Source organism: Capsicum annuum, chromosome 8 (genome assembly GCF_002878395.1).
Source record: "Capsicum annuum cultivar UCD-10X-F1 chromosome 8, UCD10Xv1.1, whole genome shotgun sequence".
NCBI classification, from domain to species: domain Eukaryota; kingdom Viridiplantae; phylum Streptophyta; class Magnoliopsida; order Solanales; family Solanaceae; genus Capsicum; species Capsicum annuum.
The window spans coordinates 156,312,789-156,384,410 of NC_061118.1; the positions used below are offsets into that span (position 1 = coordinate 156,312,789).

Below are 71,622 nucleotides of genomic sequence, written 5' to 3' on the forward strand. Positions count from 1 at the left end.
TATATATATATATATATATATATATATATATATATATATATATATATATTATTTATTATAGATGTTAATTTCTTTAATCAATGATTTATATTAGTATAAAAAATTTATGATTTTTTCCTATATCATAATTCGTAACCATATAACTTGAAGTTAGAACATAATTATAAATGCACATTAACTATGTAACTTACCCTCTATAGGATTAAGTAATTGTTGAAACGCACGGTGTATTAAATATTGTACATTAATAGTTAATGTGTAATAAATGTATGATATAACATTATACGTTTTTAACATGTACGAGGTTAGAAATGCAATAACGAAATTTAACTGAATTCAATTTTTTTTTAAATTATATACAGTATCATTCCAGTAAATTTACGAATGTATAATATGTTTTTATACAGTCAAATCAATGTATAATAAATGTGTGTCTTTCCAGTAAATGTTTGAATGTATAATAAGTTGTTATACATTCAAAGCAATGTATAGTGAAATTGCGTCATTCCAGTAGACTTACGAATGTATAATATTTGATTATACATTCGTAAATATAATATAGCATCATACATTATAAATGTGCATGATATTAATAATTTTTGTAATTTTTTTTACAAGTAATAAACGTTTTACAACATGTATGTTGTTATGTAATACATACGTTTAAAACGTATTAGTCTTTAGTTCAATGTAAGATTCACTTATAAGTAAAGGTACATAATAGGAAACATATTATGTGTTCAAAATATAATGTCAGATTAATTAGTAATATGTTGTTTTAATCATTAACAAATAAATGATATGTTGTTTTAATCATTAACAAATAAATGAAAGGGAAATTCAATAAGTGAAAGGAAAAACCCCACGAAATATTTTCTTTGGCTTTGACCTTTAGTTTCGTCCCCCATAGTTGGTCAAAAAGACAGCGTAATAAGCACTCACAACGCCTGACACCAACAAGTTTATAATTGACCCAGTCCTTTAAGGGTCGTACAAAATCTGAATACATTCCAAGCCATCACTGTTCAAGATCTAGATATAATAAATTCCTTCAACAAAAAAATCAAATTAAAAAAAGAATGACGCAAAATAATAATCAAAGGGTTTTTTCAATTTGATTTTATTTTGTTATTGAGAGTGTTAATTTGATTAATTTGGGTTTAATTTTTTTTTTTTTGAAAAAGAAAAAAAATAATTTTGGATTTATGGATTCCGAGTAGAGAAAGTGGAATCCGTGGTTAAGGAGAAGTGAAATGATGAGGAAGAAGGGAAGGTAAAATTGGAATTACAGCTGCTACTCATAATTATAGCTGACATACTAAATAAATGGAGAGACAATGTAACAAGATTTTAGGAGAAAAATATGGAGCATAATTTGGAGCAGAGTATAGTTGTTTGGAATGTATACGAAGGAAGAAATAGAAAATAAAAAAGGTAGAGATTTAAGTAATTAATTTGAGATTTTTGTAATTTCTTTTTCAACATGGGATGTAATGTAATAAGACAAAGTTAGCATGTGTATATATGTAATTTTTCCTAATTATAAAATTTAGAGAAAATGGTCAAATACCCCCCAACCTTTATACCAAATCCCAACTACACACTTATACTTTGAGAAGGTCCTATGACCCCCTGAATTATTTTAAAATTAAATTATTACACCTCTGACGCTGACATGGCAAGAGAGTGTGTTTCACTCTCTTTAAAGAGAGTGAAAACAAAAATATTTTATTAAAATTTTATTTTTAATATTTCTTTAAATAAATATATATAATTTTAATTATTATTTTTCTTTCTTTTTCTTCTTCTCCAATTCTTCTTCTTCGATGACATCCAAGAATGACAATTAATGTTTTTTTTTCTTCTTCTTCAATTCTTCTTTTTCAATGACATCCAAGAACTCATCAATGTCAATTAATTTCTTCTTCTTCAATGGCATCTAAGAACCCATCAATGACAATTAATTTTTTTTTTCTTCTTCTTCAATGACATCCAAGAACCCATCAATGACAATTAATTTTTTTTCTTCTTCAATGGCATCCAAGAACTCATCAATAACATTTCTTTTTCTTCTTTTTCTTTTTCTTCTTCTTCTTCTTCTTCTTCTTCTTCTTCTTCTCTTCTTCTTCTTCTTCTTCTTCTTCTTCAATGGCATCCAAGAACTCGAATTACGTGAGAATATTGAATCAAGTCAGATTGAAAAGTAAAGTTACCGGAATTTTGAATTTTCCGACGCCATCACTATCGCGATGCCATTTTGTGAAAATCAAATATTTTTTGGACATTAATTTTTGATTTGATTTTGATAAGATTACATATCGTGTAAATTCCATATGATTCATTATGCCATTGAAGAAGAATAATAATAATAGAAGAAGAAGAGGAAGAAGAAGAAGATGATGATGATGACGTGGCATGACGTGGAATTAATTTTTTATAATAAAAAAATGATATATGATGTGAAATTACGTGGCATGACACGTGACAGCGCGTGTAGACCACAAATCAAAATAAAATCTGAATATAAGTTTTTAGAGGGATATATATTCTACTTTAAAATAGTTCGGGGGTAATAATTTTATTTTAAAATAGTTTAGGAGGGTCATAAAATCCTCTCAAAATATAAGTGTGTAATTGAAATTTGGGGTAAAGGTTGAGGGTATTTGACCATTTTCTCTAAAACTTACAATTATGGCCAAATATGGCCAAATTTTTATGGTCATTGCAGTCTCTTAACTATTAAGTACCATTTGTTATAAAACTTAAACTCAAAAAGGAAATAAAAATGTTAAAGCAAGGCAATACCTCGGGCAGAAGGAACAAAGAACAAAGTCATCACTGTTTTTCTATGAATTAATTATGATGACGACCTACCACTACCACGTTCTTTATCCCCCCCCCCCCCCCCCCCCCCCCCCCCCCCCCCCCTTTTTTTTTTTTTTGAAAAAATAGTTAAATTCTAGGAGGAATCCTAATCAATAATCTCGTACCATTATAATCACCTTTTGATCAGATAAGACCACTTGTTCCACTCTTTTATTCTTTTGGCTCTCTCTCTCTCTCTCTTTCAGCTTTCAGGTAACATAATTATTTTTCAAATTTAAAGTTATTTGCTTTTAGTTTTTCTTGATTTATGGGGTTCTTGATCCATGTGATCTCTGATTATTTTCAACTGGGGTTCAGTTTTTTGTGTTTATAATGATGACTTAGATTCATTAATGATAGATTTGGGGTTCTTGGTATGTGAAATCATTCATGTTTAGAAGAATTGGGATGATTCTAACCTGGGTTCTTGATTGATGTTGGTTTCACTAAGAGAGTTTAAATATACAAATGAATCCAAGGGTTTTAATATTTATTATAGATGTATATATATTAGAAGTAATTTTGACTCTGTATATATAGTACTATAATCTTTTGAAGAGCCGTCCCTGGTTCACAACATCGTTTCAAGAAGGTCTAGTTTTGTTCTCTTATCCTTTTTTGACATGTTATAGTATGAAATTTTGTTCTGTTCTTCTTTATTGATTACCGTTAGTGCAAGATTCCTATTTTTGTATTAGTTTGAGACAAAAAGGTTAGTGCTTTGGTTCATACTGATTTGTTTGAGTGGTATTGGAATGTGATGGAAAGGTTCATATTGTAATTATTGGCACTGATCTGTGGTGGCTGTGATTGGAATTTATGCTGAAAATTCTTGTAAATGAAATCTTTTAGGTTTTTGGTCGATAGCTTCTGTTTGATGCAGGTCTTTAGAAAGTGAATGAATCTCTTTTTTTTGATGCTTTGAAAATTTTCAGTATCATTTGACAAGGGGATAGATGGGGTCCGAAGGGCCTTCACCTGTGACAGTACACGTGACTGGTTTCAAGAAATTTCATGGCGTTGCTGAAAATCCAACAGAAACCATTGTAAGTAATCTTAAAGATTATATGAAGAAAAGGGGTATGCCCAAAGGGCTGATCCTTGGGAGTTGCAGCATCCTTGATACTGCAGGCCAGGGAGCTCTAGTTCCCTTGTACCAGACACTGCAAGCTGCTTTAAGCGGTGGTGACTCCGAATCATCCAATTCCAGGAGAGTTGTTTGGGTCAGTTGCTCACTTGAATTCTTTTTACTTTTCGTGCTCAACTTTGTTCTACTGTCCAAATGAGGAAAGGATAAATTTTTATTTATTTTAGTTAGAAAATGGTCACATGGCCAGTAATTCTGTTGAACCTTAATATGACATAAAGATGGAAATTTTTCTTTCCTGAATCTGACAGGACCATTTTGTATCTGTCAAAGTTGAGGATTTATGAAGATAATAAACTGAAAAACTGCCATTGTTGTGCAGTTAACCTTGAGCTTTGATTGAGAGAGAATTGAGAGAAGATCATGAGAAGATATTTTGTGAGATGGTAACTGACTTTATTCCGTGAATGCAAAATCAACATATATACAAGTGTGTGTAGGTGCCAGCTGTCAACAACTATCTAACTAACTAAGTCTAGTCAGCTAACTAACTACCACTAACAACATAATTAAATATTCTAATCTTGCAGCTAATCAAGCTTTACATGATTCTTCAATAATCTCAACTCCCCCCCTCAAGTTGGAGGTGCTGAAAGTACAACCAACTTTCCTAACACAGTATGATGCTTAACTCCAGTAAGAGACTTTGTCAATATGTCCGCAAGTTGAGCATTTGTAGTAACATGTTGCAAAGTAATGAGGCCTTCATGTAGCAAAGTTGAGCATTTGTAGTAACATTTGTAGCATTTGTAGTAACAGGATTCCTTGCAATGTGTATGGCTGCTTGACTATCACAAAGCGCTGAAATAGGCTTGGTGGAGACAATAGTTAACTTGGTCAGCAATCTATCCAGCCGTACCAGTTCACCAACAATCTTTCTAAGTGACCTATACTCTGCCTCAGCTGATGATAGAGAAATGGTAGTTTGTTTCTTGGATTTCTAACTAACTGGACTATTTCCAAGGAACACAATGTATCCGCTGACAGACCTTGAATCTGGACATAAAGCCCAGTCAGAGTCGCAACAAGCTGACAGGGTGTAGTTGGGACCCAAGGTTGGATCTGATTTTAAGTACCTCAGGACATGTAAAACAGCTTTGTAGTGGGTCTCCCTAGGAGCCTGCATAAATTGGCTAAGATGTTGCACACTATATGCAAGGTCCAGCCTAGTATTTGTGAGAAAATTCTGCTTCCCGACCAGCTTTCTATAAGGTGTTGGGTCAGACAACAACTTTCCCTCATTTGCCAGTAACTTAATATTGGGATCAAGAGGGGAAGCACGTGCTGTAGTTCAGGTGATCATACTCTTTCAACAAATCAGTGGCAAATTTTCTCGGGGAAATTAAAATTCAAATTCTATCATGTCTGTATAATACCTCTAACCCCAAGAAATAATGTAGATGTCCCAGATCTTTGATTTTGAACTTTTGTAAAAACAACTTCAGCTGGTGTATCTCCTTCTCATCAGTACCAGTAACTATAACATCATCAACATACACAGCTACAAAAACTGTGGAACCATCAGTTTTCTTGTAAAATAAATAGTAATCACTACCAGAATGTACATACCCCTGCAAACATAAGGATTCAACCAGTTTTTCATACCACTGTCTACTAGCTTGCTTCAAACCGTACAAGGATTTTCTTAGCTTGCATACAAGGTTTGGATTATCCAACAATATGCCCTTTGGAGGATTCATATACACCTCTTCATGCAAATCACCATGTAGAAAAGCATTGTTGACATCAAGTTGATGGAGTTTCCATCCTTTCTTTATAGCTAAACTCTGAAGAATTCTTATAGTGGTCATCTTCACTACTGGCGAGAAAGTTTCACTGGAATCAACACCATGTTTTTGTGTGTATCCCTTCATCACAAGTCTAGCCTTGAAGCTCTCTATACTTCCATCAACCTTGTGTTTAACCTTGTAAACCCACCTGCAACCAATGGTTCTCTTTCCGGCAGGGAATGGGACAAGATCCCAAGTATGGTTTGCATACAAAGCTTCAAATTCCTGTGTCATTGCAACCTGCCAAGCAGGATTTAATATTGCTTCCTCATAAGAGGATGACTCACATTCAAGTGAAATGTTCCTTATCAGCTGCTGGCTATCCAGACTAAAGGAAGTGAGTGAAAGAGAGGTATGAGTGGCAATGTTTGTTGAGGCAGAAACAGATGAAGAAGAAGGTTGTAGGTTGGGTAAGGAATAAGAATATTCCTTTAGGTAGGCTGGTGTGGCATGAGTTCTAGATAATCTTCTAGGTTCAGCTTGTGGTTGTGAAATATGTGGTTGAGGATCAGGTAGTGAATTATGAGAAGATGATGGAGAGGTAGTGGATTGAGGAGATGACGGTGAGGATGGAGAGTTGCTAGCACGTATAGGATCAGGGGCAACATTATGAGAACTCTGTATAAAATCCAACTCATGTGTATCAAAACTATGGGGTGTGACAGAAGAGTGACTTGCATCAACATTAAGATTTGTTAAAGGTACCACATCAGGGAAAACAGGTTGGTGAGATGACAAGGAAAAAGGAAAGACATTTTCATGAAAAACAACATCCCTAGAAATATGTAACCTTTTTGTAGTCAAGTTAAGAACCTTGTACCTTTTGTACCAAAAGGATATCCCATGAAAACATGTGGAGTGGTCCTAGGGTCAAACTTACTTGTGTGAGTCTTAAGAGTGGTGGGAAAACAAAGACATCCAAAAGTCTTTAAATGAGAGTAACTTGGTTTCTTTTGGTACAGAAGTTCATAAAGGGACAGGCCTTTCAACAGTGTGGAAGGTAATCTATTGATCAAGTAGGTAGCAGTTAGGATACATTTTCCCTAATATCTAATTGGCAACTTGGATTGATATAAAAGTGCTCTTGCAGTTTCAAGCAAATATTTGTGTTTTCTTTTCACCACATCATTTTGTTGTGGTGTGTATGGACAAGTTTTCTGGTGGATGATGCCTTTTTCTTGGAAGAATGATGTAGTTGCATGATTTACAAATTCAAGGCCATTATCAGACCTGATAATCTTGATCTTGGTCGAAAACTGAGTTTCTACGAGAGACACAAAGGTTTTGATGGATTGAAGTGTATTACTTTTACAACTCAGAAGATGTGTCCAAGTGGACCTGCTATAGTCATCAACCACGGTAAGAAAATACCTATAGTTGTCATGATTTAAGGTCCCCATGGATCAATGTGTAAGAATTCAAAAGGGGTGGTACTAACTGGAGATTTCTGTGGAAAAGGTAGTCTACTTTGTCTGGCCATTGGACAAATTGTACACATGAAAGGTTGTTTTGGTGCAAAAGGTACTGGTAGTGAAGATATTCTTCTCATTTTTGCAAAAGGTACATGGCCTAATCTCTGATGCCACAAAAGATCAACATTATTATCATGGAGATGCAAAAGACAGACATGGATTCAAAATAGAGCAGACTTCTTTATTAGGTGAACATGAATTATTTACAGAAGTATTTGGAAGTAAAGATGAAACAGGTTTACTTCAAGTGGGAAAACTAAAACAAGTATTTAAAAAGCTGGGAATGGAGGATTTGAGTCTACTAGAAGATCTTGAAGTGTAGTTGTGACATTTTAAGCAGAGGTAGTATAGACCATTGTTAGCTCGACCAACCTCCAGAGGCCTATTCAGTGAAGGGGCCTGCAAGGTACAAGAAGAGCTACTGAAACTAACTATGAAGATCAAGTGCTAAACAATGAACATAAATGAGGTTAAATTTAAAACTAGACACAAACAAACCATCGTGCAGTGTTAAAGTTGGATTTATAAAGACATCACCAATTTCTGTCACCCTTACTCTATATCCATTAGGCAAAGTTACTAGGAAAGGATAGGGTAAACTAGTGATGTTAGTCAGTAAGGTTTTATTGTATGTGATGTGGTGAGATGCGCTAGAGTCCAATATCCAGGAATCAGCTGTCAATGTGGTACATGCACATGAAAGATCAACAATCTCAGTTATAGAGGAATGACAAGCAATTATACCTGCAAGGTTTGTAGCACCACTAGAAATTCCACTTATGTCATGTGTTGAATCTCCTTGTCGAAAAGTGCTCAGTAAAGTCATCAACTCTAAAGTCCTTGAGGATTGGGATTTTCTGCTGCAACATTCTTTCCTGTGTGATTATCAGTGTGCATTCCTCCAAACACATTAGCAGCAGAAGCTAAATTATTTCCTGTTATGAACTTGAAATCTTGAGTGAAACCATGCAACCTATAACATTTGTCCTTAATGTGACCAGATTTCTTGCAATAATCACAAAACAAATGAGATCTACTCAGAGAATAGCCTCCTCTGTGAGAGCCAGAACCACCTGCACCATGTGAATTCCCATACGGATATCATCCAGAAGAATCAGATGTACCTACCTGAATAGTGATTACCAAATTGTTTGCTATTGTACGGAGCATTTCCTATCCTAGTGTTTTGATAATTTGTCTTGAAGGCTGCATTTGCTATGGCATGAGTGGTAAGAGAGGCAGATTCTAGACTAAGCTGAGTGTGAGGCTCAACTTCCCTTTGCTTCTCTTCCTGAATTAAAATGGAGAAGGCTTGTGCAATGCTAGGAAGGGGATTCATCATTAAAATACTCCCTCGCACAGGTGTGTACATCTCATTGAGGCCCATGAGAAATTGTATTAGCCGTTGATCCTGTTTAGCCTTATGCACAACTGCTTTAGCACCACAAGAGCATTGACATATGCAGCTAGTACTCAGAGTGAGTGCACTCAATTCCTCCTATAGTTTCTTCATTTTAGTGTAGTAGTTGGTGATGTCCAGAGAGCCCTGAGAAAGATCATTAATATCTTTCTGCAACTGATACAACTTAGCCCCATTCGTTTGATCATATCTGTCTTCGAGTTCCTGCCAAAGCTCTTGAGCATTATCGATGTATTGTAAGCTATCTGCTAGGTCTCTGTATAGAGAATTCAAGAGCCACGAAGTCACCATGTCATCACATCTCTCCCAATGTCTAAAAAATGGAGAATCGTCTGGTGGTTTTGGACATTTGCCATTGATAAAACCAGTTTTATTTTTGACTGACAAGGCACGAAGTACACCTCTCCTCCATCACCGATACCCCGTGCCATCGAAAACACCAGGAAGCAGCATTGCTCCTGCATTCTCAGAGGGATGCATATACAAGGGATTTGTCAAGTCGATAGTTTCTCGACTCGCTTGAGTAGGAGGATTGGCTTCATTATCCGCCATTAGAAGTGACAAATAAGCAAACACTTTGAAGACGCAAAGTGAGAAAGAACAACAATATCACCAACTCTAGTGAAACAGAAACACCAAAAACAACTCGAAAACCTAGAAGATCGAATATACGAACAGGGCAGTAAGAAAAGGCAAAGAAAAACGCAAAATTCAGGATCAAAATTGCTTTGATACCATGTCAAAGTTGAGGATTTATGAAGATAATAAACTGAAAAACTGCCATTGTTGTGCAGTTAACCTTGAGCTTTGATTGAGAGAGAGAATTGAGAGAAGATCATGAGAAGATATTTTGTGAAATGGTAACCGACTTTATTCCGTGAATGCAAAATCAACATATATACAAGTGTGTGTAGGTGCCAGCTAACAACAACTATCTAACTAACTAAGTCTAGTCAGCTAACTAACTACCACTAACAGCATAATTAAATATTCTAATCTTGCAGCTAATCAAGCTTTACATGATTCTTCAATAATCTCAACAGTATCATGACACCCTAAGTGTTCCTTTTCTCCTTTTAGGAAATGGATGACCTTCTTTAATTTGGATGCGGTTGGTTATATCTTAGAAATATCACAATCTACTTTTGTTGTTTTCGATATGGAAGGTTTGGATGATAGTTTGTTACAAACTGATCATCTTTAAATGCTGCATGGTACTGCTTTTGTATTTGTGGAATGATCCATTTGCTGACGAAATGGATCATTAAGTTAATTTTTTATTCCTGGGAACTGCTATACTACCATTTTCAAAAATTTGACGTATGCTATAATGTGTAGGTGTCACCCGATATATTCTTTAGGCTCTTGGGCTTATCTGAGATGAAATCCAAATCCTGTTCCGGACCCAATCCTGAAAAAGTTTACTTAAATATGCTGCTAGAAGAACTCTCAAATTTACTTTAGTAAAATGGGTTTGTTTCATAAACTTAGGATAGTTATTAAATCACTTATAAAGTTGGGGTTGTATTCAGGTGTTGAGACTTAAGAGAATAAAAAGGGAGGGATAAAGGTAAGAAACAAGTGAAAAGGGGAGGCATAAAGGTAAGAAACAGGTAAAAAGTGGAGGGATAAAGCCAAACATAGAAAGGAATTTTCCATTTGTTTACAACCAAATGGCTTAATTCTTTCGTCATGCTTTTATCTTTCATACTTGTGAGGGGAAGTGTTGTCCATTTTTCATTGAAATTGCCAAGTGTCACGCATTTGTGTATAGAGATTAGTACCACTAAACCTTTTAATTGTTTCGAGATCTAGAATACAAAGCACATAGCATAGTTGTGTGGCGTATCATTCCATGATGACATGAGGCGAGAATGGAGTTTATGGCTTGTTCAAGTGGCCAGAGGATATTATGGTTACACTGCAGAGTCTTTTGATGCCCAATGTTTGTACTTCATATACCAAGATAAATCCAATTATTGGTAATTTGTGTCCAGGTACACTTTGGAGTTAATAGTGGTGCCACAATGTTTGCCATAGAGAGTCAGGCTTTCAATGAAGCTACTTTCCGTTGTCCAGATGAGATGGGATGGAAGCCTCAGGTCAGTTAAAAGACCTTCCAGTTTTCATTGGGTCTGTTTTAGATTGTTCAGTTCATCAACTGAACTCAAGATTTTTATTCCGTTACTTGCAGAAAGTCCCTATTGTTCCTGCAGATGGGGCAATTTCGCGAACACGAGAGGTATTATGATTTCTTGCATCCATCTCTCATGATTTATCTATAATGGTTATCAGAATTTATTGCTTATCTTGTTGCCCAACTTTGAAGTCAACTAAATATGGTTGGTACAGATATGACAGTGTCATGCATTAGTTCATACTTGATTGGATTTTATTCTCCATCCTTTTAATAAGTTAAAGTTGAGGTGGGTTTGCTTTAACCTCATTGAATTTTTATACTCCATTTTTTGGGTTTAACTTTGCCTTGGTTACCAAAAGGGGAGCAGGAGGGCAAGGCCAGAGCAATTTATTGGTTTTCTTCCTTTGCATGAAGTATTGCTGACGAACTTCCACTTATTCGGGTAGCAAAAGTGATGTACTTCCTCTTTCCTTGTAGCTTTGCAGGGGTACCAACACTTCCGCTTTTGCTTCCCACTTGGGAAATGACGATTATAAATCATGATCTAAAATATTGGCTAGTTCAGGAGATAAAATGCTCAATTTTCCATCCTTAAAGATTCTCTTTCCTTGTTCTGTCATATTTTGTCTCAACCTTCAAATGCACTGGGAGTGGACAGAAAAGATGGAGCCTTGACCTATGTGGTTCTTTCTCTCTCCCAAGGATGAAGAGTTTTGATAGAAATGTCTTCTTTATCTCAATTATTATTTGTATATTGATAGATGGATAACATCGCAAACCGCTCTTTCCACTCCGACCATTGCAAGCAAAGAAGCTTCAAAATACCAAGTAAAGAAAAAAGGGAAATCTCCTAGAAAGCGGAACTTTTGTTTCTACTCTTTATCTATTCTAAAACCGAAATTAGAACAAAGAGAAGAGGCAAAATCTTATTCTGTGGACCCCTTCCATCAGATTATTTTACTAATTGTAGTTCATTCAAAATAATAAAGGAACTGGTTTAACAAAAGGGCTCTCAAATGTGAACCAGTACCTTCTTGTATACAGGTAACGATTGCTCATAATTTTCCTGATTGCAGAAGGCCTAATTACTGATTTTTGGTATGCTTTTGATTACCATAAAACCTTCTCCCTTTTGGAGTCTGGTTAATCAAAAGGGGATACTTTCTCCGTTTTACTTTTTTGAAAATTTACACTTTCTTGCCTTATTATTATTGTGGGATTACAATGTTTATTGATAGTATTAAGTATAGTCTCGTGGAAACAGCTATGAGGTAGTGGTAAGGTCTGCTGCGTACATTCTACCCTCCCCAGACCCCATTTGTGGGAACCTACTAGGTATGTTTTTGTATGGATAGTAATGGGCATTGGTATCTTATTTCTATTTAACTTTTAGTAGAAATAAGAAATATAGATATTCCCATGGTAGGAATAGGGTACATGTATTAAGGAACAGAGGTAGGGTTTTAATGCAGGTGATAGACAAGGTTCTGGATCTGCCCTAATCTCAATAGCGCACAAGCTAGGACATTACTATATGAATGAGATGTCATCCTAGTTAACATGAAAAGCAATATCACGAGTTCCTAATATGAGGTGATACAGTGCTGGTGAAATTCATGATGATTGATGATATGAAAAGGGAAAAGGTAGACCTAACATTAGTTGGACGGATATCATCTTGAAACACTGCATTCTCTAGGACTCCATGTGCACTTAGCTGAGCACAGAAAACTGTGAAACTGAAGGATTTACGTAGATGCTGTCAACTAGTTAGAATTAAAGGTTAGTCGTTACTAACGTACAAACAGAGTAACAGTTGGTCTAGTGTTTGTTAGGAGTCCATTTTAGCTTGATCAGAGATTTGTACGTTATTACAGGGGTAAGTGTGAAATTTAAAGAACCCCTAGCTTTAGAGAACCTCTAGTTTATCTTTATATTGAGTATTTGAATAGAGTCAAGCCAAGTATAGCATGCTATATGTGGAAACTTTATTTGAACTTGGAATTGAGGAGTAGGTGTTACTGCTGTTGTCTTAGTTTCCTCTTCCCTCGCTTGAAAAGTTCGATAGCCCTTTCTTAAGACAGCTATCTTTCTTCTCTTAAGAAGGCAAGACCTTTGAAGGCAAAAAAACAAAATAAGGATGAGACAACTGAGTAAATAAGAAGGTTTTGTGGCCAACTAATTATAGCCAGTCTGCTGCTTCGGTTATGGCTACATATGTATAGCCTGGTGCTATTGTTTGTGAATGTTTTCCTTATCTTTTACTTTCCTTCTTCTCCTTCAGGAAAAGGGGGTGCAGGGTGGGGAAGGTGGAGGAGGGAGGCAAAGAGAGGCCTCTCCACAACACCCTACATCTGCCTGAGGTTGGTCTGTTATTGGAATTTAAATCAGCAGCAACACCTAAGAAAATCTGTGGTTACCTAGCAGTTGCTTTTTGAGCATGTCTTCTGCTTAATAAAGACCAGTTCTTCAAAAGTTGCGTGTGATTATTAAACTTTCATCAGCCTGATCCAAAAACGAAAAGCTGACATCATAAGGTGATGTTAATTTCTCATACGTATCTGTCATGTACTCTGTTCACAAGGATTTATAGGCAGTACTTGGTTCTTGGAAGAGTTAACTTTTGCAGGGAAGTCTTTTAATTAGTTTTCTTCCATTATCTAAATTAACTATTTCAAAAGCACCAAACTCCAAGCATAGGCACCACTTCTTGGGAAAACGTGTTCAGCCCCAGTTCATACTTGGTCTCACTAAGAAGATTTAGTCTTTCTATCCACAACATTCTCCTACCCCCCTTCCAGCAAAAAACATTTTCTTGTCCTGTCTGTCGGCATTTTTCTAGAGCAACTCTTAATAGGCTTCCTGGCTAGCAAACAGATTCTCCTGGGAACATTAGAGTTAGTTCTATAAAGTATTTGTTTCCTTAAAGGAGCAGGAGTAGCACGTTTTTCTGTTTATTTCCTTGTTTTGACATTCAAAATGCTTAAGTATTCCTCTGTTTTTATCTTTTTTACGTCCCTGAGCATTTCCTTGAGAGTGTTATTGATTTGTGATTTCATGATATACAATCTAAGTCTAATTTCTTCCCTTAAAATTCCGAGCGCGTCAAATTTTTAGAGATTTTTATTCATTTACTTTTACTAAGAAGATATTCTGGTTTCTAGGGATTATGACTTTGTGAAATAAGGTTAATGCTGAATCCTGGATCACGTGGCTTCCTATTCAAAGTTGGGCAAACAGTTTATAGTTTTACAAATGGGTAAAAGGAGACCATATTGTCGAAGTCCTTTACAATAGGAAGATCTCACTGATTCCTCTGAACATCTAGTTTCTGCCTTTCTGGAGAAAGGCAGTTTTTACTAGCATCTTATATTTCTGCTGATCGCGCTGATTTCTCGAAATAGCTGCAGGAACAATATATTTTTGTTCGTCTTTGCACCTATTGGAGTTTTTGCCACTTCTCTTATACTGTGTTTGCCCTTTGTCTAGACTTCTCTTCCCGTGGAAGAAATGACCAAGGTATTAGCAAAGATGGGATATGAAGTGATGATCTCTGACGATGCAGGCCGGTTTGTATGCAATTATGTATACTACCACTCCTTGCGTTTTGCGGAGCAGAATGGCGTCAAATCACTATTTGTACATGTGCCCCTCTTCCTAACTATAGACGAGGAGACACAAATGCAATTCGCCGCTTCTTTGCTCGAGCTAATCGCCACTTTATACTAAGTCCTTCCACTTCTGTGTCCGGAAGTGTGTTTGCCTTGTTATTTATGCTGTGTATGCAGAAGAAAGTTGATTTGGATATAAATGTAATGCTTTAATAAACAATGAACTCTTTTTAAGTGAATGGCAAATGCATATGGTATGTCTACGCATCTTCGTCAACATTCTCTGGGTTGTTAATCTCATCGATCTGGAGACGATTCATGCTACTGTGCGAGTTAACTTGCAGCTTTCTGTTGCTCCTTTTTCAGAGTAGCGGACATGATGGAAAGTTGGCCTTCAATTTATGTTCTTGTAAGTTGTAACATTAAAAGGTTCTTGTGGCTGATCACGGTAACGATATTGGGCAAAAAAATTACATTTCGAACTTTTGACCCTGCTTGCTCCACGGCAAACCTTCAAGATCAAAAGTCGAAATTTATTAAGCTAGAAGTTTTGCTCACAGGGCAAGCGGCAATCGGGGTCAAAAGAATCGTGATCAGCCAGAGCCTTGAGGAGCGACCGATCTAAACAATATGCATGACAAGTTGAAACTTGAAATCACTTTTAAGACGATGAGTTACGACGACACAATATTTTCGCTGATAAATTTGTTACTGTTTTACTTCTGTTCATTGTCAATATTATAGTACGTATTATTTTTCTAACACAAACTAGTTCATTTGATATAGGTTCCCTCGTGCACCGGCCACTATTTGTTTCTAGCACGCCCTCTATAGAAAAAAGTTAAAAAAGTAGTAGTACATACTTAGTACTTGTGTGCTATAGACATATCGTGTTTGAGAAGTTGGAAAGGGAAGAATTGTAGCTGCAGCCCCACTCCACAGCCGCCTTCCTCCATTTGCTATGTTGGGACCTCCCTTTTTTTCCATTTATAGTGCCACTACTAATTCCCCCACATTAATTATTTCATACTCCAATTATTGGATCTTCTTTAATTCATGTACATTCCAGTCCTTCCATTGGCCCTCTCGTGTAATAAAAAATTAAAGTAGAAGAAAGTAAAATATTAGGGATCTTTTAACATCATTACATTACATAGAGAGGCCGAAAGATATGTGGCTTACTCTTATATCCACTCAATCTTCACATGCGAGTGTAACTACCCCACGCCCCCCGCAATTGCAATTGCAATTGCAATTGCGGAGCTTGGTAGGATTTGAAATTTATGAGTTCTAAATTTAGTTTTTCAAGTTATAGAATTCTAAATTAATAATTTGTATATATTTATATATAAAATTTGGATCAAAGTTACTGATAATGCAACATGTTTAGAATAGATGGTGGTGTTAGAATAACTCTCACCGGGGACTGCAGGCAGCATGTTTAGAATAGATAGTGGTGTTAGAGTAACTCTCACCAGGGACTGCAGCAGAATTGGTAGAATATTTTCCACTTTTAAGTGGAGGTTGCGGGTTCAAATTTTGAAAATAAAAAAAAAAAATCTTGTAGGAAACTTTCTCCCTTTAATAGACCAATAGACCTTACAAAGCACAGATCCAGAGTAATCGGGACCAAAAGACACTACACTGGACAAGATGTTGAGTAACAAATTAGAATCACTAGTATTTGCCTGCATGTTACCCAAAGGGCAAAAGTTGTTGTGCGTCTTTTACTCCCAGGATTTTCTAGTTGTTGGCACATCTTGAGTTAACCTACAAAAACCTGTGTGCCAACCTGCTGCTACAACTAGCAGCAAATTTAACAATTTTGTTAGGATTGAAATGACCAGATGTCAAGCGAATCTTGAATCATAATAAATGAGATAACAAAAAATTTACACACACAATAATTTAGCGTAATTTTATCAATTGACCTACTTTCATAAAGAAGGAGATAAACAATCTACTATGTACTGTAAAAGAGAGTACGAAAATATCAAGAGAATAACCTTACAAAATTTACTCCTAGAAAGATTTACACAAATGTCAAGATTACTTTTGGTCTCACAAACTCCCCCCCTGAACATGACTAATTGTACTCATCATACAGAACTTTGATGCCGCCTTTTGAATTTAACTTATAGGTACTCATCGTAAAGGATTTTAGACGATCAATGTAATCTAATATGGTATAGTAATCTATCTTATTTTCCACGTAATACTTCCTACTGCTTCCCCCTTCTATTATGTCATACATCCCCTTGTTTACTATTCTTTATCTTGATCCGGGGGTCTATTGGAAACAGCCGGTATGGACTGCGTACATCTTACCCCCACCCCCAGATCCTACTTGGTGGGAATACACTGGGTTTGTTGTTGTACTTCCTACTGCTTCCTTTTTGTTTCATTTCATAGGCATCTTTACATGGTCTACACTCTAAAAGTCTCATCTTTTACCTTCTTCAAATTATCAACTTCAAAAGTCAAACAAATATAGCAGCCCAAGCACCCAAGTTTAAGGACTTGACAGCGTGAGAATATACACTACCATGTGGATAATCTGTTTTATTTTTTCTGAGTTTCGCTGGATATGCTGTTGTTATTGAGAGATTGTATAAAAGGTAATTGAACGCTTCTACTACAATGTGTTAGAATACATTGGTAAGTTAAAAGTTATTTACAGTCGTTGTATGTAAGTTAAATAGAAAGGAAAGGAGACGACATTCCTAAAACTGACGAAGCATTATACCATGATTTAAAATATATATTTATATCATTAACGAAGGGATACATGCTTACACTTTGAAGTTTTTAGTCCCTCTGCAACAATATTAGTAGAACTAAAACTTTAATACATACTACTTAATTACTCCATCCTTTACAACTTTCTATTCTTAGCAAATCACCTATCAGCACTGATCAGAATCACTGCTTGGCAATGACTGTGGTGTGCCTTCCAACAAGCAAAAAACTGGTGGAATTGTAAGAGTCCTTAGAGCTCCATAAGCATTCCAACAAAATGGTTCCAAGATTTTCTGTCCTTGAGCAGGATATAACTCCACATCCAAAAAAGTCAAATTTGTGCAAGGGACACTGTTACTACAAGCCAAATGCATTGGTGGACTTCTCACATCATAAGTTCCCTTTATGTTTGAGTACATCACATCAGATACGTACACTGCTGAAGTTTGATTTGCACAGCTCTTGGTGCTGCAGTAATATTGATCTAAGATTATCGGATTTCGGACACTCTCCATTCTAAGGTTGTTGAAATTGATCTTGGATACTGCTCCAAATCCTCCTTGCCATGTCTTAATCCTAACACCATTGTCTGAATACTTTATAGTTGAATCTGAAACTGTAATGTTGGATACACATGCCCGCGAATTGCGAAAGCCTAGGCTGCCAATGCTGAAAAGGGATGCAAACACAGAGTCTTTATATTCAAGAATAGGGAAAAGGGAAAGACTAGACATCTTGTTATGGGCTTAAAAGTGTTGTTCTTTATTTTTGTACAGTGGTAGGGCATACCACTTTCATTGTGGCAGTTTTGTTAGTTAATGTGCCATTTTTTAAGGTTATAAATGTGGTGCAAAATTGCTTGTTACTTTTTTGACATAAAAAGATGGTGTGATATTCAGTGTTGCAGCATTTGAATATACCTTATTCCATGACTTGGACCACAGGTCATGTTCCTTATATCAACATTGAAACAACCAGCTCCAATTGAAATACAGTCATCACCTGCAAGATAAACTGGTAGTGCTCAGAAAGAGAATAGGAAGAACCCCATCACTTACTTTCCAAGAATTTGAGATTTACCATTGGAGATTATTGAATTTCTTATTGTGACATCATTGGTGTTCTCTATGTGAATTCCATCAGTATTGGGGCTCTGAGGTGGTGCTTTTATGTAAAGTGAGTCAACGTGGACACCGCGGCAGCTGTCAAATCTGAAATGGAACAGTGGACTGTTCTTGATTTTAAGCCCTTGTACTGTCAAATTTGAGCTCATGAAGAACCTTATAGCCTGTAAAATTTTGAACATACTTTAGATTTTATGTCCTTGCCCTGAAAAAAAAAGATATATGATAGTAGTAATATGTTTTTTTTACTTACCACAGGGCTGTCACAAGGACCAGGTAAAGTTGTTCCATTTATTCCCTGTTGCATTGAAGTTCTTACATTATATACAAACTCAAAGATCCTAAAGTCAAATTTGTAAAATGGGATCAAGAAAATTACTTTATGTGGTTTGCAAGGAAGATTCCACCATTTTTCTCCTTTACCATCTATGAGTCCACCACCTTGCATTGACATGCCATCTATTCTGTAAAAGACTAGCCATTGTTTCTTACTAACACCTTTTGGCCATGAATCAGGTCCATCTGGTGGCATAATGGTTCCTTCAACCTACACCATCAAAGCAATTAGCCACTTCACCAAATTATCGAAGAATGTTTCATGTACACGAAAAAATTGAAATTTGTGACATTACCTTAAAAATTAGTCCACTTTTACAAGGTCCAGTGAAGATTGTTGACTGGATCATGAAAGAATAGTGATTTGGAACTAGTAGAATAGCTGAATCAACTTGACAAGCAGCATCCCAAGCCATCTTAAACGCTTGTGTATCATCGGTCACACCATCACCAATAGCCCCATAGGATAACACATTGAAAGTGGTTGCTGCAGAATCTTTTGGTGAATTCTTCAAATCGTCAATCGCACCCTGCGGTGCAGGGGCAGGGGCGGGGGCAGAGGCAGAGGCAGGGGCAGGGGCATGGGAAGGTGGCATTGATATTTGTGACAATGCATGAAAACGCGACACGTTGGGGTAATCATAAAACCTACAATGAACTGAACAAGCACAACAAAGCAAGAAAATAGAAAAAACCAAGAAGCAAAATCTAGTGAATTCCATAATTTTTGTCTAGCTAGTATAGCTTGTTAACTGAAACAAAGTATTTATAGAACCGAAAAGGGAAGTGAGTTAATACAATTTGGCTACTTGTTTTACTAGACCCCTTGCTAATGCTATTGAAGAATAATGTCAATTTCACTAGGCTGAAATGATCATGCTTTTTTTGTTCAGTAATTCAAAGAGCCATACTCAAAGTTCATGATCGAGTAGGTTTTCTTGTCATTATCTGTAGGTTTTTTCAGAAGGTAAAAGATATAAGGCAAGGCACCCACGTTCTTGGAAGTCAAAAAAACCAGCAAAAATGAAGTTGTTTATGTGACCACCACCTAAAAGAAAAGCACTTGTAAACAAGTTGAAACTATGCAAGTAGTTCAGTTTTTGCTGCTGATGATATGAGTATGTTACTATACAAGTTCTCAAAGTGAAATTCCCTTTTATACTAAGTGATTCTTAGTGGAAGAATGGTTCTTTTGCATGGTCGGCATTAATTTAATCATATCAAAACCGACCTATTCCAATTGCAGAATGTTTTTTCTGGTTGAGGATAAATGGAGGGTGTCCCTTGAACAAGAATAATTTAACTTGTATACATCGACAACATAAAATTCACAATTATAAGATAACTACATGCAACGACCTTACAAAGTAAGAGCTATTACGAACCTTGAAAATAGAATATGTTACTATAGTATAACCGTTTTTCTTTTACGTTGCCAGCATATATAAGTTAAATCCGAACAAGAAAAGAAAACGGATGCGTTCGGGGTAGGTATGAGATCATCATATAATAGTGAAAATCTAAAGAACCCCACGTTTTCATCCCATTACTTGCCACTTTCTTTGGTCCCAAAACTGGTAAGACTGCCCAATAGGCAATTCTTCTTTTCAGTTATTCTGATGGAACATATTATGGTTAATAACTTAACATCTATGCTTATAAATGAAGTAATTCCTTCTTAATTAATGCAAATATTAAAAATTCTCGTAACTCTCTATAATAAATTTGTTTGAACATTCGTAAGTCGTAAGAGTTTGTAGAATGTGAGAGTTACTACTTTATAATTGTACATTCATTCAAATGACGATTAAATGTAACTTTGTGAACAAAGAGATGTTCGGAAGTTTTGAAAGTTACTATCCTTAATGATTTGTCATTAATTCAAGAGTAATGTTACACTACATACATTAACTCTGTGTGTCTTCTTTCACTCTTTTGATGAATGCAACGTAAATGATATACCTATTTAAGGAGTATCATTTGAGAAATAAGAGGCAAGAAAACATAGAAAACAAAACACTCTCTCCCTTTCTTCAATTCTCTACCGTAATCTTTGTTTTCTATTCTTTAACAATTTTTGGGCAATTGGTTTGGGCAACCTCCAAGCATCCAGCCACGAGTGCACGTGTTTGAAAGTAGCCGTGGAACCTTGGAGAGCGACCGAGTCGGGCCAAAATCACTTTCAAGGCAGTGGCTTTCCACGACACAGTGTTTGTGACAACTCTCTTACTATCATTAATTTTTATCTAATATCAATATTGTAGTAATTTTTTCCAACAATTTGAAAGCGTTCCTCACCTACAATATTGATAAACCGCTATTTCTTTGAACAAATTTTTTTCTGATTTGTAAAAACTTAAGTCATTGAAAGAAAATAATTTTAAAAGATGATCACAAAGACTTTCGATTTTCTTAGAACAATTCGAAGTTGATTATGTTTTGTTTAATGATAATTCCAACATTATTACTGATTCTAATACTGTTATGATTATTGATGAATTTGCTAAAAAGAAGGTTAAACAAGATAGCAATAAAGCTGTATCACAGAATGCTTCTTTTAGTTTTCAGTTGAGAATAATACTAAAGAAATTTAAATCTCAATTTTTAGTGGCCATAGCAAAAGGATTGCATTTGTATTTTGTGGGTGGGTTTCAATTTTTGTCTGCTTGATTATACTAACAGAAAATGACTAATCACTAATCTATCACATATCCATAGTTCCATCTTTAGATTATACACCTAATTGATGAGCTCGAACAGCTTGCTCCACCATGAATGAGTCTTGTTTATACATGCATTAGGAGGCACATATTAGGGATGCAGTTTTTGTATATAGTTTACATAGAATGAGTGCATATAAAGGTTTAAGGTGTTATACTCCGTCCAATAATCAGAGGCAGAGCTAGCCTCCTTTAGGGTTCGGCTGAACCCCTTCGACGGAAAAAATATACTATCTACATGTAATTAAAATTATTTTTTATGTGGTTATAGTAGATGTTGAACCCTCTCCGATTAAGTTTTCTTTGAATATTGAACCCCCTCAGTTGAAATCCTGGTTCCGCCTCTGCCGTCCATCCATCTTTTATGGTCCATTATACTGAAAATAGTTGTCCAATTTTACTTGTTTAATTTGAAAAAATCAAGAGATAATTTATTATTTTATCCTTACTATTAAATACTATACAAAATCAACATCTTAAGGGTGTGTTGAATCAAACATGAACAAGTAAAGATAATCCGGGAAGCAGCGAGTAACTATCCACAAGTACCCACCAACTCAAGCTATGGGATCTTTTCTTTGGAAGTGGGACATTGCGTGCACCGAAAATATAGCAGTAGGTGCTTTAAACTCTGGTTTTGAGAGAATAAATGGATGCAATCTACAATCAGTGCATAAGGGTTATGGTAGGATAAATAGAATTTTTCATTCTCAAGTAATGATTTAGAGTTCGAGCGCTAGATAGAGAAAATTTTTTGGTAGGGAATGGTTTCCTCTATAATCTTTTATCCAATGCGAATTTCAATTAATCGACACCTCAATACGGATACTGCATATCGAATGAAAAATTAAAAAGGTTACAATTGAAGTCAACAGTTCTTGATAGGGATAACTAATTTTAGACACTAAGATAATTTCCTAGGGTCTCAATAAAGAAAAAGGGATCTTAAGAAAAAATATTCACCACCTAACCTAACAGTTTGTAGTAGTAGTCAACTAGCTTATCAGACGCGAGTCCTTACCTGACCAAATTTCTCCTTTTGCTCCTCGGCTTACATGGTATTAGCGGTCATTTTCAGTTGCCGTCTTTCCGTCCCAAGGAAAGGTTATTACGTGTTACTCTTACTCAGAGGCGAACCCAGGATTTGAACTTGACGGGTGCACCTTTATATTTAACATAGTAATTAATAGTGTCAAAGTTCGACATGCAGTTCTTTGAAAACTTATTAATTATAGTATTTTATAAGCAAACTTTTAATATTATTGAATATCATTAATTAGATTTAATATGAAAAAAGTGTGTTATCCATCATACTTGAATTCAATGCACTTTTATATTTTAAATAATAATAAAAAGTTTTTGAAAAATATGAAATTCGAGAGATTTGTTTGCTAGATGGTTGTACGAAAAACGTTTGGTTTAAGCCTATCTCAAACTTTAAATTACTAATTTTTTAAATAAAAAATAAGTCAATGATTAAAAGATAAAAGAAATAAATATTTACAGTACAAGATGGGGAGAATATCTACATTTTGAAGTTGGAGGGGAGCTTGTATTTTGAAATAAAATGAAAAATACATTAACAATGTTCACAATACACAAAAGAAAAAAGAAAAAGTGTAAAATTAATGATTACTAAGTAGGAATTTTTTTTTAATCAATTGATATATATATATATATATATGTATGTATGTATGTATATATATATGTATGTATGTGTGTTTGCACTTAAAATTCCAAACAGAAAACAACAAACATATAGTGTATTTGGAAAAAGAAGCAATAAAAAAATGTTGTTGTTGGGCTTCGAACTCAGTTATCACGCAATAAAAAAAACTTTAATTGGCATGCTTAACCATCTTGCCAATCAAGTCAATTGTTTTTAGGGTGTACAACATATATTTAACATAACACCCTGATATATATACAAATATACAAACTATATATATAGAGTTTTTCTCGAGGCTAGCGGGTGCACATACACCAAGGTAGGTCCGCCTCTGCTCTTACTCACTCATCTACCACCGGAAACACCACTTCATATCCGACCTGCATGTGTTAAGCATGGTGCCGTCTTATAGTGTATTACAAGTATATGATGATTGTATAGTTGTCTATAGTATATAGTAAATACACAAAAATCATACAATAATTGTTATATTAATTGTACATTGCATACGACTTCTAGTGTAAAAATCCCAAAGAAAATCTTTTAGTTGTCTTCATTCATTTAGGACCAGGAATTTCGGGTAACTAACAAAAATTTAGTTCCACTAGGAGTGGATAAAAACCCCTTATAGCCATAGGACCACTCTTTGCTTCATTGTTAATTCCCATTATGTAAAAATTGGCTTTACAAAGTCAAAAAGGCAAGCATAGTTGAATGCTTACAAGAAACAAATAGTATATTACAGAAGCATGCTTTGATACATATTGTTTTGGAATTTTGCGACTGACATTACCTTATGCTTATACATACTTGCAGTTCTGGTGTACTAGTACTATAAAATGGGGAGCTTTAATTGGTTGGAGTGGAGGAGATAATGCAAATTCTTTATGGAAACAATTGGGATAAGATATTGTTGCATGATAAAAGTTTGTAATCAAAACAAAGTGGACATACAATGACTCCATTAGTGTAAAATAACACCTACATTTATGCAAATTAAGATTAGGCTTAATTCAAGTACATTCTAAATTAATGTAAGGTTCACTTTCAAGCGAATTAGGACACAATTGGTTAACACCCCTACCCCCACCCCACCCCCACACAAAACCACTCAAGTGCTTGAACTAAATGGGGAATAGTCCTTAATTGACAAGGGGAGTGGGTCAATTTACCGATTAAAATGGATAGTTTTTTATTATGTAAACTAGTTGATTTTATAAGTGACATGAAAATAATTAAGTGATTCTTTTGTTATCAAATGAAGTCGGAAATAATTATTATTTGCAAGGATGTATGAGAATTCAATGGTTACCCCTGCCTTCAGATTTCACATATCTTTCATACTTCCAGTAATTATCTCAAAAACAAAACGAGCGACTGTAAATTAACTTTCATCATAATATCAAGGATTTAAATTATTTTGACTGAACCATATATATTTTTTACATCATCAGTGTAGTTTAACCTTCTCCAACAGGTTAGTTACCACTATAGGATATTATCAGAAAATGGTTATTGTTATAATTTAATTATAAGTACTTTACACACGGTATTTTCTCAAATTTCCAGTTGAATACCAGCGTAGAAATTAGAATACATTATTACGCATTAAAAGGAAATACCATCAACACCATTGACTGGCAAAGGAGGATAAATGTCATCCCACACAGAAAATAAACAAGATAAGTTGGTAATGTGTATAATAAACCATCTCATGTCAACAAGCACGTTGTTTACCTACCCACTTATGCTAGCTACTATACCATGAGGCAAGCATCCCCATAAACCAAGTTTTTTTCCAAGTGAAACTAGTATTAATAGGAAATGGCATGGAAGGTATAGGAACCGGTTCAGCAAGAGAGTTGCTAAACTTGGGTTCACATTGTCGATAACATATTTTGAGAAGAGGGTCATTTTACTACCAATGCTTGCTGCGTTTCTGGTTTCTATAATAACTTCATATTGGGTGTCAAGCATTTGGATTAGTAGTTGTGCTATCTAACAACCCAGTATATGTGATGCATACAATGACCTCAATCAGTTCTTTCCCTTAGACATAACTGGATGTGGATCAGACCCAGTGCCCATGCCTCCCAAATAGCTCCATGTGTGGGACATACTGGAAAAAAGTTGCAGCTCTGAGTCATGGAAGGATAAACACCAACATACTTCTACCTTTTTGGCTCTGTCTTTGTTTTTCTTCACTCTAGCTTTTCTCTTATCTGTAACAATGAAGCACAGTCAACATACCATGTGTAGAATAGTGATGTACTCTGGTGAAAGACGTGAAAAGGTCATTACATGATATTGGTTACATATCTCACACAGAAGCTTTAGAATTGATCCAGAAGTGTCTCAGACCATGGTAGATCGCCTCTTTGAAATGATAGATTTTTCAATGTAATTGTATTTACAGTATACATGTCCAACTAAGCTCTATATAAGAATAATAATACAGTCAATAAAATCCCCCGTTTCAAACTGCACACCATTCAACTGAAATTGCAGTCATCTGGTTCCTCCATAGTCTATATGTTCAATCAACCTACTCTAAAGTATATCTGAAAATAATAGTAGTAAATGAGGTGGCAGACCTATCCCCAGTCAACAAACGGGAGAGGTGGATAACCACCCTCTGGCGGAGGCCTTAGAGAGGGAGGCAGATTGCCCAGCGATGCTCCGGCCTTTTCTCTGAATATATCACCTGCTACAACCAAAAGCATCACAATTAAACTCAAAAAGAATAAACAAAAAATCCATCAAGAGCATCAGCAGATGAATTGAGAAATTGGAAAAGTCACAAGACAAGGCATTTTAAATGAAAGATGTTAAGTCATAAATGGGCAGGATATTAATGTTCATACAGAAAGAGAATAGATGCAAAATCAATACTTGCCTGGAAAAGAGGCCGAACCAAAAGGAGGTTGACTACTTGAATGAAAACCCTCTCTACTATTTTCCCCTGAGAATCGGATAAAGAAAAGGAAATCAAAAATTGCATGCACTGTGTTCTTCCCATAGCTATCAAATTCATAGGATGATTTTTCAATCAAGTATAGTCCTGATTCAAGTTTATATCCATATCAAGAATAAATACTCCACAACTGAAAAACCAAATACAGGTCACTCAATCTCCTTTAATAACTACAAGAAATGAAAACTCAAAACTACAAGACAATAAGAATTTCAAAAAATTGGTACATCATTTTGAAATCTTGAATAAAGAAATTGCAACATAACAAGATAAGTCCCCCGACAAAACGCAGATAATGCTATTAACAATCAAAAAAATGCACAGAATACTATTTGCAAGAGTGACTTCTGCACATTGCCAATTCTAAGAAATTCAAATGTTTGATTCCCAGATCTTCTTAGTGCTCTGATTTCCCAAAGTTGGATTATTTCCCTAGGATGTCTCTTTGAGAGTATTATAAGGTTCTGATGAAAAATAGTACATCCTTTGGAAGAGTGACAGGGACAAGCATTTCAGAAAACAACAAATAACAGAAATTTTGACATTGACAGCATTATATCAGTTTTCCAATTCTTTTTCAGAAATAAAACCCCGAAACCATTAGTGTTTCAGGATATATTGATCCACATATCTGTAGTTTGAACCCACACTTAATGGACAAACTTTCTCAGATGGACCCTTCAGATTTCTTGACATCATCAATTGTTAAATGAACCGAGATTGCTTAGTGAAAAGCACTTCCATTATTCAAGGGGAAAAAGAGACCGTTAAACTTGCAGAGCATACACTTTCAGGTGACAAGCCCAGAATTAAGTTAATATGGAGCTCATTATGAATAAAGCTGGTCATTGATAAGTACAAAACAGTGACAGTGAAAAGTTGCTTCGTCCAGGTTGATGCCCCAATTGGTCTAGGGTACAAAATATCCTAGAAGGTGGATATTTAGTATCCCCAAAGATGTAACCTTGTTATTTCACTTGTTTAAAGGTATTCACAACTTGCTTTGTAATAGTTCCACTTTGTGATTCACCAAATGGCGAGCAGTCTGTAAGTCAATCCAATCCCTCTGAGAAAAAAAATACAAGTAATTTCTCTGTGCAACGCTACTCATCTTCCAGCAAACTAGTTTTCCCAGAGAAACACAAGAATGTCTCACAAAATACAACAGCAACATACCCAGCGTGACCCCACGAGTAGAGTCTGGGAAAGGTAGATTAGATGCAGACATTACCCCCACCTTGTGTGAGGTAAAGAGGTTGTTCCTGATATACCTCAGTGCAAGTAAGTGTGTCTCAAAATAAAAAATAAAAATACTTATTGTGGCCAATAAGTTTAAATAGTTAGTATGATACTTGATATAGTTCTAAACTTGAGACATCAGTTGATTAACAGTAAGATATTGAATATCAGTATACACGAAACTTGCAAGAAAGATACCTGGAGGAATTCCAGTTTGGTTCACAGTTTGAGAGTTTTGCTTGGGATGATAATATTTGCAGGAGTCCCCATACTGGCAATACCCCTATGATGCATGTAAAAAATATGATCAACAATATTATCCAATAAAGGGTATCAAACACAGAATTCTTTGGAGTGTAAACTTTACCATCCCCTATACGTTATTGTGATTCCTTCAACATGTAAATAACGTGTCACATTAAATTCAATAATATAAGCAGTGTCATCTGTTCTTGTGCAATAAATCCGGAGGATGAAGTAGAGTAACATTCACTTATGCCCTTATGTCCATAACTTTGTGAATAAAGATATTATCAGTGATGTTTATCAGCATATTACTTCTTATTTTTTTCAACCATAATGATGTCAAGCTAAGTGGGCAGAATATGAAACTTGCTCTCACTCATGAATTGGGAGACACAATTATACCATCAACGCATTTTTGGGAAACCTAATTACCGTGTTACTTGACCTTCTACAGTTACCAAAGATGCTTATGTTGTAGAGTACAATACTCAAACGCTAACTACTCATTCGGACAATTCTCTGAACACAGAAGTGTGCAGTTTCGACCCCTTCTCCTATTTTCAGCAAAAAATAAAATAAAGTCTCACGTAGTTTAAAGTTAATCAATTAAAATAGATCGCGTTTAAAACCAAATAGACTGTTTAAGAAGCTAAAGCTCCCGTCACAACTTAACTGTATTCTGAAAATACTGATAGGTTTTGCACAATCTTAGGAGTACATATTTTGAGAAGAAGGCCTGGAAAACCTTCAATTCTGTTTCAAGCTATCTCAAAATGTAATAAGCTCTCTTCTTTCTTTCTTTCTTTTGTTTAAATAGTAGCAATTATGAAATGAACCAATTAAAAAGGGCAGCCCAGTGCACTAAAGCTCCCGCTATGCGTAGGGTCCGAGGAAGGGCCCCAACACAAGGATGTATTGCACACAGTCTTACCTTGCATTTCTGCCCGAGGTTATTTCCAAGGTTCAACCCGTGACCTCCTGGTCACATGGCAGCAAGTTTACCAATTACTCCAAGGCTCCCCTTCAATGAAATGAATCAATTGAACTCTAGAATATAGGGAGTCCAATTCTCACATTAAGGAGGAGGAGGATTGCAATACGTTAACTACAGCATGAGGACTCAACTACGATGAATCATCTAAATAAAAGAATGATTCATAAAACCGACATCCAACAAGTTTAGGATTGATGAAATGCAACAATCTGACTCATTTATCAACTGCATTCCTTCTCCGTCCGTATCTCAAAATATTGCGTAGTAAAACAAAGAATAAAGAGCAGTAAGTACCGTTCGAACAAAGTGATGGCAGACTCCTTTACCAAACGAATCCGGATCGTTAAATAACTGAGGATCTGTTTACCACAGAAGAAGTCTTTAACAAAACTTGCACAAGTAAAACTTGGAAATTACGAAGACAGAAACTTACTGCGTAAGGAGTCGTACCAAAGAGCTTTGGCTCTCTTATGTTGAACACCTTCAAGATGTCGCCTACGAGCCGCTGCTGTATCCTGGAATTCCTTATCGCAGTAATCGCAATAGTATTTTCCCAAAGGCATTTCTTTTTTTCTTTTTTTTCCTACTGCTTAAGGGCTTTATACGTTTAGGCTCCGGTTTGGTTTCTTATCATATGGGAGTACCATAAAAAAAAAAGCCGAATTCCTTTTTTCTTTTTTGAGGGAAAAAAGAGGGGAATTTGACTCTTCATTAGAATGAGGCGCCACGTTGTCCATACAACTTCTTTGTTAATTATATTTATGTGTGGAAACATGTATATAATGCAAGATCTAATGTATATAATTATATTCTACTAGTTAACTAGGATTTGGAAGTCATTTTGTGATGGAACCAATAAACCACGTATCCTACAAGTAAAGAAAACACTAGCGACGACAAGAGCCATCAACTTATTCCTTTTTTTTAGTATTTTTTTTTGCTCCTTGGTGACTAGACATATCTTCAATTTTCACCACTCTCATTACTTCCACCATTTTACAGTAATCTTGTTAGTGATGGAGCATAAAGTCTACGCATCGACAATGCATGATTTTTGACAAGACAACCTGCAGCATATGTAACCGACTAGAGAGATGAACTGTAACTTGATAAATGCAGCAACTACATGCTCTAACAGATTAAAGTACACTACAAGTAGAAAATAAGTCCTACATTGTCTATGCATCAAAGTCAACTGACAGCAGGCGGTATGGAAAATTGACTTTAAGGACAGTAATCATCTAAATACCAAGTGTCTCATGAGTCCAAATATGCGAATATCACAAGCGAGAAACAGCCATATCAACCACCACCCTACCACTACATTGAAATTCCATAATAATAAAAGTTCACTCAAATTGTTAAATTCTTCACCACATAATGTTACAAGCATAGGACATATCGGAACAGGATAAAAGGAACACAGGTTGAAGACTGGGTATTTGTTAAAGATCGATTTCCTACATCTGCTTTTACAAAACAAGATATTATAATAATACAAAGGACAACAGATACATGGTGATCAGGGAAAGAAGGAACAAATTGATACAGAGAAGAAACACAGCTTCAACGGGTACTCTTAAATTATTTCTATCACGAGGCAGAAACTCATAACCCAAGGGAAGGGCATTGTTTTCGGGCGTGCTCTGGAACCAACTTCAATAATATCTCTGCATGCACATTCTTCAACTCTGGTGACAAGCAAGCCAAGATTGAATAGGTTTAGGTGCAATTTATGGAATGGAGCTAATTTGAAAGAAGCCTTTTCAACAACATACCGTGAGCCTTAAAGTTAAATAAGGGAGGAAGAAAGCGCCCATTCGGCAGGCGTGTATTGGGATCACGAAGCTCATCAAAAAAGGGGTGAACCAAAGCATCCAACTGCATACAAAATCAATACGCCTATCACAATTTAGAACTAGACATAAATACTCATACAATTGACAAAATAAACTACAATATGATCACCAGAACCAAGATGAATATTTTTAAGAAAATAAGAACCTCTAAAATCATTTATACAGTATGAGACTAAATTAAAGATTTAACAGACAAACACTGGGTACAGTAATCCTCTAATCATGAAATCTATAGCTTCAACAACATATAAAGTTTCAATGAGAGAACTAAGCAAGGCCAGTTATGCTATCATACACATTTAGACTAGGAACAAGTAACAAAATGAGTAAGGGGGAAATGATCATGATGCCTGAAAATAAACCGCTTAATACTCAAAACATGTACACACCACATACTCTGTAAGTGATGTATCTAATGTTAAGTAATAAAGCAAACACAATAGCAGGATTAAGAAAACAGGTAGTCAAGATACTTTCATATAGCCCAAGAATGGGAGTATCCTGTAACCATACAGGCCTTCAACCAACGCATTGCATCATCTACTTCAAATCTTTGGATGGAAGTATTTTGAACCAGAAATCTCAAAAAGATATTTGCTAGGAGTAACCATAGCATTGCTCTTTAAGAAATTCAGTGAAGGCTAAGATAAAAAGAAGAAAGAATGGCATAATATGTTGACCTACAACTTAGGTACTCTTTTGACAAAATAATGGTCCGAGTCCAATCTTTTAAAAGAACATCACAATATGTCAACCCTGAGCAGAGATACAGAAATATGACCCGCGCATATTCTGTAAGTATGCATAGGCACAAGAGATTAGCTCAAACAAATTTGGATACTTACAGCAGCACAGCGCAAGTTAGGGGAGTACTGCAGCAGTCTTGAGACCAGATCAACAGCTTCTGGAGGCATGCGCTTATGAAATATCTATAAATCAAACATTAGAAATGTATACCTGCCAGTTCTATGAAAGGATTGGTTATGATAATTTGTATTTCAAGTACCTTGTGCCATGGATGAGCTTTAATTTGAGGAAATTTAAACTCATTATAGTTGGGATTCATGCATTTAATTTCTTCCCTAGTGGGAGTGCCCAAAACCTGCAAAATATAGTAGGAGATATAGTTTGGGCAAAGAAAAGTCAACATACGCCAGACTGACAATAAATTAAGTAGCAGGGCCATGCAAAAGGTTGTGTATCTTCTTCTTATCCATATTTATCGACGACGATAATTGAGATGATAATAACAAAGAAAGCTGTCTTGTTACGAAAACTATACTTCTACTTCTCATTCTTTGTCAAAAGAGTGAGCTCGTCTTAATTACAGAATTCCAAAGCTGAAACTGTCACACCAGCAGAAAACACATTGCGCCACAGTACTAATTCCTAAACATTCAAAAAAAAGCTCATGGGCCAGAGAGTTGAGGGCAAAGTCGCTGGGCATTTACACATTATTCAGGTTAGAACCTCCTACTTCCAGAACCAGACTCCAAAGTTTTGGTGGGATGCCTCATCTAAACTATAATTGGTCAGAAAAGCCCGTCCCACCATATCTTAGGTCATTCACAAATCATAAAAATCATAAGCTTGATTGAAATGGCAGTTTGAAAGAGGTGCTCTTCACTTAATATCAAAACTTGGTCAGAATAGCTGAGAAGCAATATTCAAGCTGAAAGCCAAGTTAATCTGTAGGTACGTTGACTTTAGTTCTTAATTACTTCTATTTCCCCTATTACACTTTGACAGGATCTTTTGCTAAGAAATCTTTACATGAGATTACCTTAATGATCTCAACAAGCTGATCAACTCCACTTTCACCTGGAAACAAAGGCTGAAAATGGAAGAAAGAAAACAATGAGATACAGAAAAGTTTCAATGTAGAACAATGTAATATGGAATATTGTCCACAAAAAAAGCTAAAATTAGGTGAAAGTAACAACCTACCTGACCAAGAAGTAGCTCAGCTAGGACACAGCCAGCAGACCAAACGTCTATAGCAGTAGTGTATTCTGTTGCACCAAATATGAGCTCAGGTGCTCTATAATACCTAGAGCAGATGTAAGAAATATTTGGTTCTCCTTTCACCTGTCAAACAGAAGAGCAGATTATCCAGTCAGAAAGCGCATGACATAGACTAGCATGTTTGAATGGACAAGAGGCAAAGAAAAATTGTATACACACCAGAACTTTAGCACTCCCAAAATCGCATAATTTAACCTGGTGTGTATGTGGGTTCACCTGCCAAAAAAAGGAGCATGCCATTGCTTCTCAGTATCCAGAGAGAAATGTGAAATCAAAATGCACAAGAACAAATAGTTCTTAATAGCATTTGCTAACAAGTTCAACAGTCATAAGCCACAAATCAAGAAAAATAAATAGAACTCTTTTCTTTCAAATAGCAAAGAAAACTTGCGTCACTGTGTGACAACAAAATTGCAGACGCATCAGTTCTGTTATATTTTGGGTCGCCTCAAGTACTTCCTCTTTCATTGTTACTTTCCAATATTCTTTAGGTTCCAGTCCCTTCAGGAGCTGATAAAGAGATATTACAAAGGAAATTGCTAGCAGGTTGATTAATTTGTGTTATGCATTATACATGAGCAAAGCAAAATAAATTGCCTGTCTGGGTTAAGGCCATAGCAAGTTCACCAAACATGCCAATGTCAGACTCTCATATAACTATCTTTGTAATAGAATCCATAACCGAATTGAAAGAAAAGATGTCAACCCAAAACATGATGAAAGCTTAAATCAGCACCGCAAAACATATTATCACCACACATCATCCACTGACAAAAAAAAGTATAAAAATGAGATCGTGGTGGGTGAAAAGTTACATTCCTCTCTCATTACATACAATAGATTGATCTAGTTACATCCTTCTATTTCTGAGTAGATCAGCAGATCAAGTAGCCAAATGCATGATTATTGACAAAGATTATAAGAAGAGTAATGAGCACATGAGGGAAGAAATTTTCTTTGAAGCAATCAACCAAATTGCATTATTCTTCTCCGTACACCAAATCATTGACAAACTTAAAAACATATATATAACACATTTTTTCCATACATTTGAAGCAAATATAAACACTAATATCTAATAACGGAATTGCAGCCCAAGAGTCACCAGCAGCAACATATTTTTTTAACCAAAAACTAAAAGGAAATAATCAGCAAAGTCGATTCGATAGATAAGTATACCAAAAGATTCTGAGGTTTGATGTCCCTGTGACACACTCCAATAGTTCGGTGTATGTAAGACAAAGCCCTGAAAATCTGGCAGACAGAAACAGCGTCGCGTACATCAGACATGTTAGATAGTACAACAACCTCAAGAAACTAATTAGCTTTCAGGAACATTAGCAATGAGGTAATTGAGGCGAAACTAGTTTCTCACTAAAAAAACACAGACGGATGGACTTTCCAGTTAAGCCTATCCTCAAGGCAAACAAAAGAACTAGATATTTGAACAATTTTGGCAACAATCTATTGTCCAACATCTCATATATGAAAACGAAGGAAAAAGAATCTCTTGTACAACAGAATTGCAGAGGTCTCATATATTGAGAGCTCTTAACAAGGAGCTACATATATGAAAACTTACTTGAAAAAAGAGCATTCTACCTGATATGTATAAAGCTTCACAAGTATCAACGGCATCCTTTGGTTTAGCTTATTGTAGTGTTTAATAACACGGTGAACAGTTTCAGGTACATACTCAAGAACCAAGTTAAGATATAGTTCATCCTTATCAGTTGTGGAAAAGAAGCAGTGTTTCAGAGACACAACATTAGGGTGGTCGAGAAGACGCATGGTCTGCAACTCACGGTTCTTATATCTCTTATCTTGAAGAACCTTCTTTATAGCAACAGTTTCGCCAGTCTCTAAGCATTTTGCCTGAGCAACCACAAATCAGAAATCACACGATTATGCACATTATATAACTCTCTCTGGGTGTAGGAAGAGTATATTGATGGGCATACATGAACAATGGCCCTTGAAATGAAGATAATAAAATAATACCTGAAACACCACTCCGAATGATCCTTGTCCAACAACACGTTCAGCCATGTAACTAATAGTCTACAATGAATCCCACCATACAAAATGCCAAGAATAAGAAAAGCAACTAGTAAAGACCAAGTGAAAGTATGCAACTAACAGCTTTGCCAATAATAAGAATATGTGTCTACCCATCAATACAAGAAGAGCAAACGCCGGAACCACCAAACTTCTCCACAGAACAACAAAAGGAATAAAAATTAAAGTGAGAGGCATGGCATATTACCTGCTTTGGCTGGCCATTTCTACCGCCAATAGTTGTCACTATTATGTGGCCTGTCTCAGTCCCATTACCGTCAACAATTGCTGCTTCCATTTCCTACAAATAAACACTCTAAATCTGATGAACAAAGTTGGAAAAGGAGAATGAAATCACCACAAAAAGGAAAGAGGATCCAATTATACAAAGGCAAAAATCAAAAAGCCTATGCTCTTCAATATGCAGACCTTATCATCCCTGATTCTCATGTCATTCATCTCCTCAGGCAACCTATCTACCCCAGCATTATGGCCACTGGATTCTTTCAAACCCGACGTAGGTGCTAAGCCCACGGAAGCCATTTCCAAGATAAAAGCCTTGCTTACTAGTTATCACCTCAAAAGGTCATTCACCTGACACAACATGACAATAAACCATAAAAAAGGGAATATCAAACTTATAAACATGATATTATCCTACAAAGTCTTTCGCTTTATCACACATCATGTCATAACGCATCGAAAATACTCCAATCAAACGTTGGAACTGACTGACATCCATGTATCTTTTACTCGCAATGACTCTACAATGAAACAACATTAAAATTTCTAACCAATTGAAATTATGTGCTCAAATACAATAAAGACCTAAAGACTCCACGTGTTTCCAATTGATTGTCAAGGAAATTTATTTTTAAAAAATTAAGCTGATCGCCCAGATAGAACTATTCCAAATAATATAGCTTTGTATTTAAGCTAATTGTAAATTATCTCGTCCCATTTCCTTCCTTATTCCCAATTATTCAAACGAAAAGTACAGAATATTACAATTCAAGCTTCAGAACAAGCTTCCCTACGTTTTTCATACACATAGCACGTCACACAACAGAAAAAAAAAATTGAAATACCACCATAAGATTAAATCAAATTTCATGAGACAAAAAAAAATAGTTTCAACAGCATTTAACCAAAGAATTCAGCTCAATATCAATGGCGCAACACAAGAAATAACTCCGATTGGAAATTACGCACCTGGTCAAAATCAAACAATTATATATATATATATGTGTGTGTGTGTGTGTGTGTGTGTGTGTGTGTGTGTGTGTGTGTGTGTATATTCCTAAGCATCTGCATAGAATTTTTTATTTTTTTTAAAAACATAGATTTGAGAAAATCGAGGGAAGAGGAAACAGTACAAATATTTTTCAGGTATTAACAGAAATTAAAGAAAAAAAAACAGATAAGAAGAAAATCACAGAAATTAAAACAATACCAATTCCAAAACAAGGTTCCAAAAAAGGTAAATATTAATAAATAAATTATACAATCAAATTACACGACTAATAAATAAATCGACTAAAAAGAATTACCAAAATTAACAAAAAGATCTAAACGGATCCATAAATAACCCGATCCATACGAATTTATATAAACACATACAACACGGATCTACCACTAACAATAACACAGCTAAACTTTCCAAAAAAAATAAAATAAATAACAAAAAATAAATAAAAACTATACCAAAGATATAAAAATGTTGAGGAGATGGAGAAGACACCGATCAGCGGCGGCTTTCCGATAAAAAATATGGCGGAGATGATAGAATCACCATGAGAGAGAAACTAAAAATAAGAGAGAGGAAAGAAGAACCTGATATTGATTGAGAGAGAGAAAGGGAAAGAGAGAGAGAGAGTTTTATTTTGCTTTTTTTGTGGGGGGAGTATTTATTTGATTAATTATAATTATAATATGTGTAATTTTGTTTAGTTCATTTTGTTCACAAGTTTTTATTGGGTTGGTAAATGCGAGGGAGGGAGAGTGAGACAGTCAAAGGTGAAGCAATGATAAATAGGAGTACATTATTATCGGTTTAATTCCCTCATGATTTTTATTAGCCACAAGGTTTAAATTAAAATTTACTATTTATACATTTAAAGGAAAAATGAGTTTGTCATATTTTTAAATATTAAAAAATAACATACATATCTTCTTTTTCTTTTTTTGGTAAAGTAGAGATGTATTGATTTAAAGCAAAAGGAGTGAGCTTAGTTCGGCTCTAATACAAACATTGCTTGACATGCAGCATGCGTCTAAATACTTGAAACAATTTTAGTGGAGTATTTTCCTAACATATCATCCGAGACAATGTGGGTTACAAAAGGGGTGTGGAGACAAAAACTTTAGAGTTATTCAAAAAAAAAATTATTTGCACCTTCCTTGATTAGAGCATCTGCTACCTTATTATGTTCTCAAAAACTATGCCGGATCAGAGATCTCCTAACCTTTGCAGAAGGATGTCTACGGTATCTTATATCAGAGTAAATTCAAAAGAATAATATTTCTAAATCTTTTATAAATCTAAATCATACCATAACAACGATAAAAACATCTTCAATTTATTTTGAGGGATTTGAAGAGGTAAAATGTACGTGGTCCTTGTCATTTGTTCAAAAATTTTAAACTACAAAATTATTAATAGTGTAATAAATATAGAAATTTGAAAAGCTATGCAAATAAAATTTATAATTGAAGTAAGTCTAATGATCGGAATTGAACCAACTTTTTACATTGAGGAAAAAAAATGAAAAATAATTTAAAGTTTTAATTTGGGCTTCTTATATTACAATATTTTATATAAAATTCATTCATAATGTGAGAATGACATTAAAATCTCGTTATTTGATCCAATGTGTTAGTTTTATTGGGGTCAACATTAATGTAGTTTTTAATGCTAATGCTAAACATTAGATACTTATATTTTAAAATATGTCTTAATACAAGCTAACATTTTGATATTTATTTTTCAAATGTTGAATATCATTATCGAATGTGAATTGAATATTATATAGGGTGCATCAAATCACGCATATCCCAAATTTTGACCGTTCAAAGCGATCTTTTAGTATGTAGTATTACGTAGTTAGACTGAAGAAGAAATATCATATAGTATATCACAATTTTTATTTATTTATTTTAATTAGAAGAAGAAATAAGTATCATACAGTATATCACAATGTTTATTTATTTATTTAATTTAATTTTAAGAACGAAAAAGGTATGAATATACCCCTAAATTTTAATAAATGGTATAAATATACCACTCATTATACTTTAGGTATAAATATACCTTTGTCGTTAATGAAAAAGTACAAATATACCCTTATCACTAACAGTAGGGACATATATGTACTTAAAGTATGATAAAATATATATATATATGTACCATTTATCATTGTTTGAGGGTATAGTTGTCCCTTTTTTATTTTAACTTTTTTATTCCAAATAATTAACTCAAACCTACTAATTGACCCAGTAAACCAACTATCCCACCAAATCTATTTTAAAACTCAAGGACGCCTATCTAACATACGCGTTGTTCCACACTTATAATGATATCACTACTAAAAAAATATAAATTTTTGACCACAAAAAATCGACCATATATGGTCAGTTTTTTATTTTCTAAAAAAGATTTTTTTTTTTAAAGCGACCACAAGTGGTTGCTTTTATATTTTATAATTTTAAAATAATTATTTCAATAATTTTTATATTAATTATTATTTCTTTTACAAATAATAAAAAAAGCGATCATTTGTGGTCGATTTTTAATTAAAAAAGAAAATAATTTTAATAGACCGACCACAAGTAGTCGCTTTTTAATTAAAATAAAAAGAAAATAATTTTTAAAAATTGGTCGGTTTTAAATATTTTTTTTATTTTAATTAAAAACGACCACAGGTGGTCAATTTTTTAAAATTATTTTCTTTTTATTTTAATTAAAAATCGATCACAAGTGATCGATTTTTAAAATTTTTTTTCTTTTTTTTTATTTTCATTAAAAAACAATCACAAGTGGTCGGTTTTTAAAAAATATTTTATTTTTATTTTAATTAAAAACAGATCACAAGTGATTGATTTATTAAAATTATTTTTTTTAATTAAAAATCGATCACAAGTGGTCTATTTTTTTATTTTTTTATTTGTAAAATAAATAATAATTAATATAAAAATATTAAAATAATTATTTTAAAATTTTAAAATATAAAAGCAACCACTTGTGGTCGCTTTTTTTTTGAAAAAAAAAACGACCACATGTGGTTGATTTTTTGTGGTTAGAAATCTATATTTTTTTAGTAGTGATATTGTTATAAGTGTGAAAAAAATGTGTATATTAGATAGGCGTCTCTTGGATTTTAAAATAGATTGGGTGGGGTAGTTGGTTTACTGGATCGATTAGTAGGTTTGGGTTGATTATTTGGAATAAAAAAATTAAAATGAAAAAAGGACAAATATACCCTCGAACAATGATAAATGGTACGTATATACCTTTTATCATACTTTGGGTATGCATATGCCCTAATCGTTAGTGATAAGAGTATATTTGTACCTTTTCATTAACAGCAAAGACATATCTGTACCGAAAGTATAACGAAGGGTATATCTGTACCATTTATTAAAGTTCAGGGGCATATTTGTACCTTTTCCCTTTTAACAAAGCAAAGGCACAATGATTTGGGTGGCAGTGTCCTTGGCAGCTTTGGACAACACTGTACTCCTTGGTTGTTATGGGTAGAGGTGTTCATGGGTCGGTTTGGATCGGTTAATGGTTAAAATCATAACCAAAATCAATTTGGTCGGTTTTTGAATTTCTAAAACCAAACCAAACTACAAAAAGAAAATAACCGTCGGTTTGGTTTCTTTTTTTTTTTTTTGGGGGGGGGGGGGGGTTATTGACTAGCCTACTTCAACCATCTCTAGAATAAACTCCCTTTTTTAACCCATAGAAAAAAGTATCACATTGAACAATTTCTCATGAAATATTTGTACGGTGATGGACAAATGACATTATAAACTCTTAAAAATCAGAAAAAACACATTAAACAAAACCGACATTGAGATGAAAAGCACCAGCTTTGTATTGTAGGCACTAAGATTATCCAACAACATACAAACACATACATGTACATTGTAAAGCAGAGCTTTATATTCTGTTGCAGTGTACTGCAAGAAGAGATAGAGTTGGACAAACTTGAGTTATCTGTTTACTTTATAGACTAGCTAGGTGAGCTAATTATATAGGGAAACGATCGAATAAACAAGGATACATAAAACTATCATTTGAACCAGGGACCATGGTAACTCGTATTGTGAAAGTTGAAGTTGAAAAAGTGAGGTAGGGGTCGTAGGGTTAACTTGTTAGTAATAGTAGGTAGAGTAGGGCTTGGGTTTGGGGCTTTGGGCAATTCGGCTAAAGTATTGGTTGGGCTAGACATAGATTAAAATTTAGCTTTAGATTAAAATTTAATAAAATATTTATATTTTATTCATAAATTATATATAAATAATTATAACACACACACATATATATATATATATAAAATTTATCGATTCGGTTTGGTTATTTTCACGGTTATTTTAAAGTAAAGCCATAACCAAACCAAATAGCATTGGTTTTTAAAAATTTAAAACCAAACCAAACGTCAGTTTTTTTATTCGGTTTACGGTTTGATTTGGTTTTTAACCAAACCCATGAACACCCTTAGTTATGGGAGCACACCTCGTGCTCACGAAAAAATGCCAGAGGACCTCAAGGGGACACCTCTCCTTCTCTTATTTCTTTTTCTTTTTTTGCACTGTAAGTTTTATTTTTATTTCAAAACAGGGAAAAGGGTTAAATATACCCCTTAACTTTGTGAAAAGATTCAAATATATCCGCTGTTACAAGTTTGATCCAAATATACCCTCGCTGTTAAACTTTAGGAGCAAATATACCCTTAAACTTTGCGAAAAGGTCTAAATATACCGTTCGTTACAAGTTCGGTCCAAATATGCCCTCGCTGTTAAAGTTTAGGAGCAAATATACCCATAAACTTTACAAAAAAGGTCCGAATATACCCTTCGTTACAAGTTTGGCCCAAATATGCCATCACTGTTAAAGTTTAAGAGCAAATATACCCCTCTGGATGTTAAATGATTAGCTGAAAATTTACAAGCCTATTTTCCCTTTTAAAAAAAAAAATAAATTTTATTGCCACGTAATTCAAATAATTACCACATCATAAAAAATAAATTCACCCAACTCTTTTACAACTTGAACCCGATCCACCAATTTGAACCAACCCATAACCCAACCTAAATTTTGTTTTCCATCATTGAGTGCCCTTTTTCTAGCAACAAGACAATATCTTTAGTAGTCATCTAAATGAGGATCATTCTTTTCATCTATCTAGCCTTTGGAGGAGAAATTACGAATCTATTCCGCGAACCTAACTGTGTAACTTGAGGCATCAAATCTGTATATTAAAGTGATTCTACTCTATCCCTCGAGAAGTTTGTTGTAAAAATTATCGATACTACTTTCAAATACTGAAAAAAGATCTATTTCGGATATGACAATCCTTTTTTTGGGGCCTGTCTCTCTCTTAGGAGCTGAAACAGCTGGAGAAGCCATGACCCTGATTCTTCCACATTTTACAATTATTTTGAAATATTTCAGTAGATTAGAGTCCTTCGCGATAAAATCAAACAACATGGAAACAAATCAAAGTTTGAAAAAATACAATATCAACACAGTATTTAAAGTAGAACACACTGGTAATAAGAAAAATGCAACATTAACATAATATTTGAAGAGTTATTGAACTGATGAAATTCGATAACATTATAAGATTGAAATTTTGATAAACAAAATTTTAGTCGGGTTATAGGTTGGTCCAAATTGGTGGGTCGGGTTATGGGTTGTAACGGAGGGTATATTTGGACCTTTTCGCAAAGTTAAGGGGTGTATTTGCTCCTAAACTTTAACAATGGGGGCATATTTGGATCAAACTTGTAACGGAGGGTATATTTGGACCTTTTCACAAAGTTTAGGGGTATATTTGCTCCTAAATTTTAACAGTGAGGGTATATTTGGACCAAACTTGTAACGAAGGGTATATTTAGATCTTTTTGCAAAGTTAAGGGGTATATTTGGCCCTTTTTCCTTCAAAATATTGAAGTATTTTACAGAGTCGTGGTTAGATCAGTTATTTTATATAAAATGGAGTATTGATCAACAGAAAATTCTCATATTCAAAGAATGAAGGTAGCGGAGAGCAGGATGTTGCAATGGATGTGTGTGTTTATCTGAAGAGATGGTATTAGAAATGAGGTTAATCAAGTCTCGAGATAAAGTTTGAGTGACTTCAGTGGAAGACAGGATGCGGAAAATGAGTTTGAGATGATTCGTACATGTGATGAAGAGATTCACCAATGCTCCCGAGATGATGTGTGTGAGGTTGATTATGGATGAATTTACGAGAGGTATCGATAGGCCTAAAAAAAAATGAGGGAGAGATGATTTGCTAAGATATGACACGGTTGAAGCTTATCGAGGATATGACCTGATAAAAAGGTGTATCAAACGCAAATTAAGATAGAAGGTTAGAAAATCATAGTGTCTTCATGCTAATAGGTAGACGTGTTGTCATTATTTGTAATCGTACAACAATAACATATCGTATGTATTCACATCTAGTGTTATTTGTAATTAGGGATGTTCATGGGTCGGTTTGGGTCGGTTATTGGTCAAAACCATAACCAAACCAACTTAGTTGGATTTTAAATTTCTAAAACCAAACCAAACCAAACAAAAAAATAACCGTCGGTTTGGTTCTTGTCGGTTTAGTTCGGTTTGGTTCATTTTTTATTTTTTTTCTTTGGGGTTTATAACTTTAGCTAATGATAAAAGTTGAAAATTAAAAAAAATTAAGCCAATCTAACATATGAGATGTTAACCGAGTGTTGTATCTCAACCTTGAAACTAAGATATCAACTGAGTGTTATACTTCGGCAAAGTTATGAACAACACCATATGAATGCTTCTAAAAAAATATTTTAAAACTACATTTAACAGAATGATATGATAAACCCTCCAAAAGGTGAACACATAAATTTCTTGCTCAACAAGGTTAAAAAAGAAAATTAAAATTAATGATTGTCTATAGTCAAATGAATCTCGGCTATAAATTTCAATATACAACAAGATATTATTTTCACAATTAGCATCATTTGTCATTGAAAGGGCGAAATTCACCTGGAATCTCATAAGGTACTATCAACTAGATGAAGAAATGACTTAATGTGTTACGACTAAAGTTAAATCATGATTAAACTATAAAATGTAACAAATATTTATATTGTATTTATGAATAATACATAAATAATTATAATATATATATATATCGATTCGGTTTGGTTACTTTAGAGTAAAATCAAACCAATCCAAATTAATATCGATTTTTTAAAAATTTAAAATCAAATCTAATCAAATATCGATTTTTTTTAATCGATTTGATTTGAATCGCGATTCAATTTGGTTAAAAATCAAACCATGAACACCCCTATTTGTAATCGTAATGCACAATAAGAAAAAAATAGTACTACTTTTTATATAAAATTTAATATATGCATGATTTAGCTTTTAATAGATACCACATGTCCCTATTATTGTATTCTTTCTTTTTTTCTTTTCCTCTTACCGGTCTCTCTTTTTTCTGATTTTCTAATCTAAGATTTTACACAATTGTTTACATATTCTTACAAATTTATGACAAGAGTTCCAGTGATATTTATACAGATACATAGGAGTACTAAATAGTAGCTTTGATTAAGTTAATCATTCTCATTTATTGTGATGTGTTCATTGAATTAAGTAAAACTTTCGAGAAAGTCACCACTTTTAATCACTTTGTTGACCTTTTAGTAATTGGTGAGAAAAATAGGCTTTAATTCATTTCCCAACATCTTTTGCTCTCAAAACTAATGGTTGTAGTAGTAGTACTACTAATTAGTAATTTACTACTCCCCTTTAGTTTCTAAATTAGTTGCATGTTTTATCTTTTAATTTTATTTTTAAATATATGTATGTTTAAATTTTTAAGAATATTTTTAATCATAATTTTTCTGAGGTCTAACTCTTCATCTTAAATTAATCAATATCACCTTAGAAAAACTTAAGGACTTTACTTGGTAAAATTACTTCCTCAGTCTATCTTTACTTATCCACTTTTCATTGACATAAAAATCAAGAAGCGGTAGATGATACGGGTAGTTTTACTAAATCACCCTTTGAATATAATAAATTTTATGTCTTAAAAAATTCATTGAGTGTTGAATAACATTTAATAGTAAGGATAAAATGGGTAGAAATAGATAGTTTATTCATTGATTTTATTAATTCGACAAGTATTATTGGACAATTAAAATAGAAAAGTAAATAAGTAAAAATGAACTAAAGGAGTACATTTTATTTTTAAAAAAATTAAGTAGTTTATTAAGAGGTGTGTCAAAATCTAAAACATGCACTTATTTAAAAGGAAAAACTGAGAGAGTCTTTACTAAGATTGCTATAATTTGGTCCTACACACTAAATTTATGAAGACTACCTAACTAACAACTTCATTTATGAACAATTAATGAATGTGGCTTAGTCTTTTATGATACTCTTCTTCCCTGTGTTAATTCTATATTCTAGTTTTAGTCTTTGTGTTATTCAACTGATCAATACTAATTTTTCATTAAACTTTGTGGATGATTTTGATCCTTCTTAAAACTGATTTCAAAACTGTTAAAAGGCACAATTACTTACAACAGTGAAGGTCAATTCTGATGTTCAATTTTCCATTTGCTTGTATTTAACAAACACTTGTGGCTTATGTATGGATAATAAATACAAACTCTCAAAATTCATCTAACATATTTAGTAAGTGTCATTTGCTCTAGTCTTTTTTTCTTCTAACATATTTAAACGATGAATGTGTTCATCTCTAAAATGCACTAAAGCAAAGGTGCGTTTTGCACGGAATAAAATATTTTTCAAGAAAATAAATGAATCTTTTATTTATTCTGAAAAAAAAAAAAAAACATTTTTCAAATGTGACTTTGTGCGAAAGAAAATATTTCACATTTTCATTGAAAAGACTTGTTTGTGTACTTGTTTTGGATCATAAAGCAGTGGCGAACCCAGGATTTAAGGATAGTGGCTGCTTAAAAAATTAAAAGGCTGAAAAAAAAAATCACCTCAACGAGGTTTGAACTCGGGACGTCCCTTCAGTGAAGAATCAACTTAGATGTCAGTGCACTCAACCAACTTTTATTTTAGTGGATGCTTTTATATGTTTTATACCTATTTTTGTATATTTTCTATGTAATTATACCTATTCCGCGCCGAGTTTACTGGATGTCGGAGCACCCCGAAAATATACTTAGGTCCGCCCTTGTCATAAGGCCACGTTTGGCCATGAAAATTACTTTTTCCCAGAATTGGAGTTGGAGTTGGAGTTGGATTTATATTTGGCCATAAATATAAATTAAAGTTGTTTTTGAAATTTTGTAAGAGAAGTATGAGTGAAAAAAGTGATTTTCAATTTTCCAAATAATTTTTTGGAATTGGAGTTGGAAAATTCATGACCAAACACAACGTGTTTTCACCTTTTTTCACTAAAATGATAATTTTCTGGAAAAAAAAAATAAAATTTTTTTTTATGACCAAACAACTACTTAGTTTGATTCTTTTATTTCATACAACTTTTCTGTATTGCTCTAATTTGTGTAGCTCTCTTACGATTGTAGATGGGTCTTATTAACGTGTATGTTTTGAGGTGTAATGAGATTGAATATTAGAAATTCAATTCTATAATAATAATATATAATGTTTGCATCCACTTGGACAAGTTACTAAGCTGAAATGCTTTTAATTAACGAGAAATTAGCAAAATATTATCAAATCAAATATCAAACGGTGTGTACAAGTGCATCCAAAAAATGTGGCCTAGTCTCAAGTTCAATTTTCAACAGTGACAAATACTAAGTGGCTTCTCTCATGTGTTCTAGCCTTGGTAGATAGAGTTACTTGATACCTATTGCTGGTGGGAGGTGACAGATATCCCGTGAATTTAATTGAAATGCGCGTAAACGGACTGTACGCACAAGTTGATTTGAACATTGGGAGGTGGCAGATATCCCATGAATTTAATTAAGATACACGTAAACTGACTGTGTACACAAGTTGATTCGAACGCCACGATTATTAAAAAAAAATACCTATAAGTTATAAATTTGTAAGGGAGGGGTGTGTGTGTACGGGGGGGGGTCCTAATTTAACTAATTTATCAAATATGCAAATATTGCTTATAACACTCTTTTACACGCTACATGACAGAATTGATTGAGCAGAGATCTCCCAATATGTGCTCCTTCTCGAGTTCATCTTAAGGAATTTGTCAAACACAATTCACATCTCCTGTTTAATTTGCAGGCTACTACACTAAACAAAATTTATCTAGAGTAATTCAAAAGATAGCGATTGTTTAACCCCAAAAAAAAAATAGTGATTGCAAATGCACTTGTTATCGAAAAAATTTCCTCTCACGCTTTTATGAATGAAGCGGTGAACAAATAAGCATATCACATTGATAGAATATATTTCTTTTTACTATTTTACAAAGTTAAGCACGGAAAATATGTTAATTTAAGAAACATTAAAAATACTCAATATCAACTCAAAAGTTATCAAATATCTTAATAATGTTTGGCACATTATTAGTCATATAATTTGAAATTTGATTACTGTGATCTGTGAGACACACCACTTCCTACAGAAAATAAAAAAACATATAGGGTCAATCTGAGTAGCTAAATTAAAACCAACACTTCCAACCAAAGTAAACTTATTTACTATTTCATCTTAAACCAACAACGTAGTTCTCCAACAACATTAACAAATTTGGTATAAATTCCATAAGTAAAATATGTAAAGAATAAGGTATACATAAAACATTATTTTTATTTTTGTGAAATAGACGTTATTTCGATAAAAAAAATGTCGAGAAATATCATAATTTCAAGAAAAAAAAATTGTTTCCGCTCCAAGCATAGGGATATTTCTAAGGTAACCCTTTGATACGGTTAAACAACGTACTCCAATAATGAAACTGTATTACTAGTTGACTGACTAATGAATAATGAATGATAAAAGGACAATTTATTATTAAACAGAGTAACAGTAAGAGTGTGACAGATCATAATGTGGACTGAGAATAAGTAACAAATTGGTCTCCAATCTCCATGTGTATTATTAAAAGTAGCTAACTTGTCTAAATTATTTCATGATTATAATATATAGTACCAGTACTTTATGTTATAACCAAAACAACAATACTTAGCTGGCTTGTCTGAATTATCCACATTCAAAGAAATGATTACACAGTCAAAATTTGTACATCATTAAAATGATAAACAATTATAGATAATGTCAACTGGTCCACTTTGTCATGCCATTACCCAATTCAACCTTTTTTTTCCCTTTAAGATTCACATAAAGGGTATGGGGGTAAAAGCCGGCAACATGTACAAAAAATAATCATTCAGGCTGAAATTTATACTTAGGGGTAAAAACTGGCTACATGTACAAAAAAAAATAAAAATTATTCAGGCTGAAATTTATTCGAACATAGGGGGTAAAAACTGGCTACATGTACAAAAAGATAATTGTTCAGGCTGAAATTTATAGAGACATAGGGGTAAAAACTGGCTCCATGTACAAAAAAAAAATAATTATTCAAGCTGAAATTCATACATTCATATAAATGCACGACATATACTTCTCATACACATTGACTAATTAATTATAATTAAATCATCAATTTAATTTAGTGCTAGGAAAATCAAACCGTATACCTTACTGTTAACTTTAAAGTGGTCGAATAATTATTTCGCCGATCATCTCTCACAAGTAAAATCTATTACCTTAACTTTCATTTCCTAATATTTTGAAATTCAAAGTTTATTTTGGAGGAGTGCAACATATAGAGAAAGAAACAATCATACAACAGCTCGGCTTATTCGCAGGGACTTTCATTCAAATATTTAGGCATTTCCATTAGCATTTAGTAAACTGTCACTGATTCAGTGGCAGCCCTCATTGACAAGATTGTCTTCATGGACAGTCAAAATATTGTCTTACACATGAAGATTACAACTAGTTCAAATAGTGGTCTTTGACATTCAATCATATCGGTCACCATTGTTTGTATTGCCTCCTAGTAAAGTAGTGAAGACTATGCATAGAAAATTTTTATTGTAGGAGTTATGTATGGTCTGAAGTGAGCTTTATTTACCGAAAAAGCTCTAGTTGCATGGGGAAGGTATGATCTCCAAAATCTGCTGGTGGTTTAGACATCAACTTAAAAATGTGGAATGGGGTTGCTATTGCAAAGACATTCTGGGATCTCCCACATAAGCAAGACGAGATCGATGTTATCCGTGGATCAAATGGATCCACACTTACTATATGAAAGATCATCAAATGCAGACTATGCCTTTACCAAAGCAAGCCTATGGATGACAAGGAAGATTGTTGAAGCTAGGGAGGGAGATATGACAACATTATCCCATTCTCAAGATAAAAAGTTAAGCCTTCAGATCCATCCTTTCCTTGATATCATGGTGGTATGTGGAGTGTGGAGCCTCAACATTCACATCAGATTAGACTTACGATGTGTCGCTGCCAGCAAGTGAAACGGCACATATTTGGGTTGCTGACGCAAGGGAGAGTGAACCTAACATCTGCAATACACCACTCATCTCATCACCAGGATTATACTAGAACTATAGAAACAACCCGAAAAAAAGCCACTCGACCAGCTTCTGATTCATCAAGATCATTCGAGAACAAACTTATTAGGGTGGTGACAACACAGGAAGCAACAAAACAGGTATTTGTGCAACATCTGATATTAACGACGCAAATAAAATAAGTTGGTTTTGCCAAAACAATCTACCAGAAACCAAAACAAAAGAACGTAAACCTGTCTTCTGGGATTACCTGGATGATAATGCAACTTGACAGTCCCACACTAATAATAGACGCTTGTTTAACGTACAAAAGTTAAAGATATGCAAAAGCTACTGGAGAATCCATATCAAATTCTTCACATAGGGCTTGGGTCAAGGAAATATAACTAACGAGCATATGCTACATGGTTGGGAACGAAAACGACTACACCTCATGGTTGGAAGCAAAAATGACCACTTCACAAATGGCTTTTGTAAGGTCTAACTTAGGGATTCAGTTGTAATAAATCTCCCACAATAGGATACCACCAGAGTTTCTGACCAAATCCGTGTTCATATTGCAGGTAGGACTCGAGTCTCGGTTAAACTAGTCATCTGGTTCGTGACGTAGACATGACCGGTTTTCACCAACTAGGGAAAGACAAACCTTTTCTCCCTACCAATACCAAACTTCTTTTTACCCTCCAAATGTTAAATCCTGATTTTCTAGGCGATGCTTTAAGGGCTGTCATTTGTCAAAAGCATAAAAAGTGACTTCTTGTCCAATATTTATGGCCTCTAACTGAAATAATAAAAAGTAGGATGAGACTATAACCAAAAGGAACTGCTTACAAAGTCACAGGGATGGCTTATTCAATTGTCACCATTATTCGAAGGCTGCCTATAATAAATGAGGGGAAAGGACAGATGGGCTGGCTGGATCTCGCTTCTCCACGTGGCACTACCACTGCATACTCTTAAAATGGTAAAGCGATTTTGAAATAGTGCTAACCAAACAAAATCAAACAAACCAAATTTCTAGATACAAAGAAAAGAATGCATCTTGATATTTGCTAAAATTTATCAAATACATCCATAGATTACCCCCTCTAGATCCCAAACTAGATAAAGTTTTATTATTGTTGATCCTTAATCATTACTGAACTATCTGTACGCGAAAAAGTAGGGAATTGAGTAGAGCACAATGATCAAAATTCATATCCAAGGGAGCACTATTTTATTTAAATATAGGTAGTTAAGATACATTCCTTTAGCAAGACAAGCCACAAATTAGGACATAAACTGAAAAAGGAAAAAAAAAACACAAACTGAAGCTACGGAGCTTGTGGTAAGAAGGCAAACATCACCTCAACTTGCTGTAAATTGCACTAAACAATAGCTCTATGCAGTCCCTGTTACACAGAAATAACTCATTTAAGCACATAAAGTAGTTCAGCTAACAACAGAACTAGCCATTCAATAACCAGAGGGGTTGTAATCTGATACAGTAATTCTCTACGATGACTACTTGTTCATTAAAAATATCCAATATAACTTCGGACATCAATTTCTTTATTTTGCATGATAAAATTTGTGCATATAAAAACTTCATAAATTACTACAAATCTTTAAGTTAAAAAGTAAAATGCCATACCTAAAAGAAAAATACAATGTACTCTCCCACGAATGATAGTTGTCATATAAAGAAGGCAGAGAGAAACAGATAAATGCTTGCTTCACCCTTTTCACTTATCATCAATGTCTTGATAACATAGCATTTCTACAAGATAATCATATATGAAGAGAAGTTACGACAAACATATATAATTTGACGGTACATGCACATTTTCCAGTCTATTCTCACAACCTCTTTCTACCATGTAAGTTTATAGGAGCTGGTCCGCAACAACCATGTTATGTAAAACTAGCCTCCACTTTGCATTGAGAACCGAGGCACTCGACCTAGTGGAATGATTAAATCTTTCATGATCTCATATTCCTCTGTGCTTATCTGAGCATTATCAAGCACCTGTTTCACAAAGAGGGGAAAAAGGAAATCTCAATCCAACCGGTGTAGTCTAAGAAATTAGTAACATCTTATGCTAGAAACTAGAAAAAGATAGAAAGGAAGTACTCCGGTGCAATAATGTACCAAAAAATCCCTTTAAATAAATGAATTTTATCTTATGTCCCAACATGATAAGTGGTCATTTTCAATCCTAACAAGGTAAGTAAACGCTCCATCAAATATTATGTAAAAAAAATTCTACAGTACCAGGGGGGATATTTTGAAATATTCAGTAATCTTACTTCAATGAATCTAGACACATAATCTGTTGGTTCACTCGACTTCCAAACAAGATGGGGGAGAAGGTGGGGGTGGCTTCGGTGGAGGACAAGATGCGAGAAGTGCGGTTACGTTGGTTCGGGCAGGTGATGAGGAGGGGCTCTGATGCTCCAGTGTGGAGGTGTGAGACACTTGCTATAGATGATTTTAGGCAGGGTAGAGGTAGGCCGAAGAAATATTGGAGGGAGGTGATTAGGCGTGATATGGAGCAGTTACAACTTACGGAGGACATGATCCTTGATAGGAAGGTGTGGAGGACAGGATTAGGGTAGAGAGTTAGTGGGTGGGAGTGTGTCGGTAACGGTAGGGGAGCGTTCCTTATTTGTGTTTGAAGTTTCTTGTTCGTGGTGTTGAGTGATGTCTATGATTTCAGACAGATAGTTTTTAGTATTATCTTGTGGCTGTAGTATTATTTTGTGGATAGCGGTGTTAGTTTATTTTGCATACTGTACTAGTCTTTTCGTGGTGTTGAGTGATGTCTATAATTTCAGACAGATAGTTTTTAGTATTATCTTGTGGCTGTAGTATTATTTTGTGGATAGCGGTGTTAGTTTATTTTGCATACTGTACAAGTCTTACGCATCTATGTTTTGTGATTGCTATACTGTTATCGGTCCTAAGTCGGGGGTCTATCGGAAACAGCCTCTCTTCTCTACTTCACCTGAGGTAGTGGTATGGTCAGCGTACACTCTACCCTCCCCAAACCCCACTATGTGGGAATACACGGGGTATGTTGTTGTTGTTGTAGTACTCGACTTCCAAACAAAAACATATGCCAACCATGTACGCTCAAGTATAACTACTTATACTGCATTCTTGTTAATCTGCGGAAGGGTAAAAACGGAATCAGGTTCTCTTGATTTTGAACAAAAACATTTCAGACCACGTTAGGTATAATTACTAACTGCATGCTTGCTAGAAAATCTGTGGAAGATTGGTAAACAATACAATACAAAGTGGCATTGAAACTTTTGGACAGTTTGCTCAGTAAAGCTATGCATTCAACCAAGCCTCAGGAGTTGTCATATGCCTCATGAAAATTCCAGCAAAAGCACGTCAACTACGAGCTATTGAGCTTAACAAGTATATCAATCCACAAAACAGTTGCAAAATGGAAAAGAGACATTTATGGAAGTTATCAGCGTACCAGAAAGGGAATTTTTTTTTTTTTTGATGAAGCAGAAAGGGAAACTTGTTTTCAGGCACAAATTCTTGGACCCATGTTTAATAAACCACAACTCTTTTAATTTTTTAGGTTCTGGAGACCTATCTTCTTACGACCCTTTCAGATTCGAAGTAGAGTCCCACCAGGCAGTTTCCAATTCTTCAAAAGATAGGTAGGGGCTAAGCTCAGCGGCGGATCTACCCTTTGCCGAGGGGGTTCATTCGAACCCCCTTCGGTGAAAAATTATGCTATATATGCATGGTTAAATTATTTTTTATGTATATATATTAGATGTTGAACCCCCTTTGATTAGTTCGTATATTAACTTATGAACCCCCTTCGTGAATATCCAGGCTCCGCCACTAGCTAAGCTCCATTAAGATGCAAGATGAAGTTACTGCCGAATCAAGAATTATGGAGCTTGCTTGTGAAAAATGATGATATGGGATACTAGGACAGAAAATTTGCTGCAGAAAGATGAGACGACTTTTGCTGATACTATAGGCCAAAGAGTTCACATAACAAGAAAATGATACAATTGAAGCGGGAAGGCCCAAGAAGTAACCTTCTTCTGTGTGCAACACATCTCCTGGAAAGATGTGAGGGAATTGAAAGCCTTAGAATTTGGAATTGGATTTAAAGGAGAACCCAAAAATGGGGAAAGAAACAGGGGAAGGAGGATTTTGATTGGTGATAAATGAATTTGAAATGCATTTGCTGGAATATTAGGGTGCTAAACGACAAGGGAAAGATGGTTAATCTTTGATTGAGAAGATAGAGTTCAGACATAGTTTGCTTAACGGAGATAAAAATGAAGAAAGTTGATCTACCAGTGAGACTGGGTGGAACTTGAGGCATGGAGCACAAAAGAACTCAGGGGTGAGTGGGGGACTCCTAAGAACAAATATTAAGAGTAAGATAAAGGAGAAAAATCGCATGAGAGGAACCAAAATACAGCTATTGGAAAATTGGGAACCAACACATTACCGATCAAAACAATATACTACATATGAAACAGGACATGAGAATATAGAAGCTTATGATCCCAAAATTCTACCTTCGGAAGCGAAGTCCTTCGTGCTGTCATATATGGAGTCAGTGTGGGTATCCTACATACAGAAAGAGCATCAAGAAACAGAAGTGCAATAAGTTGCCACTGCTTCATTCGAAATGCAGGGAGTGGATCCACAAAAGACATTGTATCTAACAAGAGAACCTGCACATGTCCAATGAAGAAGAGTCATCCCCACAGATGGTGATAACTGCATTAGTCATGACATGCAATGATATCCTTAAACCACAAATATCCTGGTCTACCTAACTACGCCATCCACAGCCAATAGACCAATAGTAAAGTGTCAGTAGATAACCCCCTAAGCACATCAGAGAACCTCTTCTAGCTTTTGAAAATGCACATCAAACCTCATTTAAAAGTAAAGTGGCGCCAATGAGAATAATAAATCACACAAGCTTATTCAGCAACTTCAAGAGTCGTAGCCAACTTTTCCACTAATTTTTTTGTAGAAACAAAATGCCATCCCATCAGTTGCAGCAGCCAACCCCCATCACATAATGCCGATGTGTATGTGGTTGAGTGAAAAAGAGAGAACTTAAAATTTGTACTTTCAGGTACTCCAGACAATCCTTACAAACATCTTGTATTCTGCAACTTGATGCAATGCGCGGTACAGGCAACACATAATGGAATATGAAAGTCTCCCTACTGGGAACTAAAGTAAAACAAAACCATGAGATTGAAACTGCTTCCAAATACAAAGCCAAAACAAACGAAATGAAAAGTGATTCCTAACTGCACTAAAGATACACTTAGGGATCATTTGGTAGGGTGTATAAGAATAGTGCAAAATATAGGGTATTAATAATGCTTGCATTAGTAATGCTAGAATTAGTTATGCTGAGAGTTTTCTTATGCCGTGTTTGGTTTAGTGTTTTAAAAATAATATGCATTGCATACTTTTTTTTTTAAAAAAAAAAGGGCATTTGTTTACAAAAATACACTCCACAAATACGGTTGAAAGGAAGTGGAAAAGGTTTTAAGGGGCAATGGTGTCTTTAATCATACTAATGCATGCATTAGAATCCATTGCATTACTAATACCATGGATTTTGAGGTATTAGCAATACATACCTCAATAGACAATAGGTGTATAACTAATGCTTGTATTAGTTATACATAGGCTAAAAAAATGTACCAAACAAAGTACTAGTAGTACACAAGACTAAAGCATACATTTTCTCTTTATAAACCCCCCCCCCCCCCAAACAACCCCTTAAAAGTCTTTTGACAACATTGACTTGACAACTTCCACATTTATGTGGGATTGGGGAAGGTAATATCTTAAACTGTAATCATACCATTCCTTGCTCTAAAGTTGATACTGGTACAGGCAGCCTAAGGTCAGCAACCAATCCCGGCAGTGCTCGAGCAAGACAGACAGCAAGAGTCTGTTTGATCTCAGTTGACCGGCCATCAGATAGCACAATCTTGTGAGGATATTCTCTTCCATTGATCGACAAATACTCCTCACTATTGCTTTCATCGTGCCCATATATAAATGCCAAGGAAGACGACGATATCCATGTGAAGAGGGAATCAAACATTGTAGCAAAAGGTGACAGCTGAAGAAAATCAAACCCACAACACACCAGAAAGGTTAAACAAGGAAAAAGGAAAGTGGTACGGGGGCAGATATAAAGAATGAACAAGAATATTAAATAGTGATAGCAAGTTTCAAGAGTGTAAAAGGTTTGATGAGCAACTTACAGTCATATTAAACCCCTCAGGTGGACGATCATACCAAGAGTTCTCTGATTCAAAAACATCAAAATTTGGCATCCCTGGTTTTCTTGGCCATTTTAAAGGAGTTGGTTCAACATCAAGCATCTCATCGTTCTTCTGATGTATTGCTTCATCCACTTCTTGTGGAGGTGGCAATATTATAATCCCGGCTTTGGACACTAAATATCACATGCAACAGAACTCAAAAGCAATTAGATGCCAAGAGTGTATGACTTACAAAATCTCCTAATAAGGAGGGTCAATGAAATTGTCATACCGGCATCAGAGACATCAGAACCTGAGGCAACAGCCTCTGCCGCTAGGGTTAGTGCTTCTGCACAGGCTTCTGCAGATCCAAATCGATATGAAGCATTATCCTCTTCCATGTCTATTGAGCCTGATTCCCCACAAGCTTGGTTTTCATATTCTGATATTTTGGACGAGCTCTCTGTTTTCTTGCCAGTGCCATCATCTATATTTTCATCAGCCCAAGTTACTGACCGAGCCATTTTCTTGGAATTTGAGGATTTCAGAGAAGATTTGAGCAATTGCTTATCACGTGCACCATCTAATGCATATTTTCCTTCGGCATCCGACATATTTAGAACCTCAACACATTTGTTCGTAACATCATGTCGGGAAGGACCAGAAGACACTTCTCCAGAATTAAATTTATCCACCTTAAAACAACTATCATTCTTATCTGTTTTTTCTGTTTCTTCTGCAGAATGCAACTGCAAGGCATCAACTTGCTTACCCAATATAGAAACATCATCATCCTTAACTTTGTACCTAGTCTTCGTTTGGGGTTCTTTGAACTTTTCACTCGAGACATTATTTACAGGAGCTGCAAACTTTGAAATGCTATACTCATCTTGTGTTATTATAGTGCTGGAAAAGTCAATCTCATTAAGTACCTCATTTTGGAGTTCGGCATGCTTATTCTTCTTGGATCCTGCCAAGTTACAAGTATTTGTCATGATCAACAAAGACATAAATTTTGATTAGCTAGAATATGAAGTCTCTTATATTCTAAAATTTCCAATGAAGTGACTCCAGCAAACATAAGCTAGAGAACCTTTCCCCTATCAACTACAGATATCTGTTTTAGGTCATTGAAATTCTCATACCTCTGTTAACGTTTTTCAACAGTGCTGGATTCACACTTCGATCTCTCTGTGGAACATAGCCTTCAATTGCATTAGATGGACCCATCCACTCTTCCAAGGAAACTTCACCACCCTTAACATCCACTTTTTCCTGAATCTTCAAATTGGAAGATACTAGATCTCCATTTTTTTTCACATCCTCTGTGGAACGCAAATGCAAAACCTTAAATAGATTCAGGACTTCATTAAGCTTTGCTGGATTCAGCGTAGAGCTTCTCTCATCTTGCAAGCTACCAGCAAATGCTCCACTATTGACAGCACAATTTGTTGAACAGTACATGTAAGTTTCATGAAGATCATAAACTTTATGCTCCTTCAATGATATTCTGTAGTGTCCTTTCCGAGGCCTTTCAGAAGGTAGAGGGTTGTCGCAAAGAGGATAACCACACATGTTTGCTATTGATCGTTCAGTTACTACATCCTGATAGTCACTCCGAGACAACAAAGACCCAACAGCAATGAGTTGGTTCTCATCTTTAATGCCTTCAAGAAGACAAAGTTGCAACTTGTGGACAACATCTTTAACAGTGACGACTTCTCCCTCTGCCATTGGAGAATCTTCCGAAGTGCTGATTAGTGATAACAAACATAAGTGTTCCCAGTGATAAAATACATGACAGGAGATCAACGTACATGCAGTAAATCGTATGCATAACATACATTTTCAAATTAGAAAGTAGTAAATATATATAATACCAAAGAAACAGCTGGCACAGAATTTAATTTGCTATCGAAAACAACCACTAGAAAGTGTATAAAGAGCATTTAATAATGGTTGTTTTCCTTCTCGAGTCCTTTCCGCGACCTATCTAAGAATTCTTTTCCTAAAGCCACTAAGAAAAGACCCAACAGATACACTTCATTACAGGAATCAGAGTAGAACACCCTTTTTTGCAATTTTTGTTAACCTAATCCCAATATTTGAAATATTTACGAGCAGATCCAATTAAGCACCTTATACACAAGCACATCCCCAATTACAACGCCTAACAATAAAGTCTCTTGACATTTGATATTAAGTTTTGTTAAATTGAACTCGGAACACTTGCGCTTGCTCTGTTCATTATCATAGCAACAACATCAAGCATGTGGATGACGTAAAGCAGTGATTTCCACAAAACAGGTGCTATAGTTATACAATACAAACACAAATAACAAATGACTGAATCAAGAATTTGCAAACGGCATACTATCAAACACGTTAACCTGCTCAAATCAGCACCATTACCTAATACAAAAAAAAATCATAGTCCAGATATAGTTATATGAAGTTCCATCACTTGAAATTTAGGTATGGTTATGCCTCAAATACACTTGCGTTCACATCGCAACCCTACTACTTTATTCAATATGAAGTTGTGAATAACAGCGAAAAAGCAAATCAAGGTTCCAAGTAAGATTTTAAGGTTCCAAGTAAGAAATCAAGTTCAATTCACCCTAATAATCAGCCTAATTGTCTCTTAATAAACCAAATTAGTTGAATACCATATAACTATCAGAAGAATCATGAACGATTTAATACAACTTGGAAGTTTTAACAACAAAGTTAGAGGCGATTATTTTACCTTGGTCCAAAGTCGGCTGCAGACTTTGAAGTATGGAGCAATTGGCAAGGCAACTAGTATATATAGTAGTAGTAGTGCTGTCCACATCCCAAAACCAAAGCGGTCAGATAACGGGTCAAATACGGATCAGCCAATAACCCGCTGTGTTATTAAAAAAAAAGAAGAGGGTGAACCACGTATTAAAACCCTAACTCTGGACCCAGAAGAAAAGGGCATAAATGGTCCCTTATCAGTTTAAAGTAGTTACTTAAATATAAACTTATCAGTTTTAATTTTTTAACTATCCAAAAACACATTAAATTTGATCTTTGTATATTTTTATATAAATAAACGGCGTTTATACTAACGAAAATTTACACTTCCGTTAGATTTTTTTCATCACTAATTCCTCCATTGTTTCTCTCTCTTCGATACCTTTTTCGTGAATTTCTTTTGTCAAAAAATAGCTTAAAACTAAAAATGACAACAGCTTAAACATCATAATCAGTCTATCGAATTAATTCAATTTGGTGAAGTATGCTATCCACCTAAGAAGGTGAATAGTACTATTGTTAATAGATTGATCATGTGTTTTAGCTTTTTTAGTCATTTCTTTGTTATTACATTATCTCAGTATTATGAACATTTTTAATGTAAAAGCTAGTTTTAAGGGTGGCAATAGGGTGGTGCGGTACGGATTTTTTCTAATCCGCGAGTTTAAAAACCGCACTGCAGCACCTTTAAAACCACATAAATCCACCTCGCACTCATACCCGCGCATACCCGCATCGCACCGCCCAGCATTTTTATTTTTTTATTTTTTGAAAAATTTATAACTCCACTGAAAACCACAATATTTTCAAGTCCTTGATATAGATAAATTAAATGAGTTATGCACGGCAAAGTGATTTAGTAAGCAAAAACCTTTAAACTTTTATTTGATATTTTGAGTTATAAAATTATTTTATTGATTTGAAAAGAAAAAGTTATGAAATTATTTATTTATAGTGTTCTGTATGTCATTTTAAGTATGATAAAATTTGAAGTAGAGAATATATATAATTTTAGGTAGATTCACAAAAATAATACTAAATTTTAGTTTTGTTTTTAAATTTAAACTCGCCTATATCCGTAACCCGCCTCCTCCCTCCCACTACTTAAAAAAAAAAAAAACTATTCCAATCCACCCCACACCCGCACCACACCCACATAGCCTAAAATACGCACCACCCCGCATAATCTAAAATCCGATTATGAAAAAATTGAATAAGTTAACGATATATAAAACGAATCAGAATTCAGTATATATATCTAGACATCTTTATAATGACATTTCAGTATAATCACTTGATTTTCTCTATAATCAATTTTTATATCATATTTTATTTCTCTAGAACAACAATATATAACGGTACATTCTTTATAAAGTTATCCCTCTATAACATTCATACTCAAATATTGTGTAGTAATATTTTATAAAAAAATTATGTTATATATAAATCTATATCTATAATCTATGTCTATATCTATAATCTATAATTTGTAATCTATATCTATATCTATCTATAATCTATAATATATATATATATATATATATATATATATATATTTCTATATATTAAATTAATATATTAAAAGTGTGAAGACCCTTAAAAAAGTGATTTGAACTTTTTGCCCTTCATTAAAAGTTTTCGTTTTAGACAAAATTATCTTTTCACTTTTTTTTATTATATTTAGTAATTTCATATTTGTTATAAATTTATGGAAATACTCCTAACTTTATGAAAATTTTAGTTGATGTGTGATTCATAAATACATTAGAAGTAGAACGAATAAAGTTACCTTATTTATAAAAAAAGAATATTCTGTTATTCTATTTAAGTAATATTTTCATCAAATTTTTATAAAATTTCAATTGACTTCTTCAACAAACACAGACATCGATTGCTTCTATAGACATAAGGCTTCTTCTACTTCTATGTCGTTGTACCGATGATGACAACTCCAAGGGCCGAGGATAGCAACTTCGAAGATGACGAGCTTCATGCTATGTAAATCTGTCAACGGGGTAGGGGCGGGTCAACCCTGATCCGACCCATTTTTTTTATCGGTTTGTGGGTTGGGCCGGTTCCGGGCCTGTGTTAATGGGTCGAGCCGATTCCGAGCCCAACAGTAATTTTTCAAAAAATAAATCAGGATCGGTCCATTAAGGGTTTACGGTCCAACCCATTCAAACCCAGTCAAAAATAAAAAAAAATAAAGTTTTTTTCCAATATACACTATATATACCCTCCTATATACATTTTAAATATGTTAAATAATATACACACAACATATGTACACTATATATATACTACATTAGAAAATATATACACATGTATACGACTATACGTTAAATATATATACTACTTTAGAGTGTTTACAAAATATGTACACATATATACGTACGATATAATATATGTACTACTTTAAATAATATACATACAACATACATACACTATATATATACTACTTTTGAAAATTTGAATACATAATTACATATACACATATATACGTTAAATATATATACTACTCCAGAGTCTATTGAAAATATATACACATATATACGTACCATACATATATGTACTACTTTAAATAATATACATACAACATATATACACTATATAGTATATACATACTACTTTAGAAAATATATACATATGTAACATATAGTCATATATACACTACATATTATACTACTTTTAAAACATATACACATTAAATATATACTATTTTAATATATAAAATACATGTACACGTATATGTAGAATAAATTCTACTTAAAATATCACTTGAAAATTGAAACAATATACATACAAACTCTATACACTATATGTATACGTTAAAATATTAAATATATTTAATTTAGAGACTATAAAAAATATGCTACTTAATATAATAATACTTGAGGTTTTCAACTTAAAAGAAATTTAATTTTTTATTGTGTGTATATATGTTTGTTATGCTTAATTGTCTATTACTTAGTGTAAAGTTTGATAGTAAATTAGTAATATATTAAAATTAAGTATTAAATTCAAACTAGAAATTCAATTTAAATGAAAAAATTATAAAGTAAGAAATGAATGAATGTAATATTTTATTGATTGCAAAATGATCCAAAATTTATAATTTACATGAATGAAAAATCTACAAACTTTGCATCATTTTTTCCAACTCATTCATGTTAATATTAACGGGAACTGGCATAGGATAGTCAAAATCAATGGAGAAAAAATCATCCATTGGACTTGATTGTGCTGAGTTCTCCTTTGAAGTCATAATTTCTTCAAGATTTTGTTCGTCTTTCGGCTCCACCTCTATTCCTTGATTTCTTCGTTCCGCTCTAATTCAATCTCTGAGGCAAACTAGAACATTCATAGCATTGCTCCTCAATGAGTGTCGGTTGCCCCAAGCTGTTGTCGTCCTTGACTAAAAGCGCTCTCCAATGCACCGGTTGACATTGGAACATTCAATATATCTCTAGCTAATCTTGAAAGCATAGGATGTTGTCTTTCATTATTCTTCCACCAATCCAACGCGTTGTTCCGTCGTCTACGATCCTCTATCAGCGTTCGAAGATAATACTTAAGCTCTTCCCGAGAAGTTGGTGTGTAAGTTCCCGTTTCATCGAGAGCATGAGGAGCAACAATTGGAGTGATATTTGTCGGTACAACTACATCAAGTAAATCAACATAATGGTTATATAATTTTTCTAAGTAAATGTTCGCATCACCCATAGCCTTAAACAAATCTGGTTGTTCTTGTTCTTCATCTTTAGAGTCATTGTCAGCATTTATTTCTAAGTTAGAATAAACAAGAGTACTAAAGTGGCACATAGTAATAAATTTCATACATGGATTTATTATAGCACCAACCAAGTAAATAGGGAAAATCGAAAAAAAATATTTTTAAATTTATGAAACATAGCACTAATAGCTTCTTCGTAACCTTTTTTATTCTTAAATTCTTGGAGCAAATCAGAAATATCGGCTAAATATACTAAAATATTACAAACAGTAGGATAATAAGCATCGAAAAATTCAATCGTAGCTATATAATTTCTTTTTAAAAACTTAACAAAATCATCAATTGCAGCTCAATCAGAATCATTTAGCATACATTCAGCCAAATTAGCAAATGAACGACAAAATTGGTTAAAAGTCAATGTAATAGGAACTTTATAAGCAATACAAGTTTTTAAATAATCATACATAGCATTCCATCTAGTATTACATTCTTCGGGCATAAATTTCGCCGTAAGTCCATTTTGTTCACATTTAACTTTAAATTCTCTAAATTTTTTTTTGATTATTTCCTTGAATAACGCCAACAACAAGTTGATTTTTTTCCAATATAAAACTCAAAAAATTCAAGACCATCTCTTACAATTAAATTATATATATGACAAACACACCTAACATGAAATATTTCAGGTAACAACGGAGAGAGTTTATCCTTTAATTTTGCAATAGCAGTATTGTTGTTAGAAACATTATCAAAAGCAATACATATAACTTTTCTTTCAATACCATAAAATTCTGCAACTTTACTAATAGATTCAACAATAAATTCTCCAGTATGTCTACGATCTTCATCATACAAAAAAGCTAGAATACGTTTTTGCATAAAAAAATTATTATCTATCCAGTGACAAGTAATGATTAAATAATTATTTTTATTAACAGCACGACCAAGATCAGAAGTTAGAGTCATTCTACACTGAATATTTTTTAACAATGTAGATAAATAATAAACATATTGTGAATGAAGTCTAAAAATATCGGCCCGACAAATACTTCTAGGAATACCATTAAACATAAGATTATAAATTGCTTGAATATAATGAATAAAAATATCCGAAGAACAAAAGTGAAAGACAAACAACCCACAGCTATCATTTTTGCTATTTCTTTCCGGTCCCTTAATTTATTATAATTCTTAATTACCTAACCAGTTGTTGGGTCCATTCTAGTTTGTGTTGGCCCACCAACAATCTTACCACCTTGTGCAATAAATAACTCTCTTTGGTGATTATCTCTTATATGTCTCATTAACATACTCGTACCCCCTTGATTGCCTCCTCTTTTATGCTCATATACTTGTTGACAAATATTGCGTCGCACCTTAGTTTCTCTTTTTTTACGTGTAAAAAATTTCATGCAATACTAATAGTCTATGAGCTATTAGGGGACGGGGAGGACGGGGAGGGCGATTAACCGATTCAGATATAACTTTAGCATTCTTACTGCGGGTGTCTCACCAATATTTTCATCATCTTCATCTAAATTAACTGCTTCAACTTCATTTTCTTCTTCTATACCGTAATTTTTCTGAGCTTTTAAATAATCCATATCGTGAGCACCTACACTTACTTCTTCCTCAAAAGATTGACTAAGCAGTACCCGAGGCACACAGATATATCTACTACTTGAACTACCTCTATCGCCAATAATTTATTTTTTACTACCATTACCACTTTTGGGACAATTTTTTTTGACATTTTTACCGAGGTTTCTTAATTTATCCATAATATAAATCAAACTAAAATAAATTTAAAATACACAAAAATAATAAAGTTAAATATTCAACAATTAATACACTAATTAAAAGTAAGAGATGGAATGATAATACCAAATTTTGAAAGTATCCGAAAGTTGCAATTTTAGAAACTTCCATTTATTTTGTAATCGCAAAATTAAAAAATAAAATCACAAAATGTGAAAGTTGAGTGACTTTCTGAGTAAAAATGTGAAAGTTGAGTGACATTCTGAGTAAATATCAAAGTTAAGTGACTTTCTGGGATAAAAATTCAAAGTTGAGTGACTTTCTGGGATAAAAGTTCAAAGTTGAGTGACTATTTGAGTTATTAGGTCAATAAACATCTACTTTTATGGCAATACAATCAAGCATGACTCCTGGTAGAATTAGTTTGCCGATATTATTTATTGCAATACAATTAGGGTTAATTTCTTCTTGTTTTCCACATAGGCTTGGCAGCACACCAAACACAAACATGGAACGAATCCCTAAGAGATTGAGTTTCATAGGTCAATGTGGAGATGACATAATTGTTTTTAACATAATTTAAATTCATGGAAAATAAATTTTAATCATAAACAAAAATATGAAGAAACAAGAAATTTTTATTGATAAACGATTGTGGTTACAAATCTATTTCTCTCTTTATTCTTCTCTCTTGATTTTTTTTCGTAATTTGAGGGCTGTTAATGGTTTATTATTGAATATATGATGATCTTTTTATGAATATCCCATGATTTTTTGTGGGATATTGGAGATCCCGATCTTTTTACGAATACCCATAAGTTTATGGGATATTTTGTGAGATATTGGAGATCCCTATCTTTTTACGAATACCCATTAGCTTATGGGATATTCAAGATGGTTGATCTTTTTACGAGTACCCACAAGTTTATGGGATATTCAAGATGTCTGCTTCAGGGAATATGTTGCCCTTTAAATAGGCGAGATTTAGGGTAAAGTAGCCTTCTAGAACTCTAACAGAATTCGGATTCTTATTGAAGAGTCCACAAATTTTAGATGTCTACAAATATCCCCTACTTCAAGGCTTGTCGAAGTGTAGATTTGATGACGAGTCTTGAAATACCAATAGAGCTTTCATCTTTATACGGTGGCTGCAGATTTGCAGATCTGATTTATGAGAGAAGAGATGAAGGGCAGATTTGGTCCCACTGGGCGTGCCAATTTGTTTGCAACATATTTAAATTTATGGAAAATAAATTTTAACCATAAACAAAAATATGAAGAAACAAGAATTTTATATTGATAAACGATTGGGGTTACAAATCTGTTTCTCCCTTGATTCTTCTCTCTTGATTTTCTCTATAATTCGAGGGCTGTTAGTGGCTTATTCTCGAATATAGGATGATCTTTTTATGAATATCCCATGATTTTTATCTTTTTATGAATATCCCATGATTTTTTGTGGGATATTGGAGATTCCGATCTTTTTATGAATACCCATCAGTTTATGGGATATTTTGTGGGATATTGGAGATCTCGATTTTTTTACGAATACCCATCAGGGATATTGGAGATCCCGATCTTTTAACGAATACCCATAAGTTTATGGGATATTTTGTAGGATATTGGAGATCCCGATCTTTTTACGATTACCTATCAGTTTATGGGATATTCAAGATGGCTAATCTTTTTATGAATACCCACGAGTTTATGGGATATCCAAGATGTCTGTTTCAGGGAACATGTTGCCCTTTAAATAGGCGAGATTTAGGGTAAAATAGCCTTCTAGAACTCTAACAGAATTTGGATTCTTATTGAATAGTCCACAAATTTTAGATATCTACAATAATATTTGAGATACTCATATGGCTGCCTGCCAAGTCCCTCATGCGATTCAAGTGTGTTTCTAAAACTTGGAACGCTTTGTTTCGACATGATTCCAACTTTATCAAGTTCCATATTGCTCATTCTCATGCCTGTCCCTCAGCCGCCCGGATCATGTTTTAGCTGCTTATTTATATCGTGATGATATTCCTCTTCAAATAACACATGAACCAAAAGGGTTTTCTTTACAACTCACATCAGACATAAAATCCAATGCCATTATCTACTCAAATAATTACAATGGCCTTGTTTGTTTTCATAAGAAAAGGTCTCCATCGAGTTATTTACTTACATAATATCAGCATAGGGGAGATCAAACCTGTAACACCCCGTATTCAAGTACGTGTATTGGCGTATTCAAGTACGTGTATTGGTCTTATTTATATGGAATTAATTTTATTTTATTTTATTTATACCGGAATTTGCCCGTCGATGGTTCCATACGAAGGTTATTGAATAAGCTTTTCAACGATATAAAGATTTCCAAAAACGGATAGGTTTCGGATATAATCGAGCACGTTCGAAACTATAAAACGGTGGCCGGGATATTTGGGAATAGTAAATGTGCAGGAAAATTTCCTGCACACAAACTACTGAGGCCAGCCAATTTTTTGGGTCAACTTTGAATGATCATAACTCCCTTAATATAATGAACTGGGAGAGCTGCGACCTATGAAAAGAAAGATCTTTGAGTCTTATTTCCAATGCAATTAGTTTCATCCAAATCCAACATCTGAGTAAGGAGTTATACTCGTTTTACTTCAGCCTCTCAAAATAGATTTTTAGGGTCAACTTCAAATGATCATAACTCCTTGTACAGGACGAACTGGGTAGCCTACTTTATATGAAATGAAATCCCTTTGAATTATCTTTCCAACGATACCAATTTCACCCAAATCCGATGTCGGAGCAAAGAGTTATGGTCAATCTACTTTAGCTTATCAAAATAGTCCACCAAAGGACAGATTTGGCATTATTTAAATTTTAAAGGCATTTTGGTCATTTCCTATTATATTATGGACGGGAATATGTGTATATATACATGTATATGAGTTCAAAAACTCATTTTCATCATCAATCATTGAGAAAGAACAAACCCTAGCCAAATTTGACCTTTAAATTACTTTTGATTCAACCGTAGAAATTCCAAAGTAATCCGATAACTGTGTTTGTCATCTCGAGAGCTTCGAACGACACCTATTATTTGTGTAAACATGATTGCATAATCAAGAGGTGAATTCTAAGGTATGAATATTATTTGCCTTGTTCTTTTCCATATGTATATGTGTGATAGAGGATTATATGTATTGGTTGTTATTGAAAGGTGATGGAAATAGGGTTATGGACTATTTTGCATGGTTTGGTTGTATTGAATTATGGAAGGTGGATATGGTAATTGGGTTATGGAAGGTGGATATGGTAATTGAGTTATGGAAGGTGGATATGGTGATATACTATTGAATTGATGATTATTTATGTCTATGGCTCAATTTGGTTTAATGGATTAGTTGGAAGGATAAATGAATCCAAACTTGATATTGGAGGATGTTGTATGAATATGCATGACATCTGAATTTAATTGGAGTATAAGAAGGTTAGAGTGACACCTTTTATGGTATAATTGAGGCTTACTACTTAACCACTAGTTTGGTGAATTCAAATAATTGAATTGTGATGTTTGGTCGCTAATACTAGATTGCTATATATGTTCATTGTAGATAAGTAATCCGAAAAGACGAGAAGTCCATTTGGGACTAGTATTGAAGGTTGATAGTCAGGTATGTAAAGCATACTCTAGACCATATCTTTGGCATGAAAGTTAATAATTGTTCTATTAAGAAAGTTTTCAAAGTTATTCAGTAACATGTGATCCATAAGGGTTTTGTATGGTGTCCTACGTTACCAATGAACTTATTTCCACCCTACAAGATGTCAAGACATTCCAATACTTACTTGTTTTCCAAATCTTACATGTTTATTGCACTAATGAATGTTAGAAGGTATCCGGTTACTCAAACAAGATTCATGTGCTATTAATGACTCCAAAATGTTTCATTGATATACCAATAAGTTCCTACTTCATTGTTATGGCATTGATGACTCCAAAACACTTCATTGATGTGCCAATGAGTTCTACTTCATTGTTATTGCATTGATGGTCTATTTATATGTCTCTTATTGATGTATCATTGTTTCAAAGTATCAAAAATGCGGTGACGACCGAAATAACAATCTCAAAGATTAATTGAACTAAGTGATGGAAGTTCTCTCTTATCGGGTGGTATCCCAGGGGCATAAGCCTATCATGGGTCGATCCCTAGTTATGTGTTTATGGGTGGTATCCCAGGGGCATAAGCCTATCATGGGTCGATCCCTAATTATGTGTTTATGGGTGGTATCCCAGGGGCATAAGCCTATCATGGGTCGATCCCAGTTGATATGTACTGGAGGCAGCCTAATAGTCACAGTACAATACAGTAATGATTACAAATATGATAAGAACGAAGGTAAAGTGATTGAATAAATTCAATGTACAGGTTGTCACAAGTTCTAGTAAGTGTGGTCCACTCCTATTACAATTTATTCACTTGTTTCTGATTTCTATTGAGCTCCTATATCATATGTGATTATCTACAGCTTTACATACTCAGTATATATTTCGTACTGACATCCCCCACGGGGACCTGCATTTCATGCTGCAGGCACAGGTACCTCAGCTCATACACCGCACAAGTAGAAGCCAGGATACCCAGCTGCTTTTGGTGAGCTCTAGTTTGCTTTGAGGCTTTTCGTGTCATATCCAGTCACTTTTGGTATTGTATAGAAGTTACTTATATGGCGGGGTGTGTCCCGACCTTAGTTAAACTCTGTGTATTGTCTAGAGGCTTTGTAGACCTAATGTACAGTCAAGGTGGTGTTTTGTTAATAGACGTGATGGCTCCAACGGCCAAGTATTGTATATACATATATATGTGTGCTGGAGCTTATACAGGTGATTATTTCCTTTTATATGCAACATGATGCTGTCCGAATTTTGGGTTGTCATAGAGGTATGCATGGGAAGTATAAGGTTATGAGCTGGTTCTCCCTGGCCTCCTTGGTTACGGGTGCCAGTCCGCCCCAATAGGATTTGAGGCGTAACAAAAGTGGTATCAGAGCAGTTCGTCCTAGTGAGTCTACAAAGCCGTGTCTATGTAGAGTCTTGTTTATCGGTGTGTCGTGCACCGCATCTATAACCAAGAGGCTATGGACATTTAGGAATTGTTTTTTTTTCTTCATGTCTTAGATCGTGCGATAGAGCCTATATTGTATATGAAGTCATAGTTGACCACTGAATCCGTTTGTTTCTCTTATTATAGTAATGATGCCAGTTACCAGAAGTAAGAATACCAGTAAGCAAGTAGATGTGGCTGTCGGAGAGGGGGCTAGTAAGTCACCCACTATACCAGCTAATCAAAGTGAGGCTCTAGATGAGCATGCATCAGAAACTTTCTCCAGTCCGGAAGAAATAAGGGGGAGGAGAACTATATCCCTAGAGCCACCTATTAATGCTGTTGATCAAGATCTTAGAAATGCAGTGCCACTTTTGAATCGTATAGTTGTTGGGCAAGCTCAAGGGCAAGCCATTCCTACCACGGGTCCTAGTGGTACAGATAGGGCGGCTAGCCTTCGAACGCAGGATGTTCTTAAGATGGATCCTCCCACTTTTACTGGATCAGATCTTAACGAGGACCCACATGACTTTATTGATCAAATTCAAAGGGCCTTAGATGTTATGCATGTAACGGGTAGAGAGACAGTGGAGTTAGCGGCTTATAGATTTAAAGGGGAGGCTATATATTGGTATGAGAACTGGAAACGATCTAGGGGTATTGATGCACCCCCAGCTACTTGGAAAGAGTTTAAAGAGGCATTTCTTGATCATTATCTTCCATTCGAGATTCATCAGGGCCGTGCTGATCATTTTTTAAATCTTCGTCAGGGAAATATGAGCGTGAGGGAGTACAGTCTCCGATTTAATTCCTTGTCGAGATATTCTCCTAATGTTGTAGCTACTATGGATGACAAAGTTCATCAATATGTGGATAGGCTAGATCCATATCTGGTTAGAGATTGTACTATTACCACTTTGAACAAAGATATGGACATAACAAGGATCCAAACTTTTGCACAGAAAATGGAAGATCAGAGGCAGAGGAGAAGAACACAAGAATTAGAAAGAGGATATTCCAAGAGGCCCAGATCTACAGGGCAGTTCATGGCATCCGAAGAAGGGTTCAGACCACAGTTTTCTGCTAGACCACCTAGGCCATTGTCCTCTTATTCTGCAGCTAGTGCCCCATCACAGTTCCAAGGGTCCAGAGAAAATCAATTTGGGCACAGAAGTGAGAGTCAGAGTTCGCGGATAGTGGGGTACCAAGGGCAAGGGAATATGAGCCAATCGAGACCTCTTCGAGAGCCATGCAATAAATGTGGAAGGTATCATTTGGGCGCATGTCGGCCGGGGACCAATGTTTGCTTTTGGTGCGGTATGTCGGGGCAAATGATGAGAAAATACCCACGAAGGGGCATAGGGGGTATGGCACGACCTACGGGGTCATTTGTTGCATCATCATCATCGATGCCTTATTTAGGAAGGGGTGCACAACCAATGGGTCGTGTTAGAGGTGATAGAGGAGCTACGAGTTCTAGCTGGTGAAATAAGTAAAAACTTAGGGTTTTTTTCTTTTATAAGACTCTCTTCTCTTTTCCTGTTGCGCGCCTATCCTATTGCAGATCAAACTCTTATTTAGTCGTTTTGCTACAATGACTTGTACCGATTAATTAGCTGCATATGAGCAATGTCATTTGAGACTATAATATTCAATACCAAACTTTCTAAATAATCATTTGGAAGGAGACTACTAAAGTTATTCCTAACTAATGAAAAGAGACTACTAGTATACAAAATTATGGTGGATCATAAATGATTTGGGCTGGTTTAGCCCATATCATTGGCATAAGAAGGAATAGATTCAGAAACTTCGCTAAGAATGTCCAATAGTTAATATATACGCACAAAAAGCAATTTGTGACCTATATATTCTGAATAATTTTTTCAATATACAATATAATTTCTTGAAGAAGGGCGTTCAACTGACTACCCTTTGCTCTATGTGGCTATGTCCGTGCAAAAAGCTCATCTTTTAGAAAGAATCCTATAACTAGTAATAAAGTACAAGTAAATTTCAAGTAACAACCAAAAAAACAACTCTACAATATGTCTAAAGCAAATATAGTACTACTGCTAGTGAGTTAAAAGTGCAGATTCTTGCTCAAGACGTGCGAGTGTCTAACGGGTACAATGTTTTAGAATAAAGTTGGGAATTATAATTAATTAAAATACAATCTTTACTGTTACTTGATGTAGTCCTCTATTTTAATTATTAAAACACAAGAAACAATTCCATTGCATAATGCAATGAATTTATCATCACTCTCTTTGATTTTATATCTAATTTTTCTGATTTTCATAACTTTTACATTTACATTTAACTTATTTCAATTATCTTGAATTTTGATAACGTAGATAAACTTTACATGGTCATTACATCAAAAATTAAAGAAGAATTAACCTACTTGCCTTCCACCTTACTGGTTGATTAAACTAAAAATAGTCATCAGATGTATTATATATGTATATAATAGTGTATATTGAATGTATAATCTTATCCTAGATAGTCATTCACCCAACTGTTTAAACTAAAAATAGTGACAGATGTATAATATATGTATGGTTCGTGGTTAACAAGTAAACTAGTATTAGTACCCAAGCGATACGTAGTCAGTGATTAGGTCAATTAGTCGTAGAAAATTACAACCATACATGTATGATATAATAAGAAAATTACCGTATATCATTGATATGATTAAGATTAATAAATTTATAAAGTATTAAAAAGCAATTATCAATATATAGTAAATTTAGCATCATCAATAATATAAAACTTAATAGAAATGTATACCTACATTATCTGTAGATAATATAAAATTACAATTTGCTTATTTGTACAGATTGGACTATATCAATTTTAACAAATTAAATATCATTTTGTGATGATTATCAATCTGTTGATTATTACTCTATAACATCTAAAAAAATATATTATTACCAAAAATAGGTTTATCTGACATACCTATTAATTAAGTAATTTACTTCTAATAGCGATTAGAAAAGCACAGAACCAATGATAAATTTTAGAGTTATCCACATGATTTTTCATATATATAATTAAAAACAAAAATTAACAAGATATTAGAATTCTTTTTGTTTATTTCTAATATACTCTAATTATAATATATTTTTAATAATAATATAATTTAAAATATTTTTCAAATTCTAATAAGTGTAAGGCTTTAAGCAATAGCCCGTTCTCGCTCTCTCCTTTCAGTACTATGTTTTCTCATAAATAACTTATGATATCATTAATCTTCGGTAAAATGGTTTAGTGGATCCTTGTACTATATCGGTTTTGTAAGTTAAACACTTTTACTTACATGTTTGTTACCTGAACCCGCTAAAAAATAATGTTTTAAACACTTTTTTGATGAGTGTAATACACTCGCCCACGTCAGCTTCCACGTCATTTTAAATACTATATTAAATTCCACATATTTTTTAAAATACCACAAAAATTTATAAAAAATAAAAAATTTAAATTAATTTTTTTAAAAAAAAAGAAAAATGAAAAAAGGCCAATCTTCTCCATCTTCTCTCCTCCATCTCTGTACTCTCTCTTCTCCATTACCAAATCATTTAAACACTCCAAATTTATTAATAAATCGGTATGTGTGACACTAATAAAAACAACCAAAGTACATCATTTTTCCCGTAAAATCCAATTAAACATTGTTATTTTTGTGTTCAAAGATTTCACCTTTTTTGCCTTTTTTTCAATAACCATAATTTTTCTCTCCATGATTTTCTT

At 34.3% G+C, this 71,622-nt stretch overlaps 5 protein-coding genes across 12 annotated transcripts; 1 reads left to right on the forward strand and 4 right to left on the reverse strand.

Moving 5' to 3' along the window:
* The first annotated feature begins 2,775 nt into the window (after positions 1-2,775).
* LOC107871177 (pyrrolidone-carboxylate peptidase) lies at positions 2,776-14,708 on the forward strand. 3 transcript variants are annotated; one of them, XM_016718013.2, is made up of 5 exons: positions 2,776-3,078; positions 3,801-4,088; positions 10,692-10,796; positions 10,889-10,936; positions 11,312-14,708. In XM_016718013.2, the coding sequence occupies exons 2-5, from the start codon at positions 3,822-3,824 to the stop codon at positions 11,375-11,377; spliced, it is 486 nt and encodes a 161-aa protein (XP_016573499.1). In that variant the 5' UTR covers positions 2,776-3,078; positions 3,801-3,821; the 3' UTR covers positions 11,378-14,708. The 3 variants fall into 3 exon arrangements, with proteins under 3 accessions (XP_016573499.1, XP_016573498.1, XP_047250731.1); XM_016718012.2 differs by having other exon boundaries at positions 14,324-14,708; XM_047394775.1 differs by having other exon boundaries at positions 3,076-3,457; positions 14,324-14,708.
* Positions 14,709-17,188: 2,480 nt separating this feature from the next.
* LOC107872641 (polygalacturonase At1g48100) lies at positions 17,189-19,772 on the reverse strand. Its single transcript, XM_016719272.2, has 6 exons — positions 18,941-19,772; positions 18,688-18,855; positions 18,562-18,606; positions 18,265-18,472; positions 18,105-18,186; positions 17,189-17,853 (listed from the first exon to the last, which is right to left on the reverse strand). Exons 1-6 carry the CDS (start codon positions 19,364-19,366, stop codon positions 17,352-17,354), a joined length of 1,431 nt encoding a protein of 476 aa, XP_016574758.2. The 5' UTR covers positions 19,367-19,772; the 3' UTR covers positions 17,189-17,351.
* A 4,935-nt stretch (positions 19,773-24,707) lies between these two features.
* LOC107871180 (zinc finger CCCH domain-containing protein 3) lies at positions 24,708-29,248 on the reverse strand. Of its 2 annotated transcripts, none has more exons than XR_007043627.1 (6): positions 28,920-29,214; positions 28,781-28,845; positions 27,445-27,529; positions 25,930-25,995; positions 25,335-25,737; positions 24,708-25,255 (listed from the first exon to the last, which is right to left on the reverse strand). XR_007043627.1 is itself a non-coding variant. In XM_016718016.2 (6 exons), the coding sequence occupies exons 1-5, from the start codon at positions 29,047-29,049 to the stop codon at positions 25,628-25,630; spliced, it is 456 nt and encodes a 151-aa protein (XP_016573502.1). In that variant the 5' UTR covers positions 29,050-29,248; the 3' UTR covers positions 24,708-25,255. The 2 variants fall into 2 exon arrangements, 1 of the variants encoding a protein (XP_016573502.1); XM_016718016.2 differs by having other exon boundaries at positions 25,628-25,737; positions 28,920-29,248.
* Positions 29,249-29,788: 540 nt separating this feature from the next.
* LOC107871178 (shaggy-related protein kinase NtK-1) lies at positions 29,789-36,426 on the reverse strand. 3 transcript variants are annotated; one of them, XM_016718014.2, is made up of 13 exons: positions 36,133-36,426; positions 34,858-35,022; positions 34,637-34,729; positions 34,372-34,431; positions 33,973-34,245; positions 33,550-33,624; positions 32,530-32,586; positions 32,293-32,433; positions 32,129-32,179; positions 31,352-31,447; positions 31,191-31,274; positions 30,265-30,367; positions 29,789-30,177 (listed from the first exon to the last, which is right to left on the reverse strand). In XM_016718014.2, the coding sequence occupies exons 2-13, from the start codon at positions 34,969-34,971 to the stop codon at positions 30,095-30,097; spliced, it is 1,230 nt and encodes a 409-aa protein (XP_016573500.2). In that variant the 5' UTR covers positions 34,972-35,022; positions 36,133-36,426; the 3' UTR covers positions 29,789-30,094. The 3 variants fall into 3 exon arrangements, with proteins under 3 accessions (XP_016573500.2, XP_047250733.1, XP_047250734.1); XM_047394777.1 differs by having other exon boundaries at positions 36,262-36,396; XM_047394778.1 differs by having other exon boundaries at positions 31,191-31,262; positions 36,133-36,367.
* Positions 36,427-49,418: 12,992 nt separating this feature from the next.
* On the reverse strand, positions 49,419-57,448 carry LOC107871181 (putative RNA polymerase II subunit B1 CTD phosphatase RPAP2 homolog). Of its 3 annotated transcripts, none has more exons than XM_047394779.1 (9): positions 57,251-57,448; positions 55,647-56,254; positions 54,794-55,471; positions 54,502-54,695; positions 54,093-54,356; positions 52,774-52,932; positions 50,082-50,233; positions 49,859-49,984; positions 49,419-49,616 (listed from the first exon to the last, which is right to left on the reverse strand). In XM_047394779.1, the coding sequence occupies exons 2-7, from the start codon at positions 56,233-56,235 to the stop codon at positions 50,129-50,131; spliced, it is 1,989 nt and encodes a 662-aa protein (XP_047250735.1). In that variant the 5' UTR covers positions 56,236-56,254; positions 57,251-57,448; the 3' UTR covers positions 49,419-49,616; positions 49,859-49,984; positions 50,082-50,128. The 3 variants fall into 3 exon arrangements, with proteins under 3 accessions (XP_047250735.1, XP_016573505.2, XP_016573503.2); XM_016718019.2 differs by having other exon boundaries at positions 50,072-50,233; positions 57,251-57,445; XM_016718017.2 differs by having other exon boundaries at positions 49,859-50,233; positions 57,251-57,446.
* Positions 57,449-71,622: the final 14,174 nt, after the last annotated feature.

What these genes read in the sequence shown, in the direction of transcription:
- LOC107871177 (XM_016718012.2), top strand. Translation starts at nt 3,822, where the DNA reads ATGGGGTCCGAAGGGCCTTCACCTGTGACAGTACACGTGACTGGTTTC. An exon ending in ATTCCAGGAGAGTTGTTTGG is followed by an intron (nt 4,089 to 10,691) that starts GTCAGTTGCTCA and finishes ATTTGTGTCCAG; the next exon opens with GTACACTTTGGAGTTAATAG. An exon ending in CAATTTCGCGAACACGAGAG is followed by an intron (nt 10,937 to 14,323) that starts GTATTATGATTT and finishes CCCTTTGTCTAG; the next exon opens with ACTTCTCTTCCCGTGGAAGA.
- LOC107872641 (XM_016719272.2), bottom strand. Translation starts at nt 19,366, where the DNA reads ATGGAATTCACTAGATTTTGCTTCTTGGTTTTTTCTATTTTCTTGCTT. An exon ending in TTCCTTGCAAACCACATAAA is followed by an intron (nt 18,607 to 18,687) that starts GTAATTTTCTTG and finishes TCAATGCAACAG; the next exon opens with GGAATAAATGGAACAACTTT. An exon ending in AAATTCAATAATCTCCAATG is followed by an intron (nt 18,187 to 18,264) that starts GTAAATCTCAAA and finishes TTTATCTTGCAG; the next exon opens with GTGATGACTGTATTTCAATT.
- LOC107871180 (XM_016718016.2), bottom strand. Translation starts at nt 29,049, where the DNA reads ATGCCTTTGGGAAAATACTATTGCGATTACTGCGATAAGGAATTCCAG. An exon ending in TTGGTACGACTCCTTACGCA is followed by an intron (nt 28,846 to 28,919) that starts GTAAGTTTCTGT and finishes TGTGGTAAACAG; the next exon opens with ATCCTCAGTTATTTAACGAT. An exon ending in TGGTTCGGCCTCTTTTCCAG is followed by an intron (nt 25,738 to 25,929) that starts GCAAGTATTGAT and finishes TGGTTGTAGCAG; the next exon opens with GTGATATATTCAGAGAAAAG.
- LOC107871178 (XM_016718014.2), bottom strand. Translation starts at nt 34,971, where the DNA reads ATGGCTTCCGTGGGCTTAGCACCTACGTCGGGTTTGAAAGAATCCAGT. An exon ending in TGAGAATCAGGGATGATAAG is followed by an intron (nt 34,730 to 34,857) that starts GTCTGCATATTG and finishes GTTTATTTGTAG; the next exon opens with GAAATGGAAGCAGCAATTGT. An exon ending in TTGGGAGTGCTAAAGTTCTG is followed by an intron (nt 32,434 to 32,529) that starts GTGTGTATACAA and finishes TCTGTTTGACAG; the next exon opens with GTGAAAGGAGAACCAAATAT.
- LOC107871181 (XM_047394779.1), bottom strand. Translation starts at nt 56,235, where the DNA reads ATGGCAGAGGGAGAAGTCGTCACTGTTAAAGATGTTGTCCACAAGTTG. An exon ending in GTTGAAAAACGTTAACAGAG is followed by an intron (nt 55,472 to 55,646) that starts GTATGAGAATTT and finishes GTAACTTGGCAG; the next exon opens with GATCCAAGAAGAATAAGCAT. An exon ending in CAACTTTAGAGCAAGGAATG is followed by an intron (nt 52,933 to 54,092) that starts GTATGATTACAG and finishes GGACATGTGCAG; the next exon opens with GTTCTCTTGTTAGATACAAT.